Below are 72,089 nucleotides of genomic sequence, written 5' to 3'. Positions count from 1 at the left end.
TTAATGCTCGGCTCAAACGCATTAATTGCGTTTGATAACGAGCACCTGGGATTGTTTCACTTGGTTTTAACAGCTCATAGTACACGACGCCGAGTTGGTCCCACCAAATGCAGAGCATGATCTTGTAGCCATGAATATTCGGTTTGGCCGTCGACGTGGAAGCATGGCCGGAATATTCCCATTATTTTTTTTGCATTTAGGGTTATCGTAATAAAGCCATTTTCGTCCCCGGTCACAATGCAAAGCAAAAATCCCATCCGTTTTTGCCTCTGAAGCAACTGTTCACAAACACACAAACGCCGTTCAACGTCTCTTGGTTTCAACTCATACGGGACCCAAATTCCTTCATCTGAATCATACCCATGGCTTTGAGCCGTTTTAAAATGGCTTGCTATGTCACTCCCAATAATCGTGCCAATTGTTCTTGAGTTTGACGCGAGTCTTCACTCAGCAATGTCTCCAATTCTGCATCTTCAAAAACTTTCTGTCTTCCACCACTATGCCGGTCTTCGACGTTAAAGTCATCGTTCTCTCACTAATAGCGCCCTCACCATAAGTATTTGAGAGCATTCGATGAGACTCAGCCGCAGTTTTCTTCATATTAAAACAAAAAAGTAGAACCTCCCGCAAATGGCGAGAATTTGGCTCGTAAACTGACATTTTCAATCGAGAACAACTTTACGATGCACACACAAATCGACTATTGCTTGAATGGAGTTATGTTGACAGAGGTCCAAGCTAACTGCCTGACGTCTGCGATCTGTTTATTTCGACCGCTACTTACCGTTGTAGACATCTATCGGAAAACGGCGGAAGCAAAGTTGTACACCTTGTACAGCGGGGGACACTTCTAAATGGTACAGCCATATGGAGATTTACGGCTAAGGTGTACCATTTAGAAGTGTCCCCCGCTGTACAATTATTTTTGCTTTTATGACCAGTAACACGAAATATCGCCGTTGTTGTGCAGCATATTAAACATTCAATGTTGGGTTTGATATTGCACTTGTCTAATAATATGTTACACCATTAGCATAAGCAACTTTGTTCGTAGGACTGAGAGTTTGTACAAAACAAGAAATTAATGTAATGTTGTGTTAATAATTTGCTTGTAAATAAATACGATTCCAAGAAGGGTATAGAGAATCGATGATTACAAATGGACAACGGAAGTATTAATAATAATGTTAACAAACTAGATATTAAACTGTCCATTCTTCATATACCAATGGTACCACTTTTGTACATTTCTTTCTTTTTTTATTTTAAAGTGTTCCTGCCTTTCTTGGAGCAGTATTTCGAATTCTTCGATTCTAAAGGGTTGGACTACTTCACAACGATGTGCAAAGACATTATGAATGAAAGACGCCGATCGAAACAAAAGTTTGGAGATTTCGTTGATATGCTATTGGACATGGAATCAGAGGTAATACAAGCTGACACAGAATCATAGTCATACGTCTTGCAAATAAAATCAGAAAAATAGACACACTGCTGAACAAGACTGCAATTATTTAATAAAAAACACATTTACACGTGACGTTTCGATCTCCTAGCCAAGATCCTCATCAGTGTACATCTGATGAGGATCTTGGCTATAAGATCGAAACTCACGTGTAAATGTGTTTTTATATTAAATAAGTGCAGTCTTGTTCAGCAGTGTGTTTATTTTTCAGAGATAATACAAATATAATGAAAATCTAATATTAATTTCTTTGCATTTCCAAGCTTAAATTAAGAATTTTTTTTTTTAGTTTTGGTTATTAACTTTGAAACAAAGTACTAAAACATTGTCTATTTGTATCTAATAGACTGCTTATAAAATATTCTCAGTAAAGAAAAAAACATTGAAACAAGCCTCTCTTTCCATATTTGATGCATTCCTGTGTTTGTGTGGGACGACGGAAGTTAGTTTCCTACGAAATTTTTACTAATACACGCCTAGCAATGAGGAATATTATCTTATGGGGAACAGGGCAGGGTCCCCAGAAGAAATATTGGCGTATAGACGATTTGAAGAAGCTCGTAGTAGGCTGAGGTAAAAAGATAAAACAATTCTGTGACATTTCTCAAGCAATTCGTGTAATAATTAAACACGAAATGTAAAATAGAATAGGCTCACACTTACCCGCGGTCCTTTTTTTCTTATTTATTTAGGACAATACATCACTTTGTGACAAAACGGTGGATAAAACAAAACTTTAAACACAAATGTTGAAGTATTTTCACATAAAGAACGAAAGCAGTTGTCCGACTTTTTGTGAAAAAGTAAGACAACAAACTTTAGATACAGAACACTATTGTTTATTATGTCACAATTATATGTGTAGGCCCCCCTACTATAAATAGAAATGGTTTAAAACAATTTTCGTTGTGACTTGTGGTCTTTCTCGTTCATTTTGCGAATTACCCGCAGAATTCGCGAAAACACGTTGAAAGTTTCTGCGGCATCCAATTCCGCGGACAATAGGGATTGTAGCACAAATTTGAGTTATTATAATTATAGTATTTATTTGATGTTCGACTAGAACAGACGTCGTCTTTCGTCAATATCTTGATTTTTACATTAATATCTGTTTGTTACTGAGGCTCTTCTCTCTGGGCCTTCAAAGTAGCAGACTACAGACATTACATTCACTATCTCGAAACAGTGATGGAACAAGATCTCCCGAAATTTGAATACGCCTCTCAATCATGCTACCAGGTATCCAAAAATAGTTCTTGCTGTTCTAAAGCAGTGATAAACAAAGAGCAATACAGTGGATGGTAAGTACTTTTCGGTTTCGAAGTAATCTCCATCAGCATCCAACACTTTTGCCAACGTTTTTACAGCTGCATAGTACGAGGGATATACTGAAAGTGGTGAGCAACATTTTCTCACAACCGTAATCTTTATTTGTAAGTGAAACCAAATATATAATCTCAATCTCCAGAACTTTCTTTTACTTTTCCACATATTCTCCTGTTTTTTTTTTCACACATTTTTCTCATCGTTCTGCAAGTTTGAAAATACCCTTCCAATAGAATTTCGTTTCAGCTGCCCGTAGACACTGACGCACTGCTTGCCGAATATCCTCCAGTGTCTCGTTGAGATGGCATCGCATCTGTTCCTTCACAAAACCAAAAAGATGATAGTCGAAGAGTGCCATGTCGGGGCTGTGGGGAGAATATGGAACTGTTTCCCACTCAAATCTTCCGATCTGCTCCATAGTATCACGTGTAGTATGCGAAAGCGCATTATCCTGTTCAAAGATGATCTTCTTTCCAGGACGTTTATCACGTAAGGCACGACGGAACTTCAAAAGTATCTGGATGTAACGGGCAGAATTTATGTTTCTCCAGGCTTAATAAAGTCAACCAGAATGCAACCCTGTGTATTCCCGAAGATGCTCCACATAACTTTCCCTACCGATTGCACTGTCTTTGCTTTCTTCTTCGGTGGCGAATTCAAATGGTGCCATTCCATTCTCTGTCGCTTTGTTTCAGGTTCATAATGCTGGAACCAGCTTTCATCTCCAGTCACAATACTCGTCAAAAAGTCATCACCTTCATGTCGAAATCTCTGAAGAAGGGTTTCGGCAATGATTACATCCTGACGTTTGTTGTCCTCGGTGAATAAACGTGGGACCCAACGGGCACAAATCTTCCGATAACCTAAGCTGTGGGTCATTTCTTGCACCACACTACGTCCAACACCAAGTTTTGCAGTGATTTCATTGACAGTGATACGCCTATCTCCCCTAATCAGCTCAACAACCCTTACATTGTTGCATTCCGTGGAGGCAGTTCGAGGGCACCCGCTGCGAACTCATCTTCGATACTCGTGTTTCCATCCTTAAAATGTTTCACGCGCCTCCTAATACAGCTGGCACCCATGCACACATATCCATAGGCACGCTGCATTTGCGGTGAATTTCAGGATAGGTCCTCTTTAACAAGGAATTCAATCACAGCACACTGTCGAAACGAAACATCGCTGCCCACCATTTCGGAAATCCTGCTAGCAACAAACAGCGTGAAGGTCTGGAAAGAAACAGAGAAAGGTCTGTAGATTCAGATGATATACTTGGTTTCAATTATAACTAAAGATTATGGTTGTGGAAACATGTTGCTTACGACTTTAAGTTTGCCTCTCGTACCCTAGTGATAAAACTGGGCGATTGTGGATGCACAGAAATCCGTAAGTGTGTTGTGCATGTCTCCTTCATTTGGGAAGGATCTCCCACGGAGGTAGTTATCTAAGGGATGAAACAGGTGGTAATCTGTTGGCGCAAGGTCCTGTGAAATTGGTGCATGTCACAGTGTCTCCCAACCAAGTTGCTGTAGGGTCCTCCGGGTTATCTTTGTCACATATGGGTCAACAATGTCGTGCTAGAATAGCACACCCTTGCGATTCACCGAGGCCGGCTCGTTCTGTCGCAATCCACGGTGCATCCTTTGCAAGTATTGAGAGTAGAAGTCAGCAGCAATGGTCTGACAAAGTGAAAGGAGCTCGTAATGCAATACTTCCCGACAATCCCACTATACAGAGATCATAACTTTTCGTGGGTGCAGACGTGGTCTTCAGGTGTGAGGAACAGGGTCCGTGGCGACAGTCAATGTCAGGTACGCTTGGGAATGTCATAGAGAACCCACTTGTCGTTACTAGTGAGCAACCGATCAAAGATAGGTTCAGGTGTCGAGTGAGCAAGTACAAACAGGCAGTCACTCATTTTTCCTTGCTGGCAGCCGACAATATGTGGGAAACCCACTTGCTTAACTTTTATTTGCTTGACTATCCCATGCAGGTGCAGTCTCACTTTCAGCGGATACATGGAACCTTTCTGCAAGTTCATCACATGTTAAACTACCGTCCTTCTCGATAGCTGCTTCCAGGGCCTCATCATGTAACTCATGTGGTCGTTCAGTGCGAGGTTCATTCGAAAGGCTTACATCCCCCGAACGGAATTTCTGGAACCAATGTCTAGCGGTGCATTCGGACACAGCATTCTGCCCAAATGCGTGGCTTATGTGGCGACTTGATGCGGCAGTTGATAGGCCCACTTTAAAGTCATTTAACAAACAAACGCGAACAAGCTGCTTCGATACCTTCATTTCTCTCCAACACTAGACGAGCTATGACTGCAGTATGTGCGCAACGTGCATGCATTAGTGAAGGTCGATGGTCAGACTGATTTCAGAAACGGCAAGAACTTTTTTCGTAATCTGGTAATATAGAAGCTTCAAAACATTTAAGTTACAAGTTGCATAATCATCTAGGCGAAATATTTAGTTTCTTTATCGTGCCTATCATGAATGTCATAATCAATATCCTTCCAGTGAGATTTTTTGTTATGTAATAACAACATACTGTAAATAATATCCTAATATTTTGATTACTTTTTTTTCATGGCATTTATACTTTAAGGTTGACAGGTTACCGTGAACTTTTAAAAATGTAGTGTTTTACGTTTATTCAATAATCTACGCAAAATTTTATGAAGGAAGTAGTTATAGTTACCAAATTTATATCATTTCAGCATTTTTCTAGATGGTGAACTTTTATTTTCCGTCAAAGGTGTTATAAAATAGAGAATCTGCCTATACAACAAAATCTTGAGGCCATACATCAGACTTTCGCCACTCTCACTCTGCCCACTTCGCCCAATAAGATCGCAATGTTTTGAGCCAATATTCATGGCGGAAACGAAGGTAGCCAATCAGGCGTACCGATGCTCGGTTGTTTTTTTGGCTTCATTGAGTTAATAATCTGAAGATATATGTGGGCAGATCCTCTATTTTATAACATCCGTGACGTAGCATCCTTGTTTTATAAAATACCTTGGTAGTCAAGCAGAGCTAAAACCTAAAAACGCCTCCTTGCGTACTCCACTGTATTCATCGTTTTGATAAGGTTGAAATAATAATCAATTGAACCGTCGTATTTATATTTGTAAAGTTTTGAATACTTAAAAGTTATGTTTTTTTTTACTGGTTGTATTATACTGTTAGATATTTTTCATAATAAAAAATAATGAACAGTTTAATACAAAAATTCTAAATCAAAAGTATGGAGAAAAAGAGTTACATAAAATAATATCTACTACGAATTCCTTCAAACTTGAAATAGAAGTACACTCATGTCCAAAATTATTGTCGCATGTCTATAAATATGTAGTACTAGGAATATAATTTGATAACGAATTCGCCCGGTATTTCTTGTAATGTTAGTATGTGTATAATCGGCAAAGACATGTATGTGGCCAATTTCATGTCAAAAGAGCAGTAAATAAGAACAATAAAACGAAAATAAAACTTTCTTGTCCATTTAGCAACATTTTTTTTTACTCACCCTAATTTTCGTATTCATAATTCTTTTGTTATGAAATTTGCCACAAATATACATTTCCCGATTATACACATAGTATCTGTATTAAAAGTACCCTGCAAAATCATTATCAAATTATATTCTTACGAGAAGACAGTTATAGACATGCGATAATCATTTTGGACATGAGTGTATAAATTACTGAACAAGGTAACGTTTATTTCAAAATAATAACTGTGTGACAGTGTTGCCACACTTGATACAATTGTACCAAATTCAGCCCTTTTTGTCATTTATCTGCCCGTTGGTACCACACTGGCATTTTCAACCCCTTTTGTGAAAAAGTTGGTACAATTCTACCCAATTCACCACCATTTAAGAAATAAGCGCGAATAAGGTGCAATACTTTAAATTTTAATATTTCATTATAACGCACCGTTTACACACGAACTGTGAGATGATTGATTTGTTCCTCGTTTTATATTTTTTTCATATATGGCCATAATACCGTTTTGATTTATTGGTGAGTTTTAAATAGAGGCGCGTTTGGTTTCCTTACAATACATACCGAAGATGATAACTGTTTTCCCTTTTAATTTGCGGTCTCTGTTACACTTCCAACGTGCGAAAAAAAATCATCTACTTCCGCGTTTGTTCGGGGTCCTATTTGAATGTTTTTAAAAAGAGCATTTTCTTGATTTGGACTCTTGGGAAAGGGGTGAGTGTTCTAGAACTTAACGTCTTTTAGTTTCATGATATAGAGCCATGTATTGCACTAGCACAAAATAATGAATTCAGCCCTTTTTGTTTCAATTTGGTACTATTTTTCAGCCCACTCCAGAGCTTAGACTGTGGCAACGTTGCTGTGTAATAGTTTAACCAACCAATTTAACATAATTGGCTCCGTAAGAAACTAACAGGCAAACTCATGGGCTGTAGACATCGTCTGATGAAGCCAATACATTCATTTAGATGGCGAATCTGTTACACAGTTATTATTTTAAAATACGTAAACGCTGCTTTCTTCGGTGATTTGTATTTGTAGTTCAAGTTATGTAAGATAGTAAAGCTAATATAAACCAGTTAGTTATCCTTCAAACTGTCAAATGAAGCGCTAAGAGGATAAAGGTATTATGTTACATGTTTCGAAACGTTGAATTCTGGCGTTTAATGCACGTGCTTTATGTTATTCATGTTACATAATCCATCATTTAGTGTCCTTATCCCACTAAAGAATTTTGGGCAAGATCAAAGGTGTATGTTAACCAAGAATGTTATAAATAGAGGATCCGCCCATATGTATCATCATCCTATTAAACCGATGAAGCCAAAAAACAACCAAGCATCGGCACGTCTGATTAGCTACTCTCGTTTCTGCCATCGTCTGATTGGCTACTTTCGTTTCCGCCATGATTGTTGGTTCAAAACATTGCGATCGTATTGGGCGGAGTGGGCAGAGTAGGAGTGGCGAAACTGTGACGTATGGCTTCAAGATTTTGTTGTAAGGGTAGATCCTCTATTTTATAAGATCCTTGATGTTAACAGACATAGTTGTGAAAGACAATTTTCTCGAAATGTACAATTTGTTACATACCGCTTTTATTCTCTAAGTGCTTTAAATAACATGTTAAAATGGGTGACATTTTAGTTATTTTAAGAACAATTGTTGTCCCTTAGCTCAAAAACGAATAACCAATAAACATTGTGAAAGTAGTAGTAAATGATGATGAGTTGTGTAATTGTTTGTAAGCTATCAATCTCTCTCTTGTAATCGTCTGTTGCACAGAAACTCTTCAACATGCTATGAAGTCAAGCCTTTTCGCTTTATTCAGATACAGACTAGGAGTCCTACAATAAAATTATCATTCTCTTTCCTTTTCAGTTCTCGTCACCAAAATACAAGAACCTAAATATTACTGAGTACACGATAATAGCTCAGGCAATCAACTTGATGATAGCTGGGACTGACACAAGCGCAACAGCTCTCAACTTCTTCCTTTACCACCTGGCCTCGAACCCTGAACTACAAGATAAGGCACTGGAGGAAATAAAAGAAGAACTGGAAAAGAACAATGGCGAAATCACATATGAAATGATACAAGGACTGCCATACGTAACTGCTTGTGTCTCAGAGGCTATGAGGTTGTACCCGTCCGTGATTCGTCTCGAAAGATACTGCAGCAAAGAATTTGTGTATAATGGTATGCGGATTAAAAAGGGGACGCTGGTGGCGATTCCCACTTGGGCTCTTCATAGGACACCTGAATATTACCCGGATCCAGAGGTCTTTGATCCTGAACGTTTCATGCCCGAAAATAAGAACAAAATTCCTCAATATGCGTATCTGCCCTTCGGAAGCGGACCCAGAAACTGTATTGGAATGCGTTTTGCGTGGATACAAATGAAATTGCTTGCTTGTTATTTTCTTCTGGCGTTTCGCTTCAACATTTGTCCTGAAACTAAAGTTACTTACACTCCTGGAGGAAAAGTTATTGCTGGATATGAAGGAATCCATCTGCAGTTAGAAAAACGTTCAGTTTCTGGTTAAATAATCTTCCTCTTTGTTACAAGCTATGTTGTTATTGTATATATTTCGCATTATTATAAAACATTATGCGTAACTTAATAAATGTATATTTAACTAACGAATGTCTGATGCAATATTTCAAAGTTCCAGAAATCTCTTCAGAATCTCAAAGGATATATAATTGTGAAAATTGTATTTTATCAATTTCAATATTATTGTTATTTATTTCGTAAACATAAGTGTTTTGTCTATTTAGAAATTTATCTTAAAATTTCTAACATTCCATTTTTATGTAACATGTATGTGTAAATTAGATAGGAGACGCTGATACTCCAATTTATGTAAGGGTCTTTTTCTGTACATGTGTACGTAGACATTTGACTTTCAACAGTCTAAAATTCCGTAACCTAAATTTAAAACAGGGGATCACCCTGGTTCAGTTATAGATTGTTACCTATGATATGTGGGATTCTGGTTCGATCCCCTTCCAAGTAGGCTTATGGTGGACAACACCGTTTCCATGAGTTTTATCGATGTTCTCTCGTTTCCACCCACATTCTCATTCCACCATCCCTCCATCACCCTTCACTTGCCTTAATCATCTGTCTCCCTTAGGCTAACAGGGATAATCATGGAACATTAAACGAAAAGAAAGAAAGAAGAAATTGAAAAACAGAGAACAAGTGTTGAAGTCACGGGAAACAGATAACTACGAGCATTACGATTCAGAAGAATCTTAACTTAAATCCAGATTCAGATGTCAACAATGTCTACTACTGTATACTTTCTAGTAGATACCGGTACCCTACTCTAGCAATTATACGAGGTGCATTCAAATTATAACACTCCCAATTTTTTTTCTCAGGACCGGTAACAGATATAAACGTTCTGTTTGTTTTAAAGGACGAGAGCACTCGTTGTCGAAGCGTGACAGGAATATTAACACCTTACCGCACACAGAGCTCTAGCGGTAGCGGTAAGAGTGAGGACTTTTTTTTTTATACTTACGATACTCGTAAAATCAATCTTTCTCTCCATTTGCGTAATGTGACACCGCTTGAAATTCATCATCACTTGAGTGAGACATATGATGATGGTGTTCTAGATGTATCTCATGTCCGTTCGTGGGTGCTACATTACAATTTTCTCCTAGCTCACAGTTCTCTGAGTCGCTGCTGTTCTTCCACAGAGACCACCGTCTGTTTCGTGGTATTTCACATATCTTTAATATGATAGAGTACAATACTTCCATTTTCTTGGAGCATGTAAGGGGATATTCGTAAAAGCCGTCAAAAAATATATTTTACCACCTGAAAAATTCCCTCCAATGTATTTTGAATAAGTGCTTGTACACCTTCAATGTTGTAGGCTGCCAACAACGTTTACAATTGTATAGATAAAAATTTCATGTTCGCTACTGGGTGAATATCTACTAAGAACGAAGGAAATCAATGCTGCCGGAAATTACAATTTCTATAAATAGTTGGATTCTTATAGATATTCGAAATGAAATGAAATGAAATTTTTAAGTTTTACGTCCCACGCCTAGGGTAAAGGAGACGGTAATGATGAGAAATGAATGAAATGGTGGAATGAAGAAAGTGGGAGGAAACAGGAGGACTGAAAGAAAACTCACGCACACGGTATTTGTCAACCACAAAGTTCCCTTGGAGCGGCTGTGATCAAAACAGGGACCCCATGCACTATAGATGAACGCTGTACCACTGAGCCACCGACCCTTATAGATATTCGATTCTGGTACGATTGACAATGGATTTTTATTGAATAAATAAAGAATGTTTCCCTTACCACGAAGTAACTCTGTACTGATCCGTACACTCTGTTTGACACCTTTTGAGCAATGCATCATGAAGATGCGACGAGAAATCGAAGATGCAGGTAAGGCATATACGGTAGTTCAACTCATGTGTTAAACTTACCTGCTTATGAGATGTAGCTATTGTCTTCCAATATAAAAGAACATATAATCAATGCGAGAGTGCGGTATATAGAGAAGCTGGGGATCCTGCAAGTATGGTGGAATTGTTTTGTAGATTGTTTTAAAAAATATATTAATAATTGGTCAACAACTGTGAAAGTATACGAAGGAAACTGACTAGTAATTGATTGTACAGAAGGTCTCCAACCTGGTACTGAAATAAAAACTTAATATCTCTTACGTCTTCTTAAACCTATAACTATTGCACTTGGTAAAGTACAGGAGGAAACACAGGAGATAAAAGATAAGCAGGTACTTTCCAAATTCAGACGTTGCTGCAATATGTTTTCTTTTTTCTAAAGTTCATTTCTTTGCATTCTGGTTAGATTTAAGCCCTTCGCGTTAGTCTAGTGGGCTAGCCCTTTCCTCTGGTCTAATGGGTAGCACGTGGGCTTTGATATACGAGGTCCCGAGTTCGATTCTGGGTAAGAGCACAAAATGTAATTTCATAATTATTTACTTCCAGTAATCATTCATCTACTTTCTTCTAAATTGCAAACCGTAGGACGTTAAACAAAAAGTTCAGTTGCAATATTTGTCAGATCCATAAGAAAAAGTTACAGGAATTGATTTTGCAGGTAAGGAAAAATATGTTTTAGAGTTTGTAAGAACCGGATATTCCCAAATGTTGTTTTTCTTTGCTTTAATTTTGAAGTTTGAAGGTAAACCCAATCTATTTAACGAGCCGTATTTTGATTATTCATTAACGACACAGTTCTCAGTATATGAATGATGAAAAAACTACAAATGTTAAATAGAGAAATATCGATTATTTGTTTTCCGTTATCGAACAGTTGCTAATTGCAGAAGCATTCGTAGATAGTGTTGACATATTTTTTTATTAGTTTCGTTTTGTTTAATCATCGATAAGAAACCGTTCGGGAAAGCTGCTATTTTTGTTTAAAATTTCGAACAACATTAAATTGGCATCATCAACAGCATGACTTATACGGTTAAATAACTGGTTGAGTTCAATAAAGTGTGTGTTTTTTTTTGTTTTTTTTTTACTGTTTTCTGGTTTCTGTTTCTGTATTGTTTTTATTTGTTTACACAATCTACTTATCCGTGTAGTATTCTATGCTTTTTCATCTGCTCTGTACTTAGAATTACAAACATTAATTAGCAAATTTATGTAGTTTTCGCTATATAATATCAGAATATCAGTAAAACTAATAATGAAGGCAGAAGTGGAACTAGAATACTGCTTCTATGCCCTCTCCTTCATGTATAAGATCTGCATTTACTATGGTAATATAAATACTATACTTCAAAACAAGTTTTTTTAAAACATAAACGAGAAATTCAAATAAATTGATTGAATTAATTGATCGAAATAAATTGATAAACTGAATGAAATTTAAAAAAAATAACCGATTTAAACCAAATAAACCATATTTTTTTTTGGTTTTTATTATAAAAACGTGATTTTTTCATAACCCTGACTAATATACATCTCAAACTCAGTCGGGGCAATTGATGTCCATGCAGCCATAAAGGACTCCCTTGCCCTGAACTACTCTTAAAAACATGCAAAAAAATATCACTCTCTGTAATTGTAAAATACTATAACTGCAATTATAAAATATTATGAATGTTAAACATTTGACTTTAGCAATAATTTTGTCCTGCTCGATTGGAACCATGTATAGAAGGAACAGAAGACAAAACGCACTTCTGTGTTTTATCACTGCACATAGTGAGTAGCGACACTAGATGCTGTGCTACATGTTGGGTCCATACTGAGAAGATTGTTTGAACTTCGGTGGGTTGATTTCGTGTGTAGATGTCACTATATAATGTGAATACGAGATGTCAATAGTCACTGTCAATTCCGTGAACAAAATGGGTGATAAAGTTAGTAGAGACTAAAGAATGTCTGTGTAACATCTCACAGAGAGATCACTGTATAATCCACTATAATATAAAATTTGGCGATACATAGAATAAGAATTAGGACTACCAGTAATTATAATTATAATAATTATAATTATAATAATTATCACTATTATTATTACTGTAACAAGACTTCTTCGAATATTTTTATAAAAAAGCACAAAGTACATATTAGATTATGTGATTCATAGACCACGGATTTTTTGGTCTGTAAGGAAAACAGATTTCAGGTTCAGTGGAGTGTTGGCTTGGAAACAAAAATGCTTACGTCTTATGCACGGGGCCTTTAGTTCGATTCCAGCTAACGCCAAGTGGGCTTTATGGTGGAAAAACACTAGTTTTCTCGTTGTTATTTCGTTAACTACCACTTTTTTATTCAACACCTCATACATTGTGATCATCACTGTCTCCCTTAGTCTCCATAATAGTGGTATGGGACGTTAAACTAAAACAATAAAAAATGAAATAATAATAATGTGAAGTTTGTGATGATTCATCATTGTGTCCGTGGGTTTTCCCAGGATTCTTACGCTTCTACCCGAGTAATATTCCAAGACTTTTTCAATTTGATTCAAAAATGAAATCTTTCAGTATTATGTCTCATATTATTATTGACGCTAAAGCAAACAGTAATGATGATAATTGAATGTAATAGTGGAATGAAGAAAGTGTGAGGAAGTGGGAGAACCCCAAGAAAACACACGCACACGGTGTTTCTCCACAACAAAGCCCACTTGGTGCGAGATGGGGTCAAATCAGAGACCCATGCACCAGAGGTGAACGAGCTACCACTTACCCATCGCAGCCCCTCAATTTGATTCAGTTGCGATAATAATTACTCACCTCCTTTAACCCCTTCACATATGACTTTTATCGGTATTTCTTTGCAATGCTGTATGCTTTATTGTATGGTCTCTTGCGCGTAGCCATCTTTAAATTCCACTTGACACATTCACTTGTTTAATTTGTCTTGTAAATAACAAAAACAAACATCTGTGCCTCTTCTGGCGCTTACTTAAACTAACAGATGTTCACAAAACACAGGAAACCTGTAAGCTTCTGCCGTATATTGACAGCAAGCGAAAACAGCCGCTCAAAAATCGGAACGCGTGACACGCGTCAAAATACGGAAGGGGAAAGTGAAAAACAACGCGTCCAGCGCGTCAAAATATGGCAAGGGGTTAAAATAAAGAAAGAGCTCGACAACATTAAATTACATATTTCATGGGAGACCCTGGTTCCATTCCCGGCGGGAGCTGATGTGGTTCGGATTCCATGTTAATCAGTAAATCCACGTCTCATATAGCCTAGCTCCTGAGAGGGACGTTAAACTCACAATCAACTGAACTCAAATTTTATGTTTCGTTACAGTTTTAAATGTTCAAAAATGGATTTGTTCTCTCATTTTATTTAATGCATTGTTTCTTCGTCTAAATAAGTAGCACGCCTCTAGTAAGAAAGATCACCTTGGATTCCCGAAGGAATCATTCTAGTTTTTATTAGTAATACTGTATATAAGACAGGTTCCCTAGAAATCGATCAAAACTATCACATTTAAAAACACTTACTCCAATGTTGTCACCATCATAATGCAAAGTTTAGCTTCTTCTAGCACAAGCAGTCTTGGAGAAATCAACATTAGGAAGAAACGCAATATATCCTTAAGAGGCATCTCCCATTGAGATCACTTATAGCAAGTAAATGAAATGCAGGGTCCAAGCAAAAGAATATACCCTATTGTAAAAATATTCTCGGGTCCCCTTGTGTGATATTAGAAATCATTTATATACGGAAGGCAATGTATCAAAGTATTTATATGCCAAAGTCTTGTTTCCTACCTTAAAAAGATTCAATATGCACGCAGTTCGTGACACGGCAGGTAGATTACCGATAGTCCATTTCCTCCAATGCTCGAATCAATATGTCTTTTGTAGTAGCAGCATATTTTTCTGTGATCCGCTCTCGCAACTTCGTCAGATCTCGAGGCAATGGTATGACAAAGACGTGGTATTTGACAAAGCCCTATAAAAAAGTCACATGGTGTCATGTCTGGAGACCTCGGGGACCATCTCACCAATGCTTCATCATCAGGACCAGTGCGACCTATTCCAATGCAGTGGGAGATGTTCATTCCAATACCCTCTTACGTCATTATGGAAGTAATGTGGAGCTCCATCCTGTTGGAAAATGAAATCTCGGGAGTCCTCTTTAAGTTGTGGTATCTATTACACCTGGAGAATGTCAAGATACAAGTGTCTCGTTACAGTTCTTTCTGTAAAGAAAAATGGACCATAAAGCTCCGTTCTGTACATGGCAGCAAAGACGTTCAACTTTCGAGAATCTTTTATATGCTCAATGATTCGCCGAAGGTATTGTGAATCGCTGATTTGAATTTTGATGCACAACCTGCTTCCATGAGTTGTGCATGCCAACGCTTAATGGAGTTCTTGTCAGGTGGATCGACCCCAAACTGTGGCAGAAAGTTGCTGTGAACTGTGAGAACGGACGTTGCCTTTACGTATCCCATAGCACAAAATGCCTTCTGTTGTGTGGGCGCCATCTTGAAAAATGCAGGGTGCAAGAAAAAGTGGGTATTTCAATCAAAACTTGGAGTATCTAATAGCAATCCTTGTCACTGACAGCTCTCTCCACACAGTGGGCAACTAGAAAAAATAAAGGGAAAATAATCTTTCTTGAACACCTGGAATTACTGAATGAAATGAATTCTTGCCTTCATTGAACGGGTGAAACAAAATCCAGAGACGAGAGTCAATCATATTTATAATACAAGAACATATCTGTTAATATTGCTGTCCGAATATTACACATTGAAGCTAATAGATGTCGCTAGTTGTACAACCTGTCTGCGTGATGCCAATAAGTGGCGCTAGTCTACAGGCAATTCGTGGATTTAAAACTATTGTAACGATTTAATTTCGGCACTAAATTGTGTTATTTTAATTTAATAATTTAAAAATTGATAATGACATACTCAGCATGAATGTGCTTCATTATTTATTATTAGAACAAGTAAAGAATTAGAGCTTTTAGTTAACCACAATTAGTAGTAGTAGTAGTAGTAGTAGTAGTAGTAGTAGTAGTAGTAGTAGTAGTAGTAGTAGTAGTATTGGGGAAACTAGTATGAGCAACGGTCTACGGTGCGGTTGCGGTCAGAAAGAGGGATTGCCGCCGTCGACGGTGGCGGGCCGCCGGAACCGTCCGCAGCGGCACGACGATCTACTTGTTCAAAGTTGCCGACCTTTTACCGAGGCGGCAAGCTGTCGAAAATCGTAAAATAAAATGCTTTTCGTCAACTCTTTGCCGACTGTTGCCGACCGTCAGAGTCGGCAAAACAGTCGGAAAGGTCTCTTTCCGACCCTCTGCAGACTCCTTATGCCGGCCTCTTTTCGACGGCGGTGCCGATGCATTTAATGCTCATTTCCGGCTGTTTGGCGGCTGCTCGGCAAGGCAACTATTCGTCGCGGTCGAAAATCGCGCGGAGAGGCGCCGGTGTCCAGCTCCAGCAATCCAACCGCGGTATCTGGTCGGCATGGACAAATTGTCCGACTGTAGGCGGCAGGATCCTGATAGGGTTTGCAATCTTAAAAATTAGAAAACTATTCAATTAATGAAATTTTTAAGAATTTAGAAGATTGCTATCGCGTTAAGCCTCCTTTAACTTTGCCAGGAATCACTTTTGCCAGAAGTATTAACGTGGAACACTAGGTGTTCTCGGTGCTATGCTAAACGCTGCTTATATAGTGTGGCGTTGCCAGATAGTGTCGAGTGTTTACTTATGCCAGATAATAAAGGACGTTATCATGGAATTCAGCTTGCATACTTGCTGGAGAAATTAATTTTCGACCCTTACCGGAATTCACAACTAAGTTTCGCTTCTCGAACTGCAACGCTAGAATCCAGGAATTTTCTTATTGCAACTCTCACAGTAAACGTACAAATTTGGCAACAACACATTATGGCGTTCTGCTCAAGTTTCTTCTCAAAATCTATTTCCTTAGATGTAAATTAATGTTTAAATAAAATATGAAACATAACACGAAAAACGGTCAAACAATATATCTATTTCGTAATAAGATTGTTACTTTAGCATACTTTACATATACAAATAAACATTTCATAAAAACGAGCACTTCTAGTAAGATCTGATAGCAAGTGCCATTTTGTGTGCTCATTGTAAAAAAATCAAACATTTTCTTTTATTTCTTACCTTTTTCGACATCAGAAGACACAACCAAATGAATCAGTATCTTGTGTTGTAGCTGAAACATAACTCTACCTTATAGTACAATATTTATAATATGTAACGTTTCATTGCGCAGTAATTAAGGGAATGAGCTAAAATACCGGTATGTATTGACTTCCGGGTGGTGATCCACCTTAAAGACAAAAAAATCACGTCTTTACTTTTTGTCTGCTAATATTTCGTGGACAGGTTAAAGTTACAGTAGTACAAGCAAACTTTTCTTTGCTTCTCAGAGATTAATCAACAATGCACTCTAATAAATTAGGCAAGAAACCTAATGTTTTCTTGTCACTAGAACTGCAACTTCCATCTGTTGGAAGTTCAATAAAGCTTTGTTTTCTGTTAAAAGATTGACTTACTTAGATCTGGTTTCTGTGTCTAGGTCTTTGTTTTCGAAAAAGTGGCTTACAGCACTATCATTTTAATTCGTCCATATTACAGGATAGTTTCCTAGTACTCAAACGGCCCATAAACAATAATCAATCCATCGCAGAATGTAATTTTAAATCAAATCTGTAGTCAAGGTCTTTTGTATCAGAGGCAAAGCATACTCCAAAGAAAAAAAGCTGCATTATTTAAGCCACACATGCAAAGACATAATTGAGATCTTACCCGATCACGTGACAAATCAATTAAGTCTTATGCAGTCATTCACGTACTTACTACTTCCATCGTGAATCATATAGTGGTTAGAGCGGTTGGCTGAGAGAAAAATGATCTTCAGACAATGTTAAAGGGGATTAGAGAAACTAAATTTAAAAACAAATTAATTGAATAGTTTCTAATTTCTTATCATAAATAATAATAATAATGTTATATATATATATACTGTATATTAACAACCTCCAACCGTCGTGCCTAATTTGCATGGGGATGACTTTATGTTTGACGTTTGGAGATCGCTACTACTCACCATCTGAAATGAGTAGGTCCGAAGTGGGAGCAGAGAAAAACCACACAAATTTAACTTTCATTTAAATAACTGTATTATTCGAAATATCAAGTGTGAATGTTGGTAGTGTAGATTGTGTATAACGCGTCAGACCACATATCGTTAGCATCTAAGAATTCAGTCACAAATATATATCAAAATACTAGGTTTATATGTTTGAGTGTTTGAGGCCCATCATTTCGAGGATAAGATCTCGAAAACCATAAGAGCTAGAAACATGTCGTTTTCGCTGGTTGATTCCAAATTTTGTGTGGATTTGCCAGTTCTCATTGGAATTTTCAAAAAAGAAATCTTTATTTTTCTATTGCACATTTTAGGGCTGTTTTGACCCTATTAGTTTAATATTGGCACTAAGACGTTAAGGTTGATACTCTTGAGAAATCAACCAGTACAGGAGCTACGTATAACGGGTTGATGGACATTTCAGGCGCTTTGCTATAATCTGAATGGCAAAACCTATTACAAGCTGGCAACTTCAAAGGCTTGTGGATCTACAATGAGGTGTACTCGGATATGGAATTAAAAGAAAAAAAATATTTGCATTTGGTATCATCTGTCACTTATCAAAGTTTGCCACAAACTCACCCCAACATTCTATATATTAAAATACTACATTTATATGTTTGTCTGTAGCAATTCACTCCCTTGGAGTCTTCCCGTCCTTTACTTGTGTCCGTAAAGGGACTTACACAGATATTGTGAGAAATGGGAAGGAGATTCACGCTTATACTAAAACTGTGAGCCGTGTAAATTAACAAATCATATATAATAACTTTCTTTAAGTAATAAGTAAAAACTTCTTGTGACTCTTATTGAAACGGTTGGGTTGCGAACGGAGCGAGCAACAAAATTTCTCACAAATCTATTTCTTTGCAAACGGACAATATTGATTTAATAGGGCGTCAATACCTTTTCGGTGCAACGCGTCGTTTACTCATTTACAACACTTTTCCTTTCTTCTTGCTCATTCGGAGCCCTCTTGCTATCAGCACCCGCTGCAACGGCCCTGCTCAGTTCCCCCTCCTTCCCAGCTACGGCTCTGATTGTATTAACCTCCTGAGACCCTGCGTATTGCATACAATACATTTTTCGAACGCCCGTCATGGCTACAAATATTTAAGAACATGCCCGAATCTCGGTTATTGTATTCGGGAAGTGTCGAAATTACAGCAGAAAAGGAAGCTGGTTTTTGTTTTTACCTACAGGTGGCTCTATTGTCTGATGAAGGCGGGTAGAAGACAATTGGGGTTATGGACGCGTCTGATCCAGTACATTGATTGAATAATTTCTCAGAAAATAAAAAAGTAGGACAGTAAATTTCAAGTTTAATAATTTATACATATTTTATGCTTATATTACGAAGGGAAATATACAATTTCCCTTGTGTACTGTATGCAATACATAGCAATTTAAGACCCAAAGTACTACATACAATTCGAACTGGCCACCTGGAATCTCTAACCAGGTAAAAAAATAGGGTATCCGTTGCTGGCGGAGAAAAATAACCAAGTCCCTTAGGTATTCCATCCCTATTGATTTATTTTAGTCGCGATCTTCTAATATACGGTTGGATTACTTGCCTCTTTGAGGTTGAGAAAACAACCGTCGAATTGATTATAATCCTCCAAGGAGGTAAACAGACGTACTTGATTCTAAGTTGACGACCTTGCTATTTCTTTGGTTTTGCGATTTACTTGAGCACGCATACGCTCTCATTGGGATTTACAGCGCTTTTCAGTGCTGGAGGGTGAAGCTATCATCATCATTCTATCTTTATCATCAAATCGTTTATAGACACACATCTTCGTATTTACATTTGGGCAACAGCCCAGGGACGGATTTTCGATGGCGGACCCACGGCTAGGATCAGGCAAAACGATGAAAGGCAAACATACAGGGTTACCTCAAGTTCTACCTGGAGCATCCGAGAGCACACCGAAGGGCAGAACCCGCAAGGATCCGAGTCACACTACTTCTATTGTTAGCAAATCTCAGCAGCGGCGAGGTTCTCAAGCCTCAGTTGCCTCTGCAACTTCCGTCATCTCTTCTGGTTCTGTCCGCAGCAGATCGCCACATCCATCAGAACATTCAGACAGTTATGCCGAACGTCTGCAACAATCTCCACCTCCGAAGAAGCAACATCTCGCTTCTAATCCAGATCTACACCACGTTCCAATGGACATAAGTACATCTTCAAATCATTCTGACGGATCCACTCCACCTTCAGTTCATTCCATGTTACTGACTAATTTCGACGTAAAATTCAGCAATGCGAAGTTTGTTGCCATACAACTACGCAAGTACCTCCCTCGAGCAGCTATTTCAGAATTCGTTCATACGAGGAATGGCATCATCTTAAAAACTCCGGACCCAACTCTGCTCGCTACAATAAAAAACAAAGTACCTATTGACACTTTCGGTCCAAATGCGAAAATTCAATCACTCAATTCCTCTACACGTAAGCAGCCTCCACCACCGAAACGATTACCATTGCTATCTGTCGTTATTCGGGGAGTTGATCCATCTTATACAGATGAAGAGGTCCAAGAGGAGCTTAAACTAGAGGGCCACACCATTACGAAAGTAATACGCATTCGGAATGATAAAGGGCCTACCTATATGGTCCGTGTGCTTACAAACCATCAAGACACTATTGATGAGCTACTAGCATCAGGTGCATACATTTACAACCACAAGCACAGAGTAGAACCATCACGAACACCAGTTCCTATGCCAGTCCGCTGTGAACGTTGCCAGGTCTACAATTCCCATCATACGTCAGACTGTAAAAGTTCAAGTAAATGTGGCTACTGTGCTGGTCCACATGATACCCGGACTTGTAATAACTTGCAATTGCCACCAAAATGCGCCACTTGTGACGAACAACATCCGGCCTACAGCTACAAGTGTAAGGCTAAGCCGGACCCTATTCAGGATCATCCCGAGCTCGTTGTTCCATTGCGACCACCGGCACCAGCTCAAACCAATCCACATCCGATAGACGCTCCAGTATCATTAGACCAGCTATTGACGTTTCTAACGCTAGCTTTGCAAAACATCCATCCGTTCATTAGGCCCCATATCTTACAACAAATCATTCTTGCAGCAAGAACCACTTTTCATATTAATTTTACTGCAACCTATTCCGGCAATACTGTCCATTTTCATAAATCCCATGCTAGTTCACTCGTTTAACGTCATGGCCCTAACATTTCTCTTTCTGAACATCCGATCACTACCAAAACACAAAGTTTTATTTGAACAGCTTCTTCTTGAGGAACGTGTTACATGTTTCTTACTAAATGAAACCTTTCTAACAAACTCTCGTACTTGTCGTTTACCACGCTATACCATGTTACATTCTGCGAATCCCGTACCTGCCCTTCGAGCCAATGGGGGGGTAGCCATAGGAATTTCCCCTCACATTCCTTATCGGCAGCATCAGTATACGGCAACAGCTCTTCCCGAACATCTCCTTGCCACAGTTTATTTCAAAAATATTGTCATCACCTTAGCAACTGTATATATCAGACCAAATCATCCTTTGCCTCAGCAGTTCGTTCAATATATTTCCAATACTTTCAATAGATACATCATTATGGCCGATTTCAATATGCACAGCCGCAGCAATGGTGACCGGTCAAATTTCATTAACTTCATAACGACCCACACTACAGGGATAATTCTAGATCTTCCACAAGCTACACGCCCAATCTCAAACACCAAACCTGACATAGTCATTGCATCCTCAAACCTTGTTTCACATTGCACTATAGAAATACTTGATCTTCTTGGTAGTGATCATGCACCCATCAAGCTTGTATACAAACCATACTCAGCTACACCACGTTCCTCTTTACCAGTTCGAGTCAGCTTGCGTTATGATAAAGCTAAATGGGATCAATATCGTTCGCATATTTCAGATCTTACCAGTGATCTAACAGAACCCGCCACAAGTGACGATTTATACCAGACAGTCGATCGCATTACATCTGCAATCCAGGAAGCCAGCAACTTGTATATTCCAACAACACAATCCGTCCCATATCAACCTAAACTTCCGCCACAATATCTCTCCATGATCAAACGTTCCCGTCAACTCTATCGAGACTATCTACATACTCGCAACCCAGAAGCACTCCGACATCACAAACAACTACAACGTACAGTACACAATTACATCAAAGCTTATAAGCTCCGGTGTTGGGTGAAGACATGCAACACTCTGTCTGAAACATCGCATCCTACTAAATTCTGGGCTCGCTTCAATGCACTATGTGGCAAATTCTCTACTACACCCTATCCCATTTTATTGGGTGACACACCTGTTAGTACCGATAGCGATAAGGCGAACGCTTTTGCAGATCACCTCCAAGAAATTTTCACACCGCCAATTGAGAATGCACCTCATCCCGCAGACAGACTCAATATTTCATCACCACAACTGCAACCACATACTACTCATATTTTACCGCCTAATATTGCTATGTCCGCCCCAATCACCACTCACGAAATATCTCAAGTTCTCCATAATAAAAGAAATACTGCACCTGGCCTAGATAACGTGACGTATCGACACATCAAGGAATGTCCTTTCTCACTATTACTTCTTCTTGCGAATATCTATACATTCATATTGCGCACTGGCTTCTTTCCTTTAGCTTGGAAAACATCAAAGACGCTAATGTTTCCTAAACCACATAAACCTCCTCAGAATGTTGCATCCTATAGGCCTATTCAACTCACTTCCACATTCAGTAAGATTCTGGAACGTATCCTGGTTAAACGACTACACATCTTCATCTCAGATCACGGCCTACTTCCAGTCACACAAGCAAGTTTTCGTCCAGCTTTCTCTATCAATGATCAACTACTTCGACTCACAACCCTCATTACTCAGCACTATAATTCAGCCAATCCTTCCTGCTTAGTATTATTTGATTTGGAGAAAGCATTCGATAAAGTCTGGCACCATGGGCTCATATACAAACTTCTGCAATTTCAGCTTCCTATCTCCTACATTCGTCTTATTTACCATTTCATTACAAATCGTATCACCTATATCTCAGTACGAGGCAGTTTGTCACATCCTATCTTTCTGTTCTCTGGAGTACCACAAGGGTCAGCCCTGTCTCCTTTACTATACCTGCTGTATGTAGCTGATATGCCCCGACTGCCAGATAAGGTCCATCTTTTCCAATATGCGGATGACACGGCGCTTCTAGCACTTGGAACAACTATCCAGCAGCTTAACATTGTCTTACAAACAGCTATCGATCGCTTTTACACCTGGTGCGTTCAGTGGCGGCTTACTATTAACGCAGCTAAAACACAAGCAATCGTATTCTTACCACCTAGAAGAACTTCCAAAGTCCGCCGAAACCCACGCAATCTCTCTCTGTATGTTGATGGGGTGCCTATTCAAATCAGTAAAACTGTCACATATCTGGGAATTACCTATGATCACCAACTTACTTGGTCGCAACATCTGAGAACCATTACCATTAAAGCTTATAATAGACTCAATCTCCTGAAACGCTTGACTGGTACCACCTGGGGCCTTAAAGCACACACCATCCTCAATACCTACAAGGTTTTCTTACGACCTGTCCTTACATACGGATTTACTGCTTGGATAGCTGCCCCAACTAAGTTCTACAATAAACTTTTAATTCTAGAGCGCCATGCTTTCCGTACAGCGTTCCGCATTAAGCTGCCTAGTCCTACACAGGATCTATACCGCAAAATAACTTTTCCGACTTTACAATATTACCTTGAAAAGCTGCGGCTAACATTCATGACCAAACGCTTCGAAACACGACATCCTTTACTACAGGATACAATGCGATATTTAGCACTTCACCCAACACCTCACCGTTATTATCATCCTCCACTTTCGCTTCTCTTCACACTATATCACTACACTCTACCACCGTTAGATCCCGCCTTACTTATCATCACAGATTACGTCATTCATGAACATCTTCCTCTCATTCATCCATCATTTCCAGCACAGTGATTATCATTATTTACTAACATGGGCCTCATTCGTCTTCATCATTGCCTAGAGCAGCCCCTAGGCCGAAGATAACCTCATTTGTCTAATTAACATCACCCATGTGTTGTCCTGTGAATGCACCTCACCACATCTCTCACGCTCATAACTATACTTATACAAATCATGAATGCTATACCTAAGCACTGCTATCATTTTGTTATAATTTATTTGTTTAAAATATACCGTATTCTTTTCTCCTTTGTGTTTATACCTGCACCTAATGTTAAGGATTAATATTCCTTAAGTCTCCACCTTCAAAATTATTTATTTAAATGTTATTGCTAATAAAGATTAAAATCACTTAGCCCATCCAACATACTAATTCCATTGTTAACCGCCAATCTCGTTCCTAAAAGAGGGCGTAACCCTCTGAAAGGCAGCTAGTCTTTCAGACTAGCCTGTAAAAAAAAATAAAAAAATAAAAAAAATACATACAATTCGACCCATTACCGATCAATAGGAAAGCAGTACGACACAATGTTTTTTAAATATGTACTATTGGGTCTATTGTTATCTAATATACAAAATTTCATCAAAAGTTCTTGACAAATAAATGCTCGGGTCTCAGGAGGTTAATACTCTGTCGATGATTTGGGAGTTTTGCATCTTCTACACTACATATATAAAGATAACAATCACGCTCTTTGACAAAAGTGAACAAAACATAGTAGAATTTATTTTCATTTAAATTTCGTTGAAATACTGTAATATCATATTCTTAAGAACCGTATTTCACAGAAATACTTCAATGCACTAAACAATAAACAATGATAGCGTACGTGGAAATAATTAAATAAAATTAACCATTTATCTGTTTGTAACATGTGTTTCTTATCATTTCGTTTGTGATAGAGCCTTAAAAGAACAGAATGTTACTTCAATAACAAAGAACTTCCAAGAGAAAGACACAGAGCAAATGGAGGCTAGTAATTTAATCGTTAGTCTATTTGCTCTTAGAAATGATAAAGTGATTACGTAATAACATCGTCCTTCTGCTAATAAAAATCTCTTTCCCTTTCGATTACTACAGACAGTCTATGATCCCTTCCTGTGTTGAATAGTCTACAAAGTTCTGTAGCGATGGAGATTCCTAATTTTCTGCTTATTTTATTAGCTTTGGTACTTGTGTTGCTGGCAGTGCTCTACAAATATGTGACCTGGCATTATGGATATTTAGAGTCTTTGGGAATACCAGTGGTGCCACCTATTTTCTGTTTGGGAAGTGTACCAGATCTTCATCGACAGATTGTTCATCAAGCTGACATTGAATTCTTCCACAGGTTATTATTATTATTAATATTATTATTATTATTATTATTATTATTATTATTACTATTATTATTATTATTATTATTATTATTATTATTATTATTAATAACAATAATAATAATAATAATAATAGTAATAATTTTTACGGGTTATTTTATTATATTATTCACCACAGAATTTCGTCAAGTGGGATTCAAGCACTCAACCTAATGCCCTTTCAAGACAAGCGTGATATATACTGTATATATATATATATATATATATATATATATATATATATATATATATATATATATATATATATATATATATATATATATATATATATATACAGGGGCGGATTTAGAGGGGGTGCAAAGGTGCACGTGCACCCCCCTTCGTTGTAAATATACACTACCTGAAGTGAGAAGGTAGCAGTAAGTTTTGGAAAATCAATAGTTTAAGTCAATTTTCTGAAGGTTGAAGGAAATGAATTCATCGAGAGTAGACAGCATTTGCAAAGGAATTCCTCATTCACATCACAGATGCCTAAAGGCATTTAAAAAAAACTCAAATTTAATTCAAATGTACTGGTAGTTATTGGTGTGCCCCCTTCAGAGAATCCTGGATCCGGCCATAAGGAGGGGTCAGTGGCGGATCCAGAAGGTGAAAACTGGGGGGAGTCAGAACCCAGACTCCTATATCATGAGTATACTATAAATTTTGAAAACTATGCAAATATTTGTCATTTATAAAACTGGGGAGCGTAGACCACCAGCCCCGGCCTAGGTCCGCCACTGGAAGAATTTAAATCGCGAACGCACCTTACATGCGTTACGGCCATGAAGATAAACCAAAATCGTGTAACTCAACAATTCGAAGGAATGAGTAAGTTTTCTATGCAGATATAATAGAAAAAAAACACCTGCAGTTTGTAACACGTAGATATATGTCACGTGGTAGAGCTGGTCGCTGAGGATATGTATGTAGCTCCTGATCGTTATATAATTGTCTGTAGTACGTCAGGCGGGGTAGTACGGAAGCGTGTGTTGAAGTGGGAGAAAGTGCTGATGCAAAATGAGAAACCTTTCTAAGTTGCTAAGAAACAAATTGTGGGTGCGCGATTAGTTGGTGTAAGTGTGTGTGTAAAGTGAGTAATGTATTATGTGTATCGCGAGGAGCAGTATCCAAGGTAATGGCGGCCTTCAAAACAGCAATAAAACAGTATGGCCAATAAGTAAGAATGAATGGGGAATAAACCGATGGTCGAACATTGAACAGAATAATTAATAAGGATTGTAGAAATGGCTGAAGAACAGAATCAGCGTCAGAAGCACCCTTTTGCGACAATACAGAGACCAATGAGAGTTGTATAACCTGACAACCGCGGCCGAGCTGAGAGTTCTAAACTGCTGAACGTTTTAGCAGTCAACAACGTTTCAGCGCTAAAGTGGTGACCAGAAAATGCAAATTGGACCACAGATGACAAATCTGTAACATGGTTTCCAACAAACTTTGTTTATGTAACAAGCTTTACACATGCGTGTATTACGAACTGTTTCTATACTGCGTGAAATATGGTGCTGGCCATGGTGCTGTGCTGTGATTCGTAGTTTCTTGATATTCCGTGCAGCCTGCAATTACAGCGCATGATTATGTGGACGTTTCAGCTGACCACGTGGATCCTATGCAGGGGTGTACTCAGCAAGTTTTACGTGGGGAGACCCAAGACTTTTTTGGAGGGGTCCACACTTTTACATACTAAAAGCGAATCGAAAATCGTGCTTCAAAATGCATTAATAACTCACCATGAATAGACTACATATATATATATATATATATTATTATTATCATTATTTGCAGTTTAAACATGAATTTTGAAACCATGAAAAATTATAATCACAGGTTGTAGATAGGGATGCGCTCGAGTCGAGTCGAGTCGAGATTTAAGCCTGTCTCGACTCGTCTCGAGAAAATGTTGTCTCGACTCGAAAATATGGTGCTGTCTCGACTCGTGTCTCGACTCGACAGTCTCTGTCTCGACTCGACTCGAATTCGAGTCGAGACGTCTCGAAATTCGAGTCGAGACAAAATATACGAGTTAAAATATACACACACATCAGCCAGACCGTTATGACCACCTACCTAATTGTTAGTATGTCCAACTTTTGGCACGAATAACAACGGCAACGCGTCTTGGCATGGTCGCAATGTTCCTCGGTGGGTCGCTGGAGAGAGTTGGCACCACATATGCACACACAGGTCATCTAATTTCCGTAAATTCCGGGGAGGGGGTGATGCACCCTCACGTTACGTTCAATCACATCCCAGATGTGATAGATTGGGTTCAGATCCGGAGAGTTTGGGGGCCAGCATATCACTTGGAACTCGCTCCTGTGTTCCTCGAACCACTCCATCACACTCCTGGCCTTGTGACATGGTGCATTATTTTGTCGAAAAATTCCACTACCGATGGAAAACATGGCCGTCATGAAGGGGGTGTACGTAGTCTGCAAGCAGCGTGCGACACCTCGGCCGTCATGGTGCTTTGCTCGAGCTCCACTGGACACATGGATGCTCACCTGAATGTTCCTTAGATAATAATTAAGCCGCAGCCAGTTTGTCTCCGTCCCGCAGTACAGATGTCAAGGAGCTGTTCCCTTTGAACACGACGGATTCACACCCTCACATCGTCATGATGAAGAAGATATCGGGATTCATCAGACAATGCAACGCTGTGCCATTGTGCCAAGGTCTAGTGGTGATGGTCACGTGTTCATTTCAGTTATAGTTGCCGATGTCGTGGTGTTAACATTCGCCATCGTTAGGAGTGTTCGGTGCACTGTGTGTTCAGACTAGTGTTGTGAAGGCCTGTGATAAAAACGGAAATTTTGGGTAAAAAACAGTTTTTTTTACTGTTTTCCCGAGCTGGGGAAATAACGGAAAATTTGGGTATGAACAGAATCATCATTCTTTTTAATCACAGAATCATTTTAGTTAATATGTTAAATCAAACATATATTTCATAGAGATATCTTCATTGTTCTATGTAAAATTCCAGAAATTTTGAAACCATTAGAAAAAATAATTTGTTCGGAAATATTGGCAAAAACAGGAAAATGTAGTTTAAAAACTATTTGTTGGCCTGATGCTAGTGATCTTACTTGCTGTAACATGTCTGCAACATGTACAGTGGGAAGTGGAAAATCCGAACTAATTGGGAGCACAGGTATTCGGATCTTCAAATTGTTCGGATTTTCGAAAATGACCAAGAAAATGTCTTTTAGGCTTACATATACTGTACGGTATGTTCTTCTATCGATACAGTGGTTATTCAGTACATACAGTAATTACAATACCGTACGTAAGGCTACTTACATTTAATGTTTCTGAAGAACTTGCTTGTACTCTAAGTCACATTTAAAACTTATAGGCCTAAGAAAAAATAAAAATAAAAATACATGACAAACAATTACATATAAATGAACTTTTGTAAAAACACTGACTTCACATAACGTCGATGGACTTCACAAACGTCTATTGTTTGTTTATCGCTAGCGTTAAGACAAAATGTAAAAACATTCTAGGGATCGCGTTCGGATTTTTGACGTTAGGATTATCGGCGTCCTAGTGTATATTTTTCGCTAACGGAAAAATACTTAGAGCAACAGGTTTTAATTCTACTTTACACACATATACCGCACAAGTGAGTAAATTTGAGCAGCGAGAAATATATTAAATGAAACTTCCGTTAGTTATTACAGACTAGCAGAATATCCGTTCTTCGCACGGGGAGAATACGTTTCATTTTTGGACACAAAGGGCACCAAAACTGTCACCAATGAACTTGTGGAGCCCCAAAACTATGAATTTGACATTCATATCGATAATTTTCAATTATCTGTACATATCACCATCCTCCTTAGAGTACTAATGGGGCTGAATTTGTGGATTTAAACGGCATCTTCTGTTCATCTCAGCGAGTATGGATTCGAGGCCATTTTCGATCATGTATATATATATATATACAGAGGCGGATCCAAGGGGGCTATAGCCTCCCCCTTCACACTCAAGTATACACTGGATAAAATGGGCTTCAATCCTGCTTTACACTGGACAAAACTGCAAACTATGGTTTAGCCCCTCCCTTGATCATATCCTGGATCCGCCACTATATATATATATACTGTATATAATGCTAAAAAAATTAGGGGTTCAGCTGAAATATCACACAAGATCTTAAGATAGTGTATGAATAAGCTTATGTTTGACTCATATTATCATACAAGAAGGAATGCTTTAAGATACACTAGAAAAATGGGGCACATACTGGTGTTGGGGCACGGAAAACCTTGTTCACATGGCTCATGACACAAGAGGGTTATGTGTGCACCTCTCGAACTGCTCACAAACAGGCAAGGCAACAACACTGATTGTTCCTTAATATGTCATATGATCACTTCGAATTGCCAACAGGGCCTCGCACCTGCGTGGCATGGATTCAATCAGATTATCGATGAGTTCTTGGGGGATGTTGTGCCACTCATCCAGAAGAGCGACTTCCAGCTCTGGAATGGTTGTTGGATTTACTTGCCTAGCAGCAATTCGTCTGCCAAGCATTATCCAGACATGCTCAATTGGAACGAGATCCGGAGAGCATGCTGGCCACTTCATCCGAGCGATACCCTCAGCATCCAGCATCTCATCCACTAAGCGAGCTATGTGAGGACGAGTATTGCCATCCATAAAAAGGAACGAATCACCAATGGCACCAGCATAAGGAAGAACAAGAGTTTTCGTGATCTCATCCCTATATCTGAGAGCCGTCAAAGAGCCATTTCGGATGATGTGGAGCTCAGTACGCCCACCAATGCTGATTCCTGCCTACACCATCAGTACACCACCATGATACTGGGATGTTTCTCGCACAAATATGGGATTGTGTCGTGTTCCACACTCTCTCCAGATGAGAACACGTCGATTATCAGGCTCCAAACTGAATCGAGACTCGTCAGAGAACAAAACATTGCCCCATTCATTGCGTCCCCACCCACGATGTTCCTCTGCCTACGCTCTTCGATCAACACGGTGGCATGCAGTTAATGGGACACACACCATAGGCCTACGTGCATAGAGACCACCTTCTCGAAGGCGATTGCGGACCGTTTGAGTAGATACTGTGCGTCCTGTTGTTGTTCGGAAGGCTCGCGGCAGCAGAGTTGTATTCTGACGCCGGTTTCGACGGGCTGTTAACAAGAGATAACGATCGTCTCTGGCTTTGGTTGCTAGTGGACGGCCCTGTCCTTGTCTTCTTTGAACACTTCCAATTGTTTGAAATCGATTCCACAATCGGGAAATCACACTCTGTGCCACTCCTATGGCATGTGCCACCTCCCGCCATGACTGACCAGCTTCCAACCTCATTGAGGGCCGCGGTGGCTCAGTGGTAGAGCGTTCACCTCTGGTGCTTGGGGTCCAGGGTTCGATCCCAGCCCCTGCCAAGTGAACTTTGTGGTGTACAAACACCGTGTGCGTGGGTTCTCTCGGGGTTCTCCCGTTTCCTCCCACTTTCTTCATTCCATCCTTTCACTCATCTCTCATTATCACCGTCTCCTTTAGCCTAACCGGCATAACCGTGAGACGCAAAACTTAAAGATTTTTTCCCGGCTCCCATACAATTAAAGCTTAATTTGCAAATCATCGCAAATGGAAGTGTCACCATCGATATTAGTGACCGCGAAAACTATGGATTTGACACTAATATCGGTCATTTTGGATTACTTTTACATGTCTCGGTATCCGACCCTCCCCCTCCGGGGACCACCGGGCCGAATAGGGTGAATTTGTAAGTTAATGTGATCAGAGTTTCACCATTGATTTCAGCGACCGCGAAAACTGAATTCGACAGTAATATCGGCCATTTTCTACCACTTTTACATGTCCCTGTAAGCGCACCCTGAGACCCCCTGGTTCGAATTTTGAAAAAAAAAAAGATTCGTCTTGATCTGGGGCCTGGGCCAGGGTACCCCTGACTAAAATTTGGTAACTCTCGGTCCACTCGTCTGGCCCCCAGGCTGCATACAGACAGACAAACACAAACAAACTATTTATTTTATTTATATTAGACTAGACAGATTCTTGCAAATTATGCCAGATTTTCATATTATCTTTCCGAACTAATTTTAAAGACCCGCTCCTACTTATCTTTATATATATATATATATATATATATATATATATATATATATATATATATATATATATATATATATATATATATATACAGTATATCTATATTAATATCTATCTATATCTATATATGTATATAACAAACGCAGGAATTACACCCTAAATAACGCTCCTGGAGGACCCCTTTCTCAAAAAAATTGCTGGGGAAACACTTGTAGAAACTTCAGTTTTCGTGCCAGATGATTACCGAGACCTGGTGAAAAAAAAACTCCTTTAGCGATCGAATTAAAAAAATAGTTCTCCTCAGGTTAGTATTCACTGAGAATATTGTTATAAAATTTAAATTTTATGGGTAAATCAGTAGACTTTGAATACATCCACATCGTATCCACTGAGTTGCGAAATTGTGTACCTCCAGATATGGGCGGTCGAAGAAAATTTTCTAGGGGGCATCTTCAATGTTTGCTATATTAGTCTTGCATTTAATGTGCATGGTTTGTTATATTACGTATACGTGAGCCAGGGAGGTTCATTCTTATCAAACACGAAGATTATGAAGGAGCAGATCTACTGTACAAAATATAATAAAAACATCTCTTTCGGATTTCTATCATCCCGCAGTCCAACCCCGAGACGGAAACATAAGAGATAGGCTTTTTGTTTTTAAACAAGATAACGTGCCTAGCGAATGCTTTACACTGTGAAGATTATATTAGTGAAAATTAAACGAATATAATTTTGCAACTTAATATACATATCACTAAATGTTGAGCTCCCCGTTTCTATGTGGTTAGCGTATGCGCCTTTCTCGAACGAGGTTTGATTCATGGTAGAAGCTCATGTGTTTCAAATCCGACGTTAAATTGTACGTTCACGTCTTGTAGAGCTTTGCTCCTGAAAACGACGCTAAACTATAATCTAATTTAATATTACTAAATATTAAAAAATAATGACTTACCAAGGTGACGTCAATTTGGCAGTCATCAAATCAATTTTATACTTTCACTTAATCCAGTGGATACTAATATAACAATTACAAGACACACGCGCATATAAATACTCAGAAACAGGTACATACACACGTACACATACACAAATATGAACCCTTCAAATCTATTTACATGTGGTGGACTGCACTGAATCAAGTACTGTTATCTTCATCATCATCTTCTCATGTATCTGCATTATTTGATTCATCCACAGATTTGTTATTTGTACGCATCATTCATTTTTGCATTATCGGGAGGGTTCTTTCTTCATTTAAAGAGTCGGTTCTCTGTATTGGAAAGAGAATCAGGGGAGGAAGGGGGAATTTATACTTTAAGAATGGATAACATTTTAAGAAATATATACAAAACATGTCTTCAACCCGACCCGACCCGACCCGTTGAGAGCACTACCATCACACACTTGAACGTGAGCCATCTGCTGGTCATAGTCGTTCATGGCTCTAGAGTCAGGGAATTTGATTTAAGCAAATTTCGTCAGTATTTCAATACTGTGTAATTAAAGAAAACTAATCTCTTTCTTATTTATATCACATGAAATTACACTCATCTCTACTGAAATAGAATACTAAACTTCCTGTCACAAGAGCCCATGAAGTACTCTATCCGAACATATGGCCCACATTTCAGCCGGTGATACCATATAACGCCTATGTACGTGTATGAATGTGTGTGTGTGTATATGTGTGTGTAAGCGCATTTCTTCGTTACGGCAGTTATTAGTGTTCTTCATTATGTATTTTTGGCAACGCCATTGATCTGTATTGTACAAATTATTGCATTTGGGAAGTTCCTAATTATTATAATGTGTTGACGTGGTTTAGAATTTTTTCCTTTCATATCTATGCTACTATATAAGTGACTCGGCAAACATAAGAATACCAAATCACAGCTAGAAAAAAAATGAACAGAAAACTCCGTTACCATGGAAACAAGTGATAAGAAAGAATTTTTAAAATATGTATTCTAAGAGAAGTTGATGAGGATAAAATATTTTTTTTGAAGATAGAAGTGTATCACATTAGAAAGATAAAACTCTGCATATTAAAACTGCACTTATACACTGAGGAAAAAATTGTAGGTGGCGTACTTAAAAAGATAGGTTACATGCGTAATTCCTGTAGTTTCTGTTTTAACGTACGGCAGACGTAAAACTGAAAACGCATGTTTTATAATACTTTCTGTATAACTGTTCCATCTATACATACTTTCTGTATGAAACAATGTATACGGTCATCATCTCACATACAAATGGACGTATATAACATATAGCTGACGAAGGTAACATAAGTATATGTATGTGATATACGGAAAACTGTTAGATGTCAGACATCCTGTAACGGCATGGTGTAACATCTAAGGGCAGTGCCTATGTAGCATACAGATAGCGTATGCTCCGTACTGATTTCTGTAGTAAGCAAGAGGATACCGTATATTTGTACAATATACCGCTGTCCGGGGAACGGATTTTTCTCTGTGTAACTGCACTGCATTTATGTGTCAGCGTTTATAAAAGAAACAATCCGCTGTTAAATAGGGAAACGGGATAAATTTGATCTTACAGATTCCGACACTCTATTGTGAAACTGCCAAATATATGGATTCACTCAAGTTAAAAGTAAAGTTCAGAATTTAAACTCTTAATTATGACTAAAAGAATATAGGTTAAAATAATTCAGCTTCTAATGGGAAATGAAACAATTTCTATAGTATTCAAATTTTCGTTTTTTTTTTTTTATACAGAAAAACTTTATGTAGGTATTTGTTTAAGCTGTAGATAAGATGTTTGGTACATAGCTCCTAAAGAAATTGCTTGAGAAAGTCTCCTAATGAAGACGATTTCCAGTTTTAAAATTTTGAATTCTATATTCACAAAATCCTTAATATTAGTATTCGCTGAAGTTGGAAGCATTAAATTCGATATATAAACAAACATACAAAAATGAGTAAAAATACGTTGCAGCTTTTTTAACAATTCCGTGTCTAAAAGGGAAAAGAGTGACAATTTTCTACAATATTCAAATTTCCGTTTCAGTATTTATTAAACCTTATTCATTATATTGAATGAAGGGGAAACCAATAGTGTAGATATTGGAAGACGAGTTATTCAAAAATATAGAATGTCGCCTCAATTATTCAACATTTACAGTGAATGTTTAACGAAAGAAGCATTAATGGGAATTGGAGATTTCAAGATTGGAGGGCAGATTATTAACATCGTCAGGTACGCAGATGATATGATTATTACAGCTAGAACCGAAGAAAGACTACAGAAGATGATGGTCAAAATAGTTGACACTGCGAAACTATATGGAATGGAAATCAACATCGCAAAGTCGAAAGTCGTGAGAATATCCCGTGGAAACGCGCCCTGACAGGTTAGAATAGAACAAAGAGAATTTGAAGATGTCGATAATTCCAAGTATCTGGGAAGTATTTAGATGAAAGACACTTATTGCACTAGGGCGATCACGTTAACAATTGCCGTAGCCAAAGAAGCATTCAACATGAAAAGATCACTGTTAACTAGCAGGCTTAATATTTGACTAAGGAAGTAATTGGTCAAGTGCTATGTATCGAGTATTGAACAGTATCGATCAGAGACTGGAACATTATGGAAGTCTGAGAAGAAATATTTAGAGATCTTTGAAATGTGGTGTTGGAGGAAGATAGAGAAGATAAAATGTGGAGAGAGAGTAACAAACGAAAATGTTTTGAAACGGATAGGAGAGAAGAAGACACTTTTAGCCAGCATCCTTCGTATTAAGGCCAATTGGATTGGACACATCTTGCGAATAAATTGTCTTCTTCATACCACCATAGAAGGAAAGATGGAAGGAAAGCGAGAAATAGGAAGAAGAAGAACACAACTGATCGATGATTTGAAAAATAAAAGAAAATATTGGAAGTTGAAAGAGAAAGCTGGAAATCAGAAACGTGGAAGAAACACTTCCACACCAACCTAAATTTTAAAAAGAAATAAATTAAATTAATGTTTTAAAAAATTAAAATAAACACCTCATTAATCTCAGGACTTGCCAAAGGGTAGAATAAATAATAATAATAAATCTAATGGTATCTTTTCATGCAAGCGTTCTTTGCTTCCGATTTGGATCAACAGCCAATTGGGAAAATTGTTTAAATACGGTTCTACGTGTAACACAACCTTCTCTTGGCTACACATAGAAATCGCAAGAAACGGACGCCTACATGAAAATATGTCCTTATTCTTCGCGTGTGAAGAATGGTCACTTTTCTTTTTCTTTTTTTTTCTATTGTAAGCACTAGTCATTTGCTTTAGTAAACATGTTTAAATAAACAGCTAACAGTCGAACTCCATTTAGGGGTCCCGGGATGCAATTTGCCCTCCGTGGATATATCTCTGTGGTAATGTTATATATACGACTAGCAGCGTTCACCCCGCTTCGCTGCGGTCACCCCGGAACGCAATAAACTTTGTTACTTATATAATTTTTACTTTTTCGCTTTCAAGTGATATGATAAAAACCATAGAAGATTGCAGTAAATGTTAACATTATATCGCCTGTCATTTATGTTAACCCGCCCCGCTTCGCTGCGGTCACCCCCGAACGCAATAAACTTTGTTACTTAGATAATTTTTACTTTTTCGCTTTCAAGTGATATGATAAAAACCATAGAAGATTGCACTAAATGTTAACATTATATCGCCTGTCATTTATGTTAACCCGCCGAGTGACACGGTCATGTGGGTTGCATATAAATACGTTTATTTTTACCTATGATGAACTAACAAAGGATTTGTACGTTATGGACACCTGAATGGTCAATTATCTCAAGACACTGGTAATTGAAAATTAAAGTGATATGATAAAAACCATCTAGGGTCCAAATCCTAATAACCCCCCAAAAATGAAAGAAATTGGTTCAGCCGTATTAGCGTGATGAGGTAACAAAGGATTTGTGCGTTCTCTTTTATATAATAGACTAGCAGCGTTCACCCCGCTTCGCTGCGGTCACCCCGGAACGCAATAAACTTTGTTACTTAGATAATTTTTACTTTTTCGCTTTCAAGTGATATGATAAAAACCATAGAAGATTGCAGTAAATGTTAACATTATATCGCCTGTCATTTATGTTAACCCGCCCCGCTTCGCTGCGGTCACCCCCGAACGCAATAAACTTTGTTACTTAGATAATTTTTACTTTTTCGCTTTCAAGTGATATGATAAAAACCATAGAAGATTGCACTAAATGTTAACATTATATCGCCTGTCATTTATGTTAACCCGCCGAGTGACACGGTCATGTGGGTTGCATATAAATACGTTTATTTTTACCTATGATGAACTAACAAAGGATTTGTACGTTATGGACACCTGAATGGTCAATTATCTCAAGACACTGGTAATTGAAAATTAAAGTGATATGATAAAAACCATCTAGGGTCCAAATCCTAATAACCCCCCAAAAATGAAAGAAATTGGTTCAGCCGTATTAGCGTGATGAGGTAACAAAGGATTTGTGCGTTCTCTTTTATATAATAGATTAAATTCCGTACGAGTTATTATATTATCTACTTTAAGAGGGAAACTATTTGTAAGCATATACTCATAATTTGTTTGCTTAAATAAACACGTAAGACAATGCTTTACGCCACAATTGAAAATTAGTTGTAAAAAGTTATCATTTAACTGCACTAATAATTTGAAACTCTGTTTCAGATATGGCAAAACATGGGGACTTTACGAAGGAAGATTCCCGGTCATATTTACAGTGGATCCTGAGTTCATCCGAGATTTCACTGTGAAATACTTTGACCATTTCCACAGCCGTCGCCCAATGAAAATGAACCATCCTTCCGGGGAGATGCTAGATTTACTGGTCGGGGAGAAATGGAAAGTTGTTCGTAGTGCACAGACGCCTGCGTTCAGCTCGGGAAAACTAAAACATATGTTTGAGATGATGAAACAATGTACAGAAAATTTGACGAAGGACCTGGAAAAGGAAATCATAAAGCATCCCGTTCAAAATATTAGAGAGTAAGTAGTGTAATTATATTTTAATATAGTGTATAAGAAAAATCTTGGTAGATACTTACTTGTCTCTTTTGTGTGTTACTATTACTTTATTTTGCATATTGTTCATACTATAATAGCATTGGATCGATCTATATCAGTGATTGTATAAAATAAAGCCTCACCAAAGTATATAACATACCGGGTGTTCTAAAAACCGCGCCCATGGACAACAAAGCACAATTCTTCAGATCAAAATACAGTGGAGTCTCTTTAATTCGAAGTCCAAGGGGACACGAAACAATTCGAATTATCCAAAATTCGAATTAACCAAAAACTCTGATTTTTAAATAAAATCAAGGGAACAAAATAAGTGTACCGTATATGAAAAAATAATTAGCATGCAATGCATTTTACCTTTAATACACCATATTTTCGAAAGGAATTAGAATACGCGCCGCGATTCGAGATTGTGCATAATACTTGCTAATACATCACAAACTAATCTGCTTACCTTTTTTGTTACTGCTTTTAGTTCAGCTAAAGAGAATTGCACAAATGCCCCGTACAAGTCATTTGCTAGAGGAGGACAGGGTTCAAAAGGTCGTTCACACTTTTACAGAAGGGATGTACACTTCCAGGTTATTGAGGAGAAGGAGAGATGCTTACAAACCACCTTCTGACTGATTCTCTATAGCGTGAGGGAGTCCAGCGGAGGTGGTATTAACCAACAAAGATCGCCTCTCGATAAGGTCAAAAACAAGTTAAAATTGCATTGTTCTGTACGCAATCTGTCGAACACTGTAATTTTTTTCCACTGTAAATACTTCGAGTTATCCAAACAAAAGGTTCAAAATTTCGATTTATCCACGATTTTCTACTACTGTTTTTAATACAGTTTTCAAGGTGAATAACCTTTAGTTCGAATTATCCAATAATTCGAATTATCCAAGTTCTAATTAAAGAGAGTTCGCTGTAAAGCCAAATGGTATATTTTCCGAAGAATTTTTCAGCCGCTATAAGAAATCAAAATTTCACTATGTTGCAACGTTGTAGATCAACTTGGATTTTAGCATTGATCTATAATCTATACAGCAATTACATCGATTATTACACTAGTAAATGTTACTAGTGTCAACGTCTATCGACTTTAATTACTATCTAGAAAGAATCAATATTATATTTCATGGATTAGTATACGCTCCCTGTGGTTATTTATTTACGATGTTGCTTTATAGTGCAATTCACGTCTCCAGACGAGGACCCACTGACTCAGATAGACCTAGTGATCCGATATCATCTGCACAACCTTATTGCAAAATGTTATGGTGGCTTAAAAATAGTACATTGGTTTTGAACACACACACTATACAAGAAATTTCATAAATTACTAGCTGGGCTTACGTTAGGGGCATTGCTCATAATTTAAGGTATAAAGATAACTAAGAAAGTTTTGTCGCTTTTCATCCACCACCTTCGAACATTGATATGTCACCTAAGACGTGCCTGGAAGATCAAAAATAGTCCCCATCGACATCGACGATCTTCTGCCAACGTTCTGGAAGGCCGTGGATTCCATCGCGGTAGAATTTCGTGGCCCATGAAACGAAGAAGGCATCAAGTGCATTTTGCACATCTACTAGGGATTTGAACTGGCCACCTCTGAAGTGATTTCCAAGAAATGCAACAGGTGATAATCAGACGGTACAATGTCCGAGGAGTTTTTCGGATGCAATAGTGTTCCCTTCCAAATCGTAGAACAGTGTTCCGGGTCATCCTAGTCACATAGGGCTTAGCGTTGTCTGTAACAGGAGGACCCCTTTGCGATTCAGAAGTGTTGACTCCAGATTATTTATTTACGATGTTGCTTTATAGTGCAATTCACGTCTCCAGACGAGGACCCACTGACTCAGATAGACCTAGTGATCCGATATCATCTGCACAACCTTATTGCAAAATGTTATGGTGGCTTAAAAATAGTACAGTGGTTTTGAACACAGACTATACAAGAAATTTCATAAATTACTAGCTGGGCTTACGTTAGGGGCATTGCTCATAATTTAAGGTATAAAGATAACTAAGAAAGTTTTGTCGCTTTTCATCCACCACCTTCGAACATTGATATGTCACCTAAGACGTGCCTGGAAGATCAAAAATAGTCCCCATCGACATCGACGATCTTCTGCCAACGTTCTGGAAGGCCGTGGATTCCATCGCGGTAGAATTTCGTGGCCCATGAAACGAAGAAGGCATCAAGTGCATTTTGCACATCTACTAGGGATTTGAACTGGCCACCTCTGAAGTGATTTCCAAGAAATGCAACAGGTGATAATCAGACGGTACAATGTCCGAGGAGTTTTTCGGATGCAATAGTGTTCCCTTCCAAATCGTAGAACAGTGTTCCGGGTCATTCTAGTCACATAGGGCTTAGCGTTGTCTGTAACAGGAGGACCCCTTTGCGATTCAGAAGTGTTGACTCCAGATTATTTATTTACGATGTTGCTTTATAGTGCAATTCACGTCTCCAGACGAGGACCCACTGACTCAGATAGACCTAGTGATCCGATATCATCTGCACAGCCTTATTGCAAAATGTTATGGTGGCTTAAAAATAGTACAGTGGTTTTGAACACAGACTATACAAGAAATTTCATAAATTACTAGCTGGGCTTACGTTAGGGGCATTGCTCATAATTTAAGGTATAAAGATATCTAAGAAAGTTTTGTCGCTTTTCATCCACCACCTTCGAACATTGATATGTCACCTAAGACGTGCCTGGAAGATCAAAAATAGTCCCCATCGACATCGACGATCTTCTGCCAACGTTCTGGAAGGCCGTGGATTCCATCGCGGTAGAATGTCGTGGCCCATGAAACGAAGTAGGCATCAAGTGCATTTTGCACATCTACTAGGGATTTGAACTGGCCACCTCTGAAGTGATTTCCAAGAAATGCAACAGGTGATAATCAGACGGTACAATGTCCGAGGAGTTTTTCGGATGCAATAGTATTCCCTTCCAAATCGTAGAACAGTGTTCCGGGTCATCCTAGTCACATAGGGCTTAGCGTTGTCTGTAACAGGAGGACCCCTTTGCGATTCAGAAGTGTTGACTCCAGATTATTTATTTACGATGTTGCTTTATAGTGCAATTCACGTCTCCAGACGAGGACCCACTGACTCAGATAGACCTAGTGATCCGATATCATCTGCACAACCTTATTGCAAAATGTTATGGTGGCTTAAAAATAGTACAGTGGTTTTGAACACAAACTATACAAGAAATTTCATAAATTACTAGCTGGGCTTACGTTAGGGGCATTGCTCATAATTTAAGGTATAAAGATAACTAAGAAAGTTTTGTCGCTTTTCATCCACCACCTTCGAACATTGATATGTCACCTAAGACGTGCCTGGAAGATCAAAAATAGTCCCCATCGACATCGACGATCTTCTGCCAACGTTCTGGAAGGCCGTGGATTCCATCGCGGTAGAATTTCGTGGCCCATGAAACGAAGAAGGCATCAAGTGCATTTTGCACATCTACTAGGGATTTGAACTGGCCACCTCTGAAGTGATTGTCCAAGAAATGCAACAGGTGATAATCAGACGGTACAATATCCCAGGAGTTTGTCGGATGCAATAGTGTTCCCTTTTTAAATCGTAGAATAGTGTTCCGGGTCATCCTAGTCACATAGGGCTTAGCGTTGTCTGTAACAGGAGGACCCCTTTGCGATTCAGAAGTGTTGACTCTAGAGTTTTGAGCTTTTCTTCAACACGGCTGAACTGCTGACAGTACACAGCTGCATTGATGCTTTGACCAGCTGCTAGCAGTTCCCGATGCACGATGCCGCGAGCAGTCCACCAAACACACAGGAGGACCTTCTTCTGGTGCAGTGCTGGTTTCGGGTGTTTTGGAACCGGTTCATGGGATGCTAACCAATGACGACACCGCCGTGGAGCTTCGTACAGGACTCACTTTTCTCATCACATGCTGTCCATAAATGGCTCCTTCCTTAGACGAGACAGCAAAGAAACACAGGTGTCTGTTCGCGTTGCCTTCTGGTCCGGAGTGAAATCATTGGGACACATCATCATTGTAGTACTTCCCAAGTTGGTTTCTCCATTCAGATTGAATTGTAGCCCCAGTTCCTCACATGTATGTCCACTGTTCCCCTCAATTGCTGCCTGAAGATCTTCATTTTGTACATGTGTTGGTTTTCTGGCACGTGGTGTGTCTTCGAGTGTTTCGTCACCATCCTTAAACTTGTTAAACGACCACTGCACTGTCCGCGTGGTCAAGACATCCTTACCAAAGGCCTGGCATATCTTCCGGCCCGTTGCAGCGTCGTTTGACCCTAGTTTGAACTTGTACAACATACACGCCCTTTTGACGCTCTATGGAGGTCCCATGTTCACTCTGTCCTTCCACAAGTTCGCGGCGTAATTGAACTGCCACAACCAAGTAGTATGTTAAATATATTCACACCAACAACTGACCATTGCCTTATCTCCATTCGCATTCAACTCACAGTGAAGATCAATTGAGCACAGATCTGCACACAGAGCGACAGTACTTTCTTTTTTACCTTTATAGTTTTGTACACTCTCTACTGTTTTAAAGTGTGCATATTGAAGTTTAGTATTATTTCATATTTTAAATACAGGTCAATTTTCTGTAAGAAAGTGATTTCCCAAATTTTAATTGTTTCATTTAAATTCTATCAATGTACATTTGTTTTTTTCGGTGTCCAGGAGACAATTGCATATTTTATTTATGATTTCACAAAACAGAAATACAGTTTGAGTAACGTCACATCATTTTCAAGTTATATGCCTATTCTCATAATAAAATCATGCTTCTATATGAATTATTTAAGCCATCTTCCATGTAAGCGGACATCTCGAATGAATTATTCCAACACAAATTTCTGGCTGATCATATCTTGAGCATTCTTGATAGCAAAAGTACCATACCGCACAAATTAAGATTCATATATTTTCAAATAATAACATTGCCACTTCTATTTTGTAAATTTAGATTTCGTGATCATATTTTTTACTCGTTTCAGGATTCTAAGTGCTTTAGGAACTGATGTGATGGGGATGTCAGTGTTTGGGACGAAGCTCCATTCGTTGCAACAACCCAACAGTGAGTTCAAGACGATGATGGAGAGATTGGCGGTTTTAGGTCCCATTGACAGTAATATCCCTCTTTACATCAGCGGTAAGTCACATTTAATACTATTGCTTCTGAGTCCAGACATCAAAACTAGATTTTGACGAACTATTGAGTTTGATTCACATATAATGATCAAAATTATGGAAGTACTCATGTACTGCACTACCTAAAATTCTTGAGTTACTACCAGTGAACACTCGTGAATTGCGAATCGTTGTATTAATAGCATTAATGCTGCATTGGATGATGACTACTAAAGAGGTGGTGTTGTGCGGATTCGTGTGTGCATTAGAGCAGAATTTCATGGTTACAAAATCCGAGAATTCTCTAATTTTCAAATGATAAATTGTTGATTCGCGGTTAGTTTTCCGTAGCAAAAGATGTTGGTATTGAAACAACTCAATTTGAACACAGGTCAGTAGTCTCAGCGTCTCTACCATTTCTTACTTAAATAGAAAAATGTTAGATTCTCTTGGTAACGGAGAGAGACAGATATACTTGAACCGTTCAATATTTCTACTGTAGTATAGGTTAACCTGATACCTTACACTATTTTGAATAAGACTCCTGGACCAATCCTTCTCGTTGATCTAATTTAAGTCTACCAAGTGGGAGATAAGTAAGCCTTTCTTGAAAATTGTTTATAACTCCGTAGCTTTTAATAAGTTTTCATAAAACAAAATGTATTTAATTTCTAAAGTATTAGAAATCAAATCAAACTATTGATTGTTTTTCTAGTGGTAGATATATAATTCAAAATAGTGCAATGTTTAACACTGACTGTGAGGTGAGAGCGCTCAGTTGGCCTTATGGTATGGGGTGTGGCATTCGGCTGTATTACTTACGCACGGCCCTAGGATGACCCGAAAACTACTGTTAACGTATCAGCTAAACAGCATTATTGCATAATGCTGTAGTGCGTTAATGATGTTCATTACTAGAACTTTAATATTCACTTGTTCCATTTCCGATGTGACACTATTTCTTAATCACATACATTTATTCTAGTTTCTTCGAAGTTTGTTATCTTTTAGAACTGATCTTATTAAAATGCGGCCTTACAGCTCAAGGCTATATGCAATCATTCCAAAAATCGCACCTGGGACTCCTGTGCCGAATGTAAGAACATAATCACATTATATGTCAAGATTTTATTAAAGTGACTCCAAATTTGCATGTCTTCACACCAAGCTGTAGCCATGTGTTTATTATACGTATTTGCAGTAAATAAATACCGAAGAGGAGTCGCTCACCATCGCCAACAGTCAGCAAGATGGAGATCAACGAAGGTAGCCGATATTTTAGGATAAAAGACAGCATAGATAAAAGACAGCACCCCTAAAGAATCATCAATCTCTCCAGGTTGATCAAACCACCAAAGCCCTAAGGCGCCTGGCCATTGGGAACACCTTAACCTCACACGACGCTTGGTCAATTCAGAAAAACATTTCCTAAAAGCCCTACTGCGGCTGGTCATTAGGTTCATTTTCTCTTGCTTACCTAAAATATTAGAGGAAACTATTTATTGCAATATATTTCTGTACTCAAGAGTATCTTTTATAATAAAAGGTGATGGGAAAGTCCAAATTCCCGTGTACCATGTTTTGTTCCACCATGCATAGATAGAGAATTTTACAATATGTATATGCAGAGAAGAGAGAATGAAAATTAGATTTATTGAGAACAGGAGAAAATTAAGCTTGTTACAAGCACGTTAATATGTCAAATTTCTTCGTGTGTATGATAATCTATCGTGCTTTCTACATTTGTCCAAATCATGGGTCATACTGGATTACTGGGTGAGACGAATCACGAGACTAAACAAATCACCTAGCCCTCCAAGTCACACGTCACTAAATCTGTGACTCATTGCATCACTGGTAAAGATACGGAGTTTATGGTAAAGCGAGCATGGATGTCGTGCTGTATGGCACCGGACTATCAGGAATTAATATTCCAAACAAATGGTAATGGTGTCCTTCGCATATACTCCCACAACTGATTGTGTTTCCACATGCAGCTCAGGAAAAACATGAGACTAGTTGAGGAGATCCCCTTCAAAACGTAACCTTACTTCTTGCGACTTTTATCTACGAAACTAAGGCAAGGTAGAAGTGAGTCATACTAAATCGTGAAGATCCCTGGAATCGCATTACGAATGTACTAACCAGTATAGCACTAGGCTCCTGTCCAACTCAGTAGAAACAAATCCCAAATATTTGCTCCTACAAATGACGCATGTAGCATGAGAGACATACTTAACAGGCTATTTCCAGTCTCAATAAATCAGTTATTCAAGAAGTAATGTGCTACTTTGTTTAAACATTGAAGTTCTTAAAGCATAAACGGTAAAAGAAGCAACAAATTGCTTATATATAGGTTGAATAGTAGCGATAACACTATTCCTATGTCAAAAGATGTATCTAAGTACTAGCAAGAGTTACATACCACGTAAGGGAACGTGAGATGACGAAGTGTAACGAGTGGTAATGACTGTATGTTGTTCAGTCAAAAGAAGAAGTGCCATGAAGTACAGGTGAAAAGTAGAAGCGCCGTAACAATATGTTTCGGAAAGACGAACAATGTCCGTGGATGAGGATTGAAGTGGCAATTAGACGCAGTGCACAACAATGTTTTCAGAGGTTTTCTGACGATCTTTTGCCAAAATGGAAGAATCACTTCACAGGAAGCACAGGTGACAGAAGAGAAGCTCATCCGTGGCATATGGCGGTGCCATCGGGACATCGACAAATTGATGCACTAACGGTGAGCGACGCTTTCTTCACATGTAGAAGAAAGTGATAGAGATAGGAGCCTGTTACATTGAAGGAATGTAACAGGTATTCTCCTCTTCATAAAGCCAGGCATGAATTATAATAATGTTGTCATTACTTTTTCTCCAACTCTTGTATATAAAAGAAGTTCTGACTGAGGGGGTAACTGACTGATTAAGCTAGAAAGTTAAATTTTGGACAGTGCATAGGATTTGTGAGTAAAGTGCAGCTAAGAAAGAATGTTTGGAAATTCGCTGTGGAAGAATGGACAGAATAGAGGCAGAAATTATTATGAAAGGTGTCCATATCTCGGGATCCCTTAAGGTCACAGATATGAAATTATTTATACTTTTCATTTAAAATAAATAAACATGTGTTTAAGAGTTTTCTTTATTTAACCTATGAGGGTAGAAAAAGATGCGTAGAAAAGGTGTTACGTTGTAATAAAATATTCATATCTCGGGATCCCTTAAGAGTAATTTTCATATTTCAACTTATCATTTAAAATAATTAAAGAATTGTATGCAGAAGGAAGAAAGTAAAATATTCCCTACAGTAAAACATGGGAGAATTTTCGAGTCTATGTATACAGGAGGAGCAGTGAAAAATTTTCCGGAAGTTGGTTGTAACTCTTAATTGACACGATATAAGTACATATTTATTTAATCGTCTTCAAAGTAGACACCATCGGAATACATATACTTGCTTCACTGCTCCAGCCATTGCTGGAAACATCAACGAAAGTCCTCTTTTGATCCACTCGCATTAGTTTTGATGTCTTCCACGGAGACGAAAAGGTACCTTTGAAGGTCATTTCTTCCTTCAATAAGAGCCAAAAATCGAATGATGCTAAACGGATGTTAAGGCTACCAAAGTTTCTGAAGAAGATTTCCCCAATTTTAACATTAACTTGATGTTTCTTGCGTTGCTCGAATTTCGACACTGCACCAACTGATTACCACACACTCCTCCGTTCAGCTACACTAATCATACACTGCCTGTGATGGCCTGCTTTACACTTGTCAATCAGCTACACTACTCATACACTGCCTGTTATGGCCTGCTTTACACTTGTCAATCAGCTACACTACTCATACACTGCCTGTTATGGCCTGTTTTACACTTGCAAATCAGCTACACTACTCATACACTGCCTGTTATGGCCTGTTTTACACTTGTCAATCAGCTACACTACTCATACACTGCCTGTTATGGCCTGTTTTACACTTGTCAATCAGCTACACTACTCATACACTGCCTGTTATGGCCTGTTTTACACTTGTCAATCAGCTACACTACTCATACACTGCCTGTTATGGCCTGTTTTACACTTGTCAATCAGCTACACTACTCATACACTGCCTGTTATGGCCTGTTTTACACTTGTCAATCAGCTACACTACTCACACACTGCCTGTTATGGCCTGTTTTACACTTGTCAATCAGCTACACTATTCATACACTGCCTGTTATGGCCTGCTTTACACTTGCCAATCAGCTACACTACTCATACACTGCCTGTTATGGCCTGTTTTACACTTGCAAATCAGCTACACTACTCATACACTGCCTGTTATGGCCTGTTTTACACTTGTCAATCAGCTACACTACTCATACACTGCCTGTTATGGCCTGTTTTACACTTGTCAATCAGCTACACTACTCATACACTGCCTGTTATGGCCTGTTTTACACTTGTCAATCAGCTACACTACTCATACACTGCCTGTTATGGCCTGTTTTACACTTGCCAATCAGCTACACTACTCATACACTGCCTGTTACGGCCTGTTTTACACTTGTCAATAAGCTACACTACTCATACACTGCCTGTTATGTCCTGTTTTACACTTGTCAATCAGCTACACTACTCATACACTGCCTGCTATGGCCTGCTTTACACTTGCCAATCAGCTACACTACTCATACACTGCCTGTTATGGCCTGTTTTACACTTGTCAATCAGCTACACTACTCATACACTGCCTGTTATGGCCTGTTTTACACTTGTCAATCAGCTACGCTACTCATACACTGCCTGTTATGGCCTGTTTTACACTTGCAAATCAGCTACACTACTCATACACTGCCTGTTATGGCCTGTTTTACACTTGTCAATCAGCTACACTACTCATACACTGCCTGTTATGGCCTGTTTTACACTTGCAAATCAGCTACACTACTCATACACTACCTGTTATGGCCTGTTTTACACTTGTCAATCAGCTACACTACTCATACACTGCCTGTTATGGCCTGTTTTACACTTGTCAATCAGCTACACTACTCATACACTGCCTGTTATGGCCTGTTTTACACTTGTCAATCAGCTACACTACTCATACACTGCCTGCTATGGCCTGTTTTACACTTGTCAATCAGCTACACTACTCATACACTGACTGTTATGGCCTGTTTTACACTTGTCAATCAGCTACATTACTCATACACTGCCTGCTATGGCCTGTTTTACACTTGTGAAATTCATAACTAGCTTGTATTGTACAAGATTCATTGTAATTGCATCACAAATGCCAAAATTACAACATCCCGGGAAATTTTTTGACTGACACTTGTCAGGCCCGTAGCCAGCCCAAAAATGTAGGGGGGGCCCAGAGTAGTAATTGCGTGACCTGACCGAGCTTTTGATTATCCAATTTTGGGGCCACCATGGACCATGAATCAGGGATGCTTTGGCCCGGGATTGCGTCACCTATTGAAATTTCGCTTATGCTTATTCAGGGGCTATGCACGTTGGTGTAAATAAGTCAGAGGTACCTTGGCCCTGCTATGACGTCATTGAATTGGGAGTTTAGGATCAGAGGTCATGATGATTCTTTAAAATTACTAAAAATATGGTCTTGATGATTCATTACGTTATGAAATAGTACAGGTTTACGAATGCTTTTTTTTTTCGTTCCCTTTTATGGCATAAAATTTGGAGGTTGTTATATTTTTGATGAGATGGACTAACACGGGTGCAAATGAAATATTTAGTTTTACGTCCCACGCAAATGCAGTTTAGGCTCAAAAAGACGGTGACGATAATAAATGAATGAAAGTGTGGGAGAAAATTGGAGGATCCCGACCATAATGTTGTCCGCCACGAAACTATTTTGCGGGGTTTGAACCAGGGGCCACATACAGCAGAGGTGAACGCTCTACCACTGAGCCACCGCATCTCTACTGGTATGAATGAATTAGACGTAGTTGGTTCGAGCTAATATGTTCGTTTGACGTCACTGAACTGGGATTTTTAGCTTGGAGCTTATGATGGCTTTTTTCGTTCCCTTTTATGGGTATAAAATTACCAAAACAAGGTTTGATCTCTTTCTTGATGACCTATTACATTATGAATTAGTAGACCCCAGTAATAGTATAAATTAGTATTAGTATTAATATGAAACTCGAAAACTTTGGAGTTCCGTTGTGGCTAACCGGTTAGCGTATGCGCCTTTAACGTGGGAGACTAGAGTTCGATTCCCGGAAGGAGCTCATGCGATTCGGATTTCACGTTAATTAGTAGGTTCTATTTTCGCTGCTGAACTTTGGGAGGAATACTTGATTTTTGGTTGTTATCCATTTGATGAGATGGACTAACACTGGTGCAAATGAAATCTTTAGTTTTACGTCCCACGATTATGCAGTTTAGGCTCAAAAAGACGGTGACGATAAGAAATGAATGAAAGTATGGGAGTTACTAAAAGTTACGGCTTACCAGCGGTCTTTGGTTCGCGAAACGATTTGTGAGTTTGGGCTGACTAGATAGTTTGTCTTATGAGATGAGCTTGAGACTTCATTTCAATGTTACGTTACAAAATAAATGACTAGCCAAACGGTTTATCATCATATATCAAATTTAATCCTGAATACTTCTCCAAGATAATTTAAATTCAAATCAGTAAACTAAAAGTCATTAAACTGACTGCACTTTCAACTTTAGCAACAATTCACAATCTACGATGTAATCTGTTTAGGTGATCACTTTCAATCTCTGTTAAGATTTTCGAAAAGTTTGAGTTTGATAATTGTAGTTCGAAAATATTTTTAATTCGAAACTTGAGTTTCAAATTTTGATTTTAAAACTTTCTGAGTTCGAAAATTTTTAGTGAGAACTTTGAGTTCGAATTTTTTTTAGTTCAAAATTTTAGATCGAAAACTTTTAGTTTGAAATTTTGATTTGCAAGTTTTAAGTTTGAAACTTTCTGAGTTCGGAAAAATTTGTTTGAAAATTTGGTTCGAGAAGTTTTTAGTTTTCAAATTCGGTTTGAAATCTTAAGTTCGAAAATTTTAAGTTTAAAAAAATTCGTTCCAGAAAGTTTGATTTTATTTTTTAGTTTTAAATTTTAGATTTTCAAAATTTGTTTCAAAATTTTATTTGAAATCTTTAAGTTTGAAATTTTTGTTTGACAATTTTTGTTTAAATTTTTTTGATTTGAAATTTTTAGTTCGAAATTTTTTTTGTTTTGAAAAGTTTAAATTTTTTTAGTTTGAAAATTTTTAGTTTTTCAAAATTTTTAGTTTTGAAAATTCTTGCACTCAGCGGAACTGTTTCGAAAAAGAATCGGAGCAGTTTAGATTTTCAAAATCTGGCAACATTGTTTCCATCAATGAAGCGCTTACTGATCAACAAACGCTGAGCGTTTAAAAAATCGCTCGAACAATGAACTAATCAGATTTAAGCAAAGAGTCATCTTTTTATTTAATCCATGGACGGAAACGAGAGTTACTAACTAGGTCCAAAATCACATCATCCCATCCCTTTTATCCTTTTCAAAGAATAAATATATCCTTTCAAAGTAAACCATTGACAATTAAATACTGTATATGTTTAATATGCAATAACAAAAGAATGGCAGTGATATTGACAACGAATACGTAAGCACATGTAACACAATATAGCTGACGTTTGCTTCTAAACATATGATTATAAGCCAATGCACGAAGAAGCTTTTTTAAACTTTGCAACATTTTTATTTAATCTACGAACAAAAACGATATAAATTAATGTTGTTAACCAGGTCCGGAATCGACTCTCTTTTACACATCTTAGAAATATTCAATAAACGAACTGACATTATACTCTTCGTAAAAGCAGATTCTCCAATTTCACAACAAACTCGTATGCGTAACAACGAGCAGAAAATGTGTAATGTAATATAACATGTCCATGTTCTTTTCATACGTGAAATTGCTCACACCAAATGAGGCACGGTGGCTCAGCGCTTGTCTCTAATGTGTGAGGTCCCTGCTTCAATCCGCAAGCAAGGAAGTTCATGTTTCCTCCTGTTTCGTCCTATCATTTCTCATCATCGTTTCCCTTAGCCTCGACGGGGACGTTCAGCTCAACATTTCCTGAAAATAGCACCAAGGATCGAACTCGGACAATTGCAATGATTATAACGTAGTAATCAACAAACTAAAACTTCTCAGTGGGACACGGTCGCATAGCGTTTGTCACTAATGTGTGAGGTCCCTGCTTCAATCCTCAGTCAAGTAAGTTCATGTTTTTCTCATGTTTCGTCCTATCATTTCTCATCACCATCGTTTTCGCGGAGACGTTAAATTCAACATTTCCTGAAACTAGCACCAAGAATCGAACTCGGGACGATTGCAAAGTATCTATGTTCACCCCTGAAGCGGAACAAAATGAATCACAAAGTACTTATGAAATTTAAGGGAATAATTTTAAATACGTCTCCATATAACGTAATAAGGCTCCAAAATCAATACTCATCAAAGGGAACGATGACTCCCAAATTTAAAAAGTAAACCATTGTACTCTATTATATAACGATAATGTCTCATTAAAAGTAATAGTATAAGCTAAAAAACTTCCGAAATTGATATTTTTATACTCATCAAAGGGAACGAGGTCCTATACTCCCCCACAACTCCTGATGTAAATCAAGGTGACCTTATGTGTCCTGAGAGATCCCTGCCCCCTGAGTAAACATAAGCAAAATTTCAATAGGTAATGCTATTCCGGGCCAAAGCATCTCTAATTCATTCACATTAACGCTATGGTCCATGTGGGAGCCCAAATTGTATAATCAAGAGTGAAATAGGGTCAGCCCGACGTCAAACAAACACATTAGCTCAAACCAAATACCTCTACTTCATTCGCACCAATAAGGGACGTGGTGGCTCAGTGGTAGAGCGTTCACCTCTGCTGTATCGGGTCCCTGGTTGAAACCCCGCGAAAGTAGTTTTGTGGTGGGCAACATTATGATCGGGATACTCCAATTTTCTCCCATACTTTCATTCATTTGTCATCGTCACCGTCACCTTTAGCCTAACCGGCATAACCGTGGGACGTAAAACTAAAGATTTCATTTGCACCAATGTTAGTCCATCTCATCAAATGGATAACAACCAAAAATCAAGTATTCCTCCCAAAGTTCAGCAGCGAAAATAGAACCTACTAATTAACGTGAAATCCGAATCGCATGAGCTCCTTCCGGGAATCGAACTCTAGTCTCCCACGTTAAAGGCGCATACGCTAACCGGTTAGCCACAAAGGAACTCCAAAGTTTTCGAGTTTCATATTAATACTAATACTAATTTATACTATTACTGGGGTCTACTAATTCATAATGTAATAGGTCATCAAGAAAGAGATCAAACCTTGTTTTGGTAATTTTATACCCATAAAAGGGAACGAGAAAAGCCATCATAAGCTCCAAGCTAAAAATCCCAGTTCAGTGACGTCAAACGAACATATTAGCTCGAACCAACTACGTCTAATTCATTCATACCAGTAGAGGTGCGGTGGCTCAGTGGTAGAGCGTTCACCTCTGCTGTATGTGGCCCCTGGTTCAAACCCCGCAAAATAGTTTCGTGGCGGACAACATTATGGTCGGGATCCTCCAATTTTCTCCCACACTTTCATTCATTTCTTATCGTCACCGTCTTTTTGAGCCTAAACTGCATAAGCGTGGGACGTAAAACTAAAGATTTCATTTGCACCCGTGTTAGTCCATCTCATCAAATATATAACAACCTCCAAATTTTATGCCATAAAAGGGAACGAAAAAAAAGCATTCGTAAACCTGTACTATTTCATAACGTAATGAATCATCAAGACCATATTTTTAGTAATTTTAAAGAATCATCATGACCTCTGATCCTAAACTCCCAATTCAATGACGTCATAGCAGGGCCAAGGTACCTCTGACTCATTTACACCAACGTGCATGGCCCCTGAATAAGCATAAGCGAAATTTCAATAGGTGACGCAATCCCGGGCCAAAGCATCCCTGATTCATTCACTATGGTCCATGGTGGCCCCAAAATTGGATAATCAAAAGTTCGGTCAGGTCACGCAATTACTACTCCCGGCTGAAGTTTGGGGGGCCCGATCCAACCATATGATAGTTCATCACCATATTATAGTTATTTTGCAAACCTACCGTGAAAATTTTAGGGGGGGCAGCAAAAATTTAGGGCCCTCCCTAGAATCCCCTGGATACGGGCCTGACACTTGTACATTTGCTAAGTCCCCTCTCGATAAAACTGGAAATAGTTTCTTTTCAATATTGTGTTATCATAGCTTGGTGTTTTATTTTTATGGTTATTATTATTATTATTATTATTATTATTATTATTATTATTATTATTATTATTGTCAGCAATGTGCTTCTTGGCTTGTCTTTAAAATTACTGCAACTATTGATTAACTACAAGTAACCCCCTTCCATTCATTTTTCCAGTGTTCCTGCCATTCTTGCAACAATACTTTGAATTCTTCGACACAAAATCGTTGGACTACTTCACAGCCATGTGCCAAGATATCATGAACGAGCGTCGGAAACTGAACAAAAAGTTTGGAGATTTCATTGACATGCTTTTCGACATGGAAAAAGAGGTACATTTTCTTTTTAATAATGAATTTTGGTACAATGGTAACTCTTAAATATGAAATTAAAAGTGTTAGGTAAAGTAAAAAAAAAAAAATAGTATAATCTTGAATATCAACATTAAATGTTATTTTTCTAACTGGTCTGTAACAAGGATGTATAATCTGGGAGTGAAAAGTATTTAAAATATATACCGTGACAATCATGTTTCTTAGAATATGCAGAAGCGAATACTGAGGAACTAATTATAATGTGAAGACATTAACAACATCAAGAAACGCTACAAAACTGTTTATTATGATTTTTGTATTATTTATTGAATCTGTAGCAGGGCTGTAGCTCCTGTTATAAAGGAATCCTATACTGGAAATATTGCTGTACACAAACCCAAGACTACGAAAGTTCATCATTAACACTTACATTACACATGTACAGGCCCGTATTTAGGTAAGTGCTATTCTGTGCTTGAGCACAGGGCGACAGAATTTAGGGGGCGGCAAAATTTTGGAATTCTTTCTAAGATTCACAATAAAGTAATATTTAAAACTAGCAGCGCACAGAGTCCCCCGCAACAGCGAGAAAATATCTTAATGTGTTTAATTCGCTCTAATTACAGTAGTTACTAATTAGCTAGCTTATTTGATTATTTTTAAAAAGTCATCCTCTGCTACCCCCACCTCAAGCGTGACGGTGAACTTGAACATCATGAAAATTGATACCGTTAAACTCAGAGACCTCGAAAACTATGAATTCAACATTAATATCTGTCGTTTTCGATTACTTTTAAAATCTCGCCCCCCTCCCTCCCTGGGAAGTGGAATATGACATTGAAGTTGAATTGGATTTAAACCGTCACTATTCATCTCAGTGACCCCAAAAACTGAATGTATTCAACTCTAATATTTGCCACTTTCGGGGAGCGGCAAATTTTGTGCGCGGGACGGCAAATTATTTAGAGTACAGGGGTGCACAGTATATAAATACGGGCCTACACATTTATGATACATAATTCAATTCAATTCTATATATTTTTATGTATTAAGCAGTAGACACAAATGCAAAAATTATTTGACGTGAAAAAGTGTTTAACCCCCTAACAGATTGGGGATTACAAGAAGCTTAGCACAATGAAATTACGTGATACTGGCGTCTGAAAGAATTGAGAAAGCAAACGTGACACAAAGTAAGGGAAAGAAATCAAATTTTCTAAATACTTCTTACATAATATTCTTACATCAAATGAAACTTAAGAGTACACTTCGCAAACTCGATAACAAGCTGGTCCAGGTCTAATGCATGCATTAAGAGAGCGAAGTTCGATTTTAGTTCATGTCTCATGGAGAACGGTTGGATGCGAAATAAATCCGTCGGATGTGAAAAACAGTTTTTGGCCGTGGCTATGGAAGTTGAATTAGATCAGTTTCTATAAGCCTCGTCGAAGTTTCCCATTTATTCTGAGAGTTGCTCCAACGTTATGGTATTATTCATTCGTTGATTTATCAGATCCATTTTCTGCTTTAAATTATGAAGTATTTGATGATAGTGGCAATCTTTGTAATTGGGAAGTCACACAGAGATCTCATTAAAAAAAAAAAAAAAAAAAACTTCAGTCCCCGCTAACCAAGTTTCAAAAGTTTTAGTATAAATTCGATGTTGAAATCTTGTATCTTTAATTTCAACAAAGTATATTGTTCTCGAGATTTTTGGATCCTTAGATCAGCATATTTAATACGTAAAGATTGCTGTTATGCATTACCATGACTGTATCCAGATATTGGCTCCGATTTCTCTGTAAACTTGAGGGGGGCCATTCAGACGCAGAAAGTATATATATGAGGATTTTTAAGACAAATTGCATTCAAATTATGCCAAATATTGTATATTCATAAATACAATAGGGGAGACGACATGAGCTTTGGGGGGGCCGGACCCCCTCGGCCCCCGCAGGATCGGCTCCCTTGCATCCAGATGTCCGGTCCAAGGTCTCTCTAACTCTTCCCTGCGTATTGTGCTCGTACGTGCCTATATTCCTGAAAATTTTTATGTAGAGTTGTTGACAAATATTGAAAAATACTTTTAGTTCAGAAACTGTTTCAATTGTTCCAGCAACAACCAAATGTAGTTGGTGATCGAAACCGTGAACAAACAAAATGTTTCACTTGAAATAAAATGGTGCGATAATAAAATACTTGGTTTGAAATTTTTAAAATGAGAAAAGTCAAATTGGATATATTTGGTGCATTTAGGAACATACATAATTTTACATAGGAATGGTTAAAATACGCTAAAGTGAACTTAATTTAGTAAATACAATTGTAATACCTAGTTAGCTAGAAACATGAACTTTGAACAGAAAGCTCCTTTTACCGTGTAAACAAGGGATAAGAAAGGATTTTCTTTTTAAATACATCTGTAAAGTTGAGTTAATGGAGGTTCAAATATTTTTGTTTCAGTAATGAAACATTTTACTTTAGGAACATGAAACTTCGCAACTTTGCATACGAGCTTCCTATTAAAAATTGAAACAAGGGTTTCAATACTATTTTTCTTCGATAATTCTGCTCTTAAATTGGAAAAAGATGGCAATTGGGAAAAAGAAGGCAACTTCTATCTTACTAATTACAACTCTTTATATTGTGAAACTGACGAATGTGAGGAATATCTCAAGTTAAAGGTGCTTAGTTCACTATTTTAAGTTCTTAATTAATAATAAGAAAATACATGTTTCGACAATCCATGTTCTATTGGGGAAAGGGAGCAACGTCTATAAGCAACGTCAATTTTCGATTCTTTATACAAAAAAAAAATGTTTATGTTAGCATTCGTTTAAATTGGAGATAAGATGTGTCGTACACAAACTTCTAATTCAAATTAATCGTAAATGTGATTTAGCCTTTTCAAACCTATGGCTCCTTACAGGGACAATTTACAATATTAAACGTTTCCAATCTTTATTCAGAAAATACTTAATGTGAATATTCGCTTAAGTGGAAGGAGTGAAATTCGACATATAACAAATAACCAAAAATGACTAAACATGTGTTGCAGCGTTTTCGACATATAAAAGGGAAAATAGGGACATTTTTTTTTTTTTTACAATATTCAAATTTCCGGTTTTATATTCATTAAACCCTATCCTTCCCGTGTGATAAATTGGAACTTCTGTTTTTTTCTGTTGTAAAAATTCGTCATTTGCTTTGGTAAACCAGTTTAAATAAACATCAAACAGTCGAACTCCATTTGGGAGGTGGCAGAAGTTGTTTCGGGGGCTGGACCTAATTTTGTTCAACCGTTGTGGATACTACTCTGTTGGTACTTAGAGAAGAAATAGGGATACCTTTCACTTGTATAGATTTTCCTGTTTATAGGACGTCTTGAAGATATGTATTGTTTATGCAATTTCTACCCTACGAAAAGTTGTTATTCCTTTCAAGATTTTATTATTATTATTATTATTATTATTATTATTATTATTATTATTATTATTATTATTATTATTATTGTTATTATTATTATTATTATTATTATAACTTTTTGAAACTTAAATAGTGACAGGTCTCACATCTTATACCAAGAGCTATTAGTTCAATCCCTAATGTTAGACAATGTCGTATGCGTAGGTTTTCTCTGAGTTCTTCCGGATTGTCCTATTTCATTAACCATTATTTGCTTTCATTAAGCCTCTTTCACCTTTAGCGTAGAGGGAATTCCGTTCTCTTCAGATATGTCAGCTGAAATCATGCCTTGTTCAAGTTCCAAATATCTCCAGATTACAAGTCTCTAACAGTCGCGGATCCAGCACGGAGCCGGGGGGGCTAGGGCCCCAGTTTTTTTGAGTAACAAAAAAATTTAAACTATTATTTACATGTGTTTGAAAGTTTATAGTAAACTCATGACATACCTATCATAGACTTTCTTCTGGCTGATCCCCCAGTTTTTCCCTTCTAAATCCGTCAATGGGATCCTTCTAATTCTTACAGACATTTTGTTTAGCTTCATAGTTTGCATACAGAATTGTGAATGTATTGCAAATGCAAACCTTCAAGATTTTAATTAAAAAATAACGAACATGTTTACTGATAATAGTGTACACCTCTTCCTGAATTCCTCACTGCTGATTAAGTGGCTAGTGCGCACACCTTTGTTGCACAGGGTATGGGTTTGATACCCCTTGTCAGAGCATTGAAATGTAATAGTTCGAATTTCACCTTCAACTGTAGGTTCACGTCTCATATTGCCTTGATGCTGAAAAGAGACGCGCAAACACAGTAATATGTTCGAGACTTTATACAACCCGTTATTTCTAATTTGGTTTCAGGTTGCATAACTTCTTGCCCTCAGACAAAATACAATAGAGAACCAAACATAGTATAAGACTTGTTTTAGTCTATGTTATCTTTTTAAATCATTGGACGTTGAAGGAAATGGCCAAAATAGGAGAGGAATAAAATTATTAATTTTCTTTTTTATGTTCTTTTTTCAGTTGTCATCGCCTAAACACAAGGAGTTAAACATTACTCAATACACTCTGATAGCTCAGGTAATAAACTTCATGATAGCTGGCTTTGACACAAGTTCCACCGCTCTCGCCTTCTTTCTTTACCATCTGGCGTTGAACCCTGAACTGCAAGATAAAGCACTCGAAGAAGTGAACCAATTACTGGAAAGAAATGATGGGAAAATCACATACGAAATGATGCAAGATCTGCCATATGTTACGGCGTGTATCTCAGAGGCCATGAGGCTTTACCCTTCCATAGTTCGGGTGGAGAGATACTGCAATAAAGACTTCGTGTACAATGGAATGAGGATCAAAGAAGGGACACTGTTGGCGATTCCCACTTGGGCTTTGCATAGAAACGCAGAACACTTCCCAAACCCTGAGGAATTTGACCCTGAACGTTTTATGCCAGAAAATAAGAAGCAAATCCACCCATATGCGTATCTGCCCTTCGGAAGTGGACCAAGAAACTGCATTGGAATGCGATTTGCATGGATACAAATGAAATTGCTCGCTCTCTACTTTCTTCCGGCATTTCGCTTCTCCATCTGCCCTGAAACAAAGATCACTTATACTCCCGGAGGAAGGTTGCTCGTAGGGTATGGCGGCGTTCATCTGCGGATAGAAAAACGATAAGTCACGAGCTTTAATTAATTTTATATTAGCTTTGGTAAACATTGTACACGTTTTAATTACAACATATAATTAATTAAACATACAGTATTTGTCTATTTACAGAATATTTTATTTGTTTTGCTCAAGAACTTAGTTGGACTTATATATGTGTCAGGATAGATATTCATTGTTTCAGTCTTTGGTTGGAAAATTTTGACTTATGAGGTATTGCAGTAAGTGCGAGAAAACTTCAATATTGTACTCTTAGACATATGCACAATACATTTCACAAATTGTTCACCCTTCATTTGATGTTTCCATAAAAATAAAGAAAAAAAGGAAAAGCCAAAGCAAAATCAATCAGTGAGAAGAATAGTGTTTATATTATAAGCAATCCGAAGTCATTGGATCTTGATCAAACGTGGCCTGCTACTAGACCTTGTAACGTGCCTCTAAGTCAGCGTTTCCCAACCGGTGTGCCGCGGCACACCAGTGTGCCGCGAAAGGGCCGCTGGTGTGCCGCGAGAAAATCGAAACAAAATTATTAATTCTATAGTAACGAAATTGCAAGACACATGAACAATGTATATTTGTATTTCATATTACCATGAACTTCTACAATGGAAAAATTACTGTAATTGTTGTATATTATTGTACATACATTACTGTGTAAAAGATAGTATTTCGGTAACAATGTTATTTGCCAGATCCCCATACACATTTTCACCGTTAGCTGCTACGTTACCCTTCAATTGAAAGTCCATACAGAGAGGTGGAATGAACTTTCAAATTTATACCGTTTTCATTTTGTAAAGCGCTCTCCCTAACAACTGAGGGATAAAATATATTTGATATAGTAAGTGATTATTTTGATGGAGCAGGTTTGTTACACTGAGAAAAAAACATGTAGGTGGCATACTTAAAAACGTAGGTTACATTCGTAATTCCTGTAGTTTCTGGACTTAACGTACAACCGTATATAACATCCTGCAGCAAACGTATAACTGAAAAAGTATGTATTATACGTACTGTCTGCATAAGTGCAATGACGTCATTCGTGTGACGTCATCTGCAGTAACAAGTATATACGGAGGTGATATCTAGCTTTGTGACGTCAGGATCGTATGTAGCATGTCGGTTAATAATGACGACACTCACTGACTATCAGGACGGAGCATAATTTCAAGAAGTATGCAATATACGTTCTGTACGTATGTTTCTTGCGTTCAATCCCGAGACAGCATCTATAATGTACTTGTGCCCCGTACGTACGACTAGATACAGTATACGTATTGTACGTATGTATTATACAGATTTTCCTTATGTCGCACACAGCTTGTCCCGATACAGCATACAGAATATCCGTATGCACCATACAGAGTGCACATATGTAGCTTATAGACTGTCTGCATGCAGCATATAGATTATACGTATGTCCCGTACAGGTTGGCCATATGTAATGTATGGATTGGATGTATGTAGCTTATAGATTGTCCATATGAAATATACGGATTTTACCTGTATCGCATACGTATTGCCTTGTTGTAATATATGGATTGGACATATTCAGGATCTAGATTGTACGTATAGTGCACCATTATTGAAGTGCTACAACATACTGCAAAATGCATGATACATTCTTACTGTAATGTTGTCGCATATTGTTTTTCTCTGTATGGAAACAAAAATAGTTTAAAATATGGTTGATCTCCTTTGTGCCAATAATAATAAAATTAACAATACTACACTTTTCAAATCTTAGTTTGGAGCAGTGAAACTGTCAAAAGAAATGTATTTACCTGCAGGGTGTCCTGTAAGTTTGGGCTTCCTGCTAATTCGTTGGAAAGCTACTGCAAAGCCAAGTGTTGAAAAGTGACACAAGTGTTAATTTTAAAATTATGGGCACAAAGAAGGTTAACCATATGTTAAACTATTTTCGTTTTCATACAGAGTAAATCAATATGTGATATATTACTGTAAGAATTTATCATATGGTTTGCAGTTAGTTAGTTGCAGCACTTCAATAATAATGCAAAATGCACAGCCATATACGATCCTATATTCAAACTCAAACAAGATTTACGTACAATCATTTATTAAGTTATCATCCATTGCTTGTACGATATAAAGATGATTTTACCTCATTCTTTTCCTTAATAGTATCTTCTTCTAAAGTGCAGTTGTTACCACAAGAGGCCTGAATAGAATTTTCCAGAAATAACTTCTCTGTACATTTTAATTAACAGGTATGTTTTTTTTTTTTTAATATCGCAATAATTAAAAGTATGCTGACAGCCGAAAACGTGTTCGCTCACAAGATGATTCCTACTCAGTACTCGCCATTAAAAATGCGACACCAAGAAGGAGACTGGGTAGCTGCACCAAAGTTCCCAGGCAGATACCTAATAGTAAGTGCAGAATATTCTTAAACGTCCGCTGTATTCGCTGTGACAACGTGGTGACAGCGGAGGCGTTGTGCAGCCATCGACTAAACATATTTATCCTTCCCTGCTCTAGACATTCTGCAAATTTGGACTTTCCGGGATGCATCCTTCTTAGTGTAACATTTTAAGCAACGAGCAGTTTAACAGTCTCATACATTGCTTAAAGAAAGAGCAATGATACTCAGAATTACTCAGAAGATATATATGCAATAATTTAAAACGGTTATTTCAATCTTTGCAATTCAGAGCACGAAAAGAAGTATAGCTAAAGGAACACTGATTTTAGCCAGATATTAAACTCAATCACACTCAGTACCATTAGTTGCTTGGTGTTATCCGTAAGTCAGAGATCATGGTATCTCATTTCGTGTAGATTTTTACATTTGTTTAATGCTAAAAATGTATTTTATCGCTAATTGAACCCAGTACCATATATATACCGACAGGACGTACCTTAGTCACAAGGTGACATGAGTGAAATACTAAACTATTCGATTGACACCTGCGGCCTTGTCAACCCTAGAGAAAGTTACAAAGTGATTAAGTAAATACGGAACATAGTTCATACAAAGTATAGCGATGTATGAAGTCTCCGTTTCATATGACTTGGATAAAGGACACATCTGAAATATCAACAAAGAAATATATAATGATTTCTCTGGATAATTTGGATTAGTCCAGAATTCGAACACATACGTTGGTTAGTCCAACCTTATATATATATATATATATATATATATATATATATATATATATATATATATATATATATATATATACTTCTTTCTTCGGATTCCCAATAAAGTTGACTACTGAAAAGCTGAGTTATAGATTCTATATTAAAACAACACCTTCGCTAGACATGTTCAGTATACACATTGCCTTACATACAGAACAATACATTAGTTCTTAATGCATGTCTGAAATAATAGTGCTTCGTATAGAATTTTACTTCATCCAATCATAATAGCACAAAGATAAAAAATATTGCGAGGGATAATATTCTTATTACAGAGAAAAAGAGTTGAAATGACTTAACAATAACAAACATTTTCTTTAAACAGAGATAATATTTTATTCTAATTTATGGAAGAAAGAAATAATAATTTGTAGTACAGTATTTTTATTAGGGTTATATATTCGTACAAAAGAATGTAAATACAATTGGGTCTGTCTTCAGAAAGGACGTACTTTTAGCCACAACCTACACTGCTTCTTTTCACTGTCTTCCAAGCAGAATCCTGGTTTTGTTTTGATGCACGAAATACCTGAAACAAAAATCAGAAAATATTTAAAATATTAAATTCAGTGTGCTTAACTTGGTTGTACTTAACAATACAAAGTATCTTAACATTTTTGAGATTAAATGGACAAAATCTGTTCGGTCAGGTATGGACTTTTGGGTTGCACGTAGAAAAACTATGAAGTGTTTATTGATGCTGAACAACAACTCAAAATGTATTACTATTCAAAAGTAAGTGGGTACCCCAATGGTGTTCGAGGTACCATGGGGTATCTAATGTCTGTATTTTTTAGATATGTGGAAGTGTATGTCTCTAAAATGTAGGGAACTGACATTTGTTTACCGAAAACCTCAACTCGGTAAGCCTTAGGGATATTGAGATATGGGAAAATAAAGAGCAACACCATAGAAGTGTGGGGTTTGCGTACTAGGTGGTGCAGTTTCGGAAACGTAATTACGAGGGCTTACAACAACCTCAAAAGTAGTTTCAATTAAATACACTACACACACGCCCTGATGGGGGTTTTCGGGTGTCATGATATTCGCAGAACTCTGATTTCTAAATATTCTAAAATATGTCTTAATAACGTTTTAAATAACGTTAGAGGTGTGTGTTTACCGAAACCGCAAGTTGGTACGCCTAACAGTTACCGAAATATGGTGAAATAAAAAGCGACACCATAGGTACGTGGAGCTTGCATATTAGACAGTACAATTTAGAAAATTAATTAAAATATGACTATCAAGATATTGTCAAATAAAGAGAGGATCCATACAGTTATGGGGTTTTCGTGTTAGGTGGTAAAATTTCCGAAACCGGTCATGGAAAGTTAATAAGCATCAGTATCAATTTCATCTTAAAATAATTAGGTATTTCCATGGAGTTTAAGAACATCATGGGGTCTACCAAGATTAAATTTTAAAAGTTTTGGAAAATATATTTTGACATTTGTAAAGAGTATTAGAAATATGTATTTACCTAAAACTTCCAGCTAGTACATCTAGCAGCTAGAGAGACACCATACACCATCTTGAAATTTCAGAAAACAATTATTGATCCTAACAAAAGTTAAATAAGATGGTACTTATATGGGTTAAGTGAGTACCTCAGACTCGTCAGTACAATTTCGATCGAAAGATTAATTCAGCTCTAAATTTTCTTTGGACAATTCCAAGCGTTCATCGGGCTCTGAAATAAAGTGAACATTTTTTGTCAATATCTAATATAGCAAGCGAGATATAAGGAATTATGTATTTTATGACGTCGTAAAAATAGAGACCCACATGGATTTGTACTTTTGAGTATTTGCTGTAAGAAGAAGAAATTTCAGAAAACAACCGTATATAACTTAATAGACAATTAAATGGGCGGGGGCACAGTGGCTTAGTGGTAGAGTGCTTACCTCTGGTGTATTGGGTTCTTGGTTCGATCCACGGCCAAGTCAGTTTGTAGTGGACATCGTATTCGTGGGTTTTCTCGGGGTACTCTCTTTCCTCCCACCTTTGCATTCCATCAATTCTGTCAACAACATTCACTTGCTTTAATCATAATCTCCCTGAGACTAAAATGCATAATCGTGGGTCGCTACACTGAAATATTTCCTTTTATTTAATTTTAAAATTAAATAGGGAGTTAAGTATGATCGTATTTCTATGGGTTAAGTGAATACTCCAATAGTTTCTGCAAAAAAAAAAAAAAGATTAGTTAAATACCCTACCACTAAGCTACTGTGTCCCCGCCCACTGACTTGTCTATTAAGGTATATACAGTAGTTTTCTGAATTTTTTTCTTATAGGATAGACCCAAAAGTACAAATCCATAAAGATCTCTATTTTTACGTCATAAAATATATAATTCCTTATATCTTAGTTACTATCTTATATATTGACAGCGAATTTTCATTCTTTTGCACAGCTCGATGAACCCTTGGAATTGCCTGAAGAAAACCTAGGACTGAACTAATCTTTCGATCGAAATTGTACTGAGGTACTGATTTAACCCATAGAAGTACCATCTTATTTAATTTTGTTGCGACCAATAATTGTTTCCGAAATTTCAAGCTTTTATTTCACAGTGTTTCTCCAGATGTTAGATGTACTAGCTGGAAGTTTTGGGTAAATACATATTTCAAATACTGTTTACAAATGTCAGATTATATTTTCAAAAGCTTTTAAAATTTAATTTTGGTAGACTCCATGATGTTCTAACACCCCATGAAGATATCTAATTACTTTAAGATGAAATTGCTACTGGTGTTTATTAACTTTCCATGACCGATTTCGGAAATTTTAGCATCTAACACGAAAACCCCTTAACTGTGTTGGTCCTCCCTTTATTTGACAACATCTTGATAGCCGTTAGTCATATTTTAATTCAATTTCCGAATTGTAGCGTCAAGTATGCAAGCCCCACATACCTATAGTTTATCCCCCCCAAAAAAATCAGTTCTTTACATTTTAGAGACATGTATTTCCATATATCTAAAATGCAGAAATTAGGTACCGCATTGGAACCCCATTGGAGTACTCACTTACTTTTGCATAGCAAGGTAAAAACGCCAGTGGTTCTCACTTTAAGTTTGAAAACATACTATTTTGTCTCTTCCCTGAGCGTCGTGAATCTGTCGGAGCTGTACCATAGTTGGAAAGACTCACTGATCCTTCCTATAGTGACCATGTAGTCAGAATTCAAAAAGGAGTAGCCCTTGAAGGAAAAACAATATTTTAAAATCCTTGCACCAGTAGTCGTCACCTTAAAATCAAAATGTTCCAGTAGTAGTCAGGATTTTCTACCAGTGTTCATCACTCAAATAACTTGACAATTTATTCAAAAACGCACTGTGTATCAGTTTAGGGTTGAGAATACAATATAAAGTAGTAAGCTTAATAACTTTGCATCACTTTTAGCACTCAAGAAAGAAAATAAAAACGTTTTTACATACTTTTTAAAGCAATTTCAGAAAGAAAAATGTTAACTGAATTCAAAAGTTACCTGTATATCACTTCCACGTTAAGAGTACAATATTAAATACTATGTTTAATAACTATACGTCACTTTAAACTCTCGAGAATGAACATAAACGTTTGTACATACATTTTAAAAACAATCTGAGAAACAAAATAAGTTAACTGAATTCAAAATTTAATTATACATCACCTTAAGCTTAAGAATACACTATAAAATGCTGAGATTAATAAAAAATGAAATCATTAAGTTTAACGTCCCACGGTTATGCCGGTTAGGATAAGGAGACGGTGATAATAAGAAATGAGTGAAATGGTGGAATGAAGAAAGTGGGAGGAAACGGGAGAACCCCGAGAAAACCCACGAGCAAGGTGTTTGTCCACCACAAAGTCCACACGGCGCGAGTTGGGATCGAACCAGGGACCCCAAGCACCGGAGGTGAACGCTCTACCACTGAGCCACCGCCCCCCTGAGATTAATAACAATGCATTACTGAAGAATGAAAACAAAAATGTTTTAGCTACCTATATTGTATTTACATGTTATTTCTCATTAACATTTTTTTTTTTTGATAACTCATGATCAAGTCTAGGGATGCGCAAGAGAAAAGATTTGAGGTTGTCTCCTCTCGAAAAGATGCCGCGAAAGTTGTCTCGTCTCGAAAACTGGATCCGTTTCTATTGGAAAAGCTCTATCTTGTCTCGAATTTCGTAACAAAAATTGTCTCGTCTTGTCTCGTGCGCATCCCTAATCAGGTCCATAGCCAAAAACTTCATTTCGGAGGGTGCTCGATAGGGCTTTGGGATATCCGAATTTAGATATAGATAATCGATGTCGACAAACTATCGAAACTTGTTCGAAATATCGAAAAATACAGCAATATCGAAATATAAACAATATCAAAAATCGAAAATATAGAAATATGAAAGAGATCAAAAATATGGATATATCGAACAAAAATGGATATATGATCTTGGAATACGATTTGGTGGAATAATGAGGGAGAAAAATAATCATTGATTAAATATTAAATTGAAAAGAAATAAGAGCCTGACGTTCAAATACTTATCTATCCGGCACCCATCTTGATCCCCATAAAATATCATGAAGTGCTTCATTGATTCTAAACCCAATAATAGTAATTTAACAATAAACACAATATATAATTTACTACGCACCTTGAAATGTAGAAATTAATGATTGTAATCCCCAGCTTTCCAATAGACCTTTGATTTCTCCAAATGAAGATTCGGATATCTTGTTTCTTCTCAAGCAATAATGGGTTACAATAATCAATTGCAGTCCAAAGCCAAGTCACTAAGTTAAGCATAAATATAAAAGAATTCATTAGTTAGATGCATACAAAATCCTACGCATGTAAATCCGAATATACTTGTATTAAATTGTAAATTTAAACAAACTAAATTATACTACAGTTATAGTGACATCAAACATACATTAAATAAGGTATACAGGGTGTCTCAAAAGTCCCTGACATAGGGTAACTCTGTTATTATCAGAGTTACAACAGAATGTAGGAGGGAAAAGCATATCCAATTATGATGTTTTCAATCTAAAGTGAAGGAATTTTTAAAATCGGATGACCCGTTTGCGCTGTACACTCTCTATGCGCCCAATGTGAAATGAAAATGCAACGTTGCCATTTACCTGGACCCACAACAGAAGTGAGTGAAGTTACTGTCTTTTACGCTAGGGATGTCGATGGCCAGCCCCCGTTTCAAACAGTAACTTCATTCACTTATGTCGTGGGTCCAGGTAAATGACAACGTTGCATTTTCATTTAAAATTGGGTGCATAAAGAGTATACAGCACATTCATCTTGTCCGATTTTTTAAAAAAGTGTTCACTTTAGATTGAAAACGTCATATTTCGAGATGTTTTTCCTCTTACATTTTGTCGTAACTCTGATAATAACAGAGTTACCCTATGTCAGGGAACGTTTGAGACATCCTGTATACATCATAAGAAGTTCCTTTCTAAATTCTACACGGATGTGGTTTCATTGAATGTGAGGTGGGTGATACACATTAGGCCTTTTGGGAGTACGTCACACGGACGACCGTAATTTTGTGTTCAAAATTTTTATGAACTGGTGGGATATGTGATACATATGGCCACAGGCTAGAATTTTCTCAGTATGTCAAATATGCAATCAGATTTCATGCAGCTTAATTTGGTGAAAAGCTATTGCCAATTGAACGTTACATTTACCTCTTTCTTGCAGATGTTGAACCATGACGTTAGCACGTGAGGAATGGATCGAAATAATCAAACTGTGGGGCGGGAGGAGCATATGTGCAGTGGTTGCCGATTGCAGAGTCATCCACAATGTGACTCTGTGTCACAGGTTTCAGTGTCACAGTAATTAACTAAATTTGAGAAGACGGGCACATTCGTGAACATACATCGTAGCGGTTCAAACTCGCGGGACCTTGTTCCTTCCCCATTTTGAACCGGTACATGAAAATGCCATTTACTCCATGTTTGCCTGCGCCGATTTTGAAAATTCCTTCAGTAATCGATTTCTCCCGTTGAGTACTACAAGAACCAGTTAAAATCTCGCGGGCCCTTTATTCTTCCCCATTTTGAACCGGTACATGAAAGTGCGATTTTTTTCATGCTTGCCTGCGCCGATTTTGAAAATTCCTTCACTAGTCGATTTCTCTCGACGAGTACTACAAGAATCAGTTAAAATCTCGCGGTCCTTTTTTCTTCCCATTTTGAACCGGTACCTGAAAATGCGATTTTCTTCATGTTTGCCTGTGCCGATTTTGAAAATTCTTTCAGTAATCTATTTCTGTCGTCGAGTACTACAAGAATCAGTTAAAATCTCGCGGGCCCTTTTTTCTTCCCCATTTTGAACCGGTACATGAAAATGCGATTTTCTTCATGCTTGCCTGCGCCGATTTTGAACATTCCTTCACTAATCGATTTCTCTCGTCGAGTACTACAAGAATCAGTTAAAATCTCGCGGTCCTTTTTTCTTCTCATTTTGAACCGGTACCTGAAAATGCGATTTTCTTCATGTTTGCCTGTGCCGATTTTGAAAATTCTTTCAGTAATCTATTTCTGTCGTCGAGTACTACAAGAATCAGTTAAAATCTCGCGGGCCCTTTTTTCTTCCCCAAGCCAATATTTTTTTCTATATTTTGAATGTATTCAAGTATGGAACAAAAGTATTATATAATTCCCTTAGTAGGCTTCGCAACTTAATATTTTTCAACTTAAATTTTATTTATTTTAATTATTTATTTTCTTTTGACTCAATATTTAATTGCAATCGTTCATTGGGGAGAAGGGTGGCCATTCTCAAATATATAAATATAGTATTCTTAAAATTTATGTGTTCTCGATTAGTGCTCTCAAACGGGTCGGGTTGACCCGACCCGACCCGAGTCGGGTCGGGTCAGCTCGGGTCGGGTTACGGGTCGGGTCGGGTCAGGTCAGCTCGGGTCGGGTTGTCGGGTCGGGTCAGTCGGGTCAGCTCGGGTCGGGTTATCGGGTCGGGTCACTCGGGTCGGGTTGTCGGGTCGGGTCAGTCGGGTCAGCTCGGGTCGGGTTATCGGGTCGGGTCACTCGGGTCGGGTTGTCGGGTCGGGTCAGTCGGGTCAGGTCGGGTCGGGTTATTCGGGTCGGGTTGTCGGGTCGGGTCAATCGGGTCAGGTCGGGTCGGGTTGTCGGGTCGGGTTATTCGGGTCGGGTTGTCGGGTCGGGTCAATCGGGTCAACTCGGGTCGGGTTATCGGGTCGGGTCACTCGGGTCGGGTTATCGGGTCGGGTCAGTCGGGTCGGGTTGTCGGGTCAGTCGGGTCGGGTTGTCGGGTCGGGTCAGTCGGGTCAATTCACTTTGGTCAACTAAGTTTAGGTTGAGCTTAAACTCGGCTGGAGTCGAAAACTGCTGTTTTACACTACCTGCGTAATTAAAAATAGCAATTTTCAATTGATTTTATAGAAGCCATAAATGTATTTTGAACACTTGCAGCTAGTGTTTTTATGGTAAATGCTTATTTTTGTACTTTTTTTGTACTTGTAATTTTTAAATGTGGAAGATTGATTTTACCAATCGACTGTAATATTAATATCTACGCCAATATGGAGTCTGGATTTAGAACAAAACTAGAAGTTGTTTAAGCAAGGCCAAAAGAAAGATTGGATATGGACGACCAAGCCCAAGCAGGGCCGCGGTAGCTCAGTGGTAGAGAATTCATCTCTGGTGCATGGTGTCCATGGTTCGATCCCAGCTTGTGTTAAGTAGGCTTTGTGGTGGAGAAACGCCGTGTTGTGGGTTTTCTCGGGGTTCTCCTGTTTCCTCCCATTTTCTTCATTCCACCATTTCATTCATTTCTCATGGTCACCATATCCCTTAGCCTCGAAGCAGAATCGAGGGACCTTAAACTCAGGGGTGTACCTAAGGGGGGGCCATCGGGTCCAGGCCCCCCAAATGGTTTCCTGCCCCCCCCCAAATGACCAGCTTTAAAAACATCATAGTAAAATTATCTCGCTTCCTTCATTTAAAAGTAACAAAGTTATTGACAATTAATAATATACGGTAAAATACTATGGAGAAATATTGTTTTTCCATACCGATCGAAAAATAGGATACATTGTTGTGACAGCAGATTACACAATTTACTGCGATTTATATTTGACAGTTTAAAGACAAACATTTTAACAAGATATTATATATACAGCCATAAAACAAAGGTACTAAACTGATTTGTAAGTACATTATATTTTTATATGCTTTAACAAGTATTTTAAAAGACAGAGAATGGAAAATTTGGTGAGAAACAATGTTTTTATTCAGTTTGGATTTCATTCGCTCTCTTTTATTTCTACTCAGTGTAATAAAATAATTGTTTTTTTTTAAGTCACGAATAATAAATAAATATTTTTGTCAGGAAACTATAAAGAAATTAAGTGAAATTTAAAGAAAATCAATCTTGTGTACATAGGTTCTGTATACAAGGTCTTAAATTTAAATAAAAAGGTAACCAAGAAAAGTTTTGTTGCTTTTTCACCCACCACCTTCGAACATCGATACGTCACCTAACCTGGAAGATCAAAAATAGTCCCCATCAACATCGACGACCTTCTGAAAACGTTCCTGAAGGCCATGGAATTGATCGCGGTAGAAGTTGGTGGGCCGTGAAACGAAGAAGGTATCAGGTGCATTTTGGACTTTTACTAGGGATTTGAATTGGCGGCCTCTAAGGTGATTGTCCAAAGAATGGAACAGGTAATAATCGGACGGTGCAATACCCGGGGAATATAGTGGTTGCAATATTGTTTCCCATCCAAGGCGGAGAATGGTGTCCTGAGTCATCCTAGCCACGTGGGACTTAGCGTTGTCCCGTAAACGAGGACCCATTTGCAATTCAGAAGTGATGGCTCCAGAGTTTTGAGTTTTTGTTGAGCACAGCTCAACTGCTGACACTACACAGTTGCATTGATACTCTGACCAGCTGGTAGCAGTTCCCGATGCACGATGCACCAAACACACAGAAGGACCTTCTTCTGGTACAGTGCTGGTTTCGGCTGTTTTGAAATCGGTTCATGGGATGCTAACCAATGATGACGGCGCCGTGGAGCTTCGTATAGGACCCACTTTTTATCACATGTCAACACCCTGTCCAGAAATGGCTCCGAAACAGTAAATAAACCCATGCGACTGCCGCGTTGCCTTCTGGCCCGGAGTCAAAACATGTGAGACCCAACTTGTAGTGCTTCCCAACTTGATGGATGTGCTGCCGAATGGTTTCTCCACACACTGAATTGTAGTCCCAGTTCCTCTTTGTACGTACATGTGTTGGTCTTCTGGCATGTGGTGTTTTCGGGTGTTTGGTCATCATCCTTAAACTTCTTAAACCATCGCTGCACTGTCCGCGTCGTCACGACACCCTCAACAAAGGCCTGGCATATTTTCTGTCCCGCTACAGCGGCGTTTGACCTCCATCTGAACTCGTTCAGCATACATGCTCTTATGACGCTCTGTGGATGTCCCATGTTCCCTCTGTCTTTACGCAAGTTCACTGTGTATCTGAATTGCCACAACCAGGTAGTATGTTGGATATACCCACACCAACAATTGACGTTCGCCTTATCTCAACTCGCATTCAACTCACGGTGTGAGGTCCAATTGAACACAGACCTCCACGAAAAGGGACAGAACTTTCTGGTTATTTTTATAGTTATGCACAAAAGTATAGTGTTTGGTCCCGGGCAGTAGTTCTTGATTAAGCATAATAAAAACTATCTTGAATATAATTTATGGATAATAATAATAATAATAATAATAATAATAATAATAATAATAATAATAATAATAATAATAGTAGTAGTAGTAGTAGTAGTAATAATAAATAAGATAAAATAGTGTTTTTAGTTTTCCAGAAGGAAACCAAAATTTTCCTTTCTTTTAGGCCTGAAAAACACTAGCAGCAACACATTTTTTGCTTTGTACATTGTAGCCGCCCCCCCTCAAAAACGACGGGCCCTTCCTACACGAACCTGCTGGCTACACCCCTGCTTAAAGTGAATATTTCATTTTATTTCACCAAGCCCAAGGACATCGATACAAGAACAAGATAAAGATTGGATATACAAGACGATTTGCATAGTAATCTTGCTCTTGGCCTTGTTTTGGTGATCACTAAGTAGCGATGAGCGTATTTTCTAGCTTTCCGTATAGTATGAAATACCATAATCAAAATCACACTTGGTCTTCATTTGTACCGATGAGGTGAGCATTCTTGGCTCTTGTATAGCATGAAAGATCACCAAGACTACGAAATGCAGGACCAAGACTTGACTGCAAGACAAAGAATAAGACGCAGTATCGATGACCAAGACCTAGGGAGCGAATTGTTTGAATTTCATTTGTTGGGCTGAAAGTGATGAAATAAAATTAGTACTTTATAATTAAATATCAACCTGTATTTTTAAATTCATATTATGTATCTTCTTACTTGCAACTATATATACTGTAAAATACGTTTTAATTACCGAGAAAGAAAAATCAAAGTGGTACGGGTCCCGGAATCTTAA

At 37.9% G+C, this 72,089-nt stretch overlaps 2 protein-coding genes across 2 annotated transcripts in view; both read left to right on the top strand.

Annotated features, from left to right (window-relative positions):
• LOC145676832 (cytochrome P450 3A56-like) overlaps nucleotides 1–8,956 on the top strand; it is a 29,454-nt gene extending 20,498 nt beyond the window's left edge. The window contains exons 4-5 of the mRNA XM_081747619.1: nucleotides 1,272–1,426; nucleotides 8,190–8,956. Of these exons, the coding sequence (XP_081603745.1) occupies nucleotides 1,272–1,426; nucleotides 8,190–8,855 (821 nt within the window). The 3' untranslated portion in view covers nucleotides 8,856–8,956. The remainder of the gene's footprint in view (nucleotides 1–1,271; nucleotides 1,427–8,189) is intronic.
• Nucleotides 8,957–25,030: 16,074 nt separating this feature from the next.
• Nucleotides 25,031–58,486, top strand: LOC145676833 (cytochrome P450 3A14-like). The gene is made up of 5 exons (XM_081747620.1): nucleotides 25,031–25,280; nucleotides 37,148–37,465; nucleotides 42,512–42,666; nucleotides 53,108–53,262; nucleotides 57,738–58,486. Exons 1-5 carry the CDS (start codon nucleotides 25,081–25,083, stop codon nucleotides 58,389–58,391), a joined length of 1,482 nt encoding a protein of 493 aa, XP_081603746.1. The 5' UTR covers nucleotides 25,031–25,080; the 3' UTR covers nucleotides 58,392–58,486.
• Nucleotides 58,487–72,089: the final 13,603 nt, after the last annotated feature.

The sequence above is a fragment of the Thermobia domestica genome, unplaced genomic scaffold (assembly GCF_964235325.1).
Source record: "Thermobia domestica unplaced genomic scaffold, izTheDome1.hap1.1 HAP1_SCAFFOLD_408, whole genome shotgun sequence".
NCBI classification, from domain to species: Eukaryota; Metazoa; Arthropoda; class Insecta; order Zygentoma; family Lepismatidae; genus Thermobia; species Thermobia domestica.
This window is presented reverse-complemented; position numbering and strand designations above follow the sequence as displayed.

Bases quoted from the DNA above. Each gene is read 5' to 3' on its own strand.
- LOC145676833 (XM_081747620.1), top strand. From the start codon at position 25,081: ATGGAGATTCCTAATTTTCTGCTTATTTTATTAGCTTTGGTACTTGTG. The intron at 42,667-53,107 runs GTAAGTCACATT...TCATTTTTCCAG, and splicing joins TATCCCTCTTTACATCAGCG to TGTTCCTGCCATTCTTGCAA. The intron at 53,263-57,737 runs GTACATTTTCTT...TTCTTTTTTCAG, and splicing joins TTTTCGACATGGAAAAAGAG to TTGTCATCGCCTAAACACAA.